The sequence below is a fragment of the Mchenga conophoros genome, linkage group LG5, assembly GCF_057382185.1.
Source record: "Mchenga conophoros isolate Kocher_MC1m ecotype Shallow Benthic linkage group LG5, M_conophoros_male_GT1.1, whole genome shotgun sequence".
Classification (NCBI taxonomy): Eukaryota; Metazoa; Chordata; class Actinopteri; order Cichliformes; family Cichlidae; genus Mchenga; species Mchenga conophoros.
Genome location: NC_140530.1, coordinates 19,016,528 through 19,077,096, shown reverse-complemented (window position 1 = coordinate 19,077,096; position 60,569 = coordinate 19,016,528). Strand labels below are relative to the sequence as shown.

Genomic DNA, 60,569 nt, shown 5'->3' with positions numbered 1-60,569 from the left:
GTAATTCAGTAGTGTCGAACTCCAGGCCTCAAGGGCCAGTGTCCTGGAGGTTTTAGATAACACCCTGGGTCAACACACCTGAATGAAATGATTAGTTCCTTACCAGGCTTCTAGACAACTGCAAGACATGTTGCCGTAATTTAGCCATTTGAATCAAGGACACAACACCTGTAGTGTAATTTATTTCAAGTACAAGTCAGTCAACCTAGCCTTACTTTATAACATAAAAATCAAGAGGTTTAAACTGGTGGTAATTTAACAGTGTTCATTTATTGTTCAAAACACCACAAACAATTGTACAGAAACAAGATGCATTATGGTCCATGAACAATGCAGCTGTAGTCATGTTCTTCTCCAGCATCTTCACCATCTTCCAGTCAGACCGTCACAGCGGGCTCCGTGAAAAGCGTGGTCATCTGAAATCGGGGGTTTAGGCCTTTAATTTCGTTGATGGAACCGCCGAGCAATCCCCCTTCGTCCGCATGTCAGTCACCTGGAGAGGCTCAGATGTGATCACAGCTGGCAGGCAGGAGGAGGGGCTTACTTTGACCTCTGCCTCATCTTTCTCCTTTTACGCTTCAGCCTGTTGGAAAACAGCAGCTGTCAGTAAAACACTCAATAGCACAAGGACTAAGATAGTAACAAAAATTGTTAAACTATAATTCAGTAATACTAGTTATCGAGATTATGACCAAAACTGGACAGCCCTGTGATGCCCATCAATATCGGACCAATCATGTAAATTTCCCTTCAGCTGTTAAGGACAGGACAGGAGTGTTTTCTATTTAATGATTTTTATCACCACCTAGACCAAGCGAGTTTGTGAGTACATTGACGTGTATTCATTTATTCATTCATTTTGTAAAGCTTTTTAACAGTGTTCCCTCAGTTACAAACCTGTACATCTTTAAATTAAACACTGACACTGTACAAACTTGGCTGAAAACTGAATTTCAGTTATTGGAGTAATGCTGCTCAGGAACTATATAACCCAGGTCATTTTCAGTAGATATAATTTTCCCTACATCCAATTGAAACGTAGGGGCAAACAATTGTCAACATTTGAACAAGCCCAACCTAACATACTTTACAGTTAAAGCTCAATGATATCCACTAAATGTAAAATAAAACAAAAAAAAAAAAACAGACTTCCTTCCTTATAAACCTGACTTTTCCAAAGCCTAAACAATTGTGTTGTCTAGCCTAAATTTAAGCAGCTTGGATTAGGGAGCTGACAAAGACATTTTCTTTGTTTATCATGATGCTTACCTGCGCATACGCTTCTTCCTCCACTGAAAAAAGGGAGAAAAAGCACAGTCATTAAGAGTACATCAAGACCACATTTGCGCCACTACTTGGACAACATGCTTACTGTGATGCAGACAGTTACAGGGCCTCAGAACATGCAGTACATGTTTGTACTAAAAAGCATTTCACAGTGGTGTTTGTCACGCTGCATGCAGATCTGTTTTCAAACACGCATGGCTGCCTGGGCTCAGCCAGCTAGCTACGGTGCCAACATTACAAGATGCCCCAAAGAAAAGCTTCTAGTAGTATTAGCATTTATACTACTATATGTAGCTAATGCCCTGTTATCACTTAAAATTCTATTAATATTTTAAGGAGCTGGGTAGCAGGGTATATTTAATGATATAAACACGAAGAGCTTAAGGAAGGAGCTAGCAGCATTAGCTGGCGCGGGAAGAGGACACAAACAGCTGAAATATCGATATTGGTTTGTTATCTCACCTTGGCTCTCATCGTGTGGAGAGGTTTCTGTGAAAACGAAAACAATTAGTGATCAGTAAGAGTGGATGACCGGTTAAATTAGCAGATTAAATTGGATCCTGTTAGCGGGGAATAAACTCAACATACCTCAAAGCGAGAAGAGCAACGGAAAGAGGATGTGACGAAGAAAACGAGCGGCTTTTAAAAGTGTCGTGACGTCATGTTCAGGCGACAGCTGAAGCGCCTCAGCTCAACGGGAAATGTAGTCCAACTGTTCAAATCGACGTACGAGCGAACCAGGTGATATTTTCCAACCACTTTTCCTGCTTTCTAAAGGCGACGACCTTCCGTTGAGCACAAAATTAACCCTGCAGTCGAGTTGGTTTTATTGATTTTATGTGTTGTTAAGACTCGCATTTTTTAGTGTACATTACTAACACAAAATTACTGAATCAGCTGTTAAAGTCATAAATATTAATCATAGTAATCGATTATTAATTAATAATGCAATATGTGTGTGTGTGTGTGTGTGTGTGTTGAAATACACATATTCATACACAATGGTGGACTAACACCAAAAGTGCAGGTCTTTGTTCGTAGACCTTTCTGACACCTTTTTCACAAAATAGCCACAAACCTGCTTTGAAGATCCTGTTTTATTTCAATGTCCCTTTAGAAGTTCACCTGGATCTTTCATTCATTCCAGCTGTTTTACACGTATATTTTGAAAGTGTTTAGAAATTTATCTAATAACCAGTATATGTGTGTTTCTAAATCAAACCAAATTAACTTTAGATTATCATTGAGTTAAATAAAGGTGATTTAAGTGAATTTAAACATAGTTCTTGGTGCTAGACAGGCTGGTCTGAGTATTTAAGAAACTGTTGAACTACTGGGATTTTTCCACACAACCACTTCCAGGCCCTACACAGAATGGTCCAAAAATATCCACAAATATCCAGTGAGCGGCAGTTGCCTGGGGGAACATGTTCTGTTGATGTCAGAGGTCAGACTGCTTCAAGCTGACATGAAGGAAATAGTAACTCAAATAAACACTTGTTACGATCAAGGTCGGCAGAAGAGCAGTTCAAACCATGAAACAGACGGACTACAGCAGCAGAACCACACTTATTCCCACTCCTGTCAGCTAAGAACTGGAAACTGAGGTTACAATTTGCACAGACTCAACAAACATTAGAAACAGCAGATTGAAACATCATCAGATCTGATGGTTCTCGAATACTGATGCAATATTTAGGATGCAGGGTCAGTACTTTGCATAAACAACACAAAAGCACAGCTTCGTTCTGCTGTGTATCAGCAGCTCAGGCTGCCTGTGGTGTAATGGCATGGTGGATATTTTCTTGGCACACTTCAGGCTCCTCAGTATCAGCAGAGCATTGTTTAAATACCACTGCCTACCTGAGTATTGTTTTTGACAATGTCCATCTTCTGACACCAGCTTCCAGAAGAATAACACATCATGATACAAAACTGTCTCAAACAGGATTCTTGAACAGTTTGTGTTGAGTTTCTGCTAATATCAGTATTTGCTTCATAGCTTAAAACAAACATTAAAAGACAAACAAAACGTCTAATTTTTGGACACAATCTGATGATCTTGATACTTTAGACTAGACATAATACAGCAATGCCCTGAAGAAATGATGAAAGACAAGTGTATGAAAATGTTTTTTTTATTTCATAGATGTAAAGGTCCATTGCCCACTGACTGAGCTACAAAGCAGGATTTTCCGATTTCCAACATATTCACCTGTTGACAAATGTAACCCAACATTATCCCAGATCTCAAAAATCAAACTCTGACCAGAGATGATCTGCATGGTCCAACTCCTCTGAAGACACCCAGAAGAGTTTACCTAAAACCTGATCAGCTTTAGCTGTCATGCTTCACGAGACAAATGATGTAGTAAAGCAAATCACTGATAGAAAAGTTTTCTTTTTTTTCCTTTTCCTGTCGTTAAACTGGAACATACAGTTATAGAGTTCTCTCCTTTCATAAAATTCAAGGGGAATGGCAGTAAATGTAGCAGTTTGTTCCCTTAGGTCAAGCTGATTACAACTTTGTTGCCAGTATACTTAAAAATATTTGCTCTTCTGCTAATTCTGTTATTGCTTTTAAAAATCTAGTGTAGGTAAAACTTCGTAGCTTTAGCGAAAAATGTACTCCGGTCATTATTATAGAAGAATAAACCTCCAATACATAAAATCTAAGTAAAAACCAATTTGTAAGCATGTCTGTGTTTCTCAGGTCCTGCAGTCAGATCATTTGTAGATTGTAACAATTAATGAGAGATAAAATTATAATTTAACCCTTTACTGCATGGCGTGGTTAAGAAATGTCTTAATAATCAAGTGGATGAAAAATTAGCACTTAAAGTGAGCTTTAAAGGCGGCCAATCAAACCTCTGGATTTCCACATGAATGTAAAAGTCTGTTAACACATCTCCTGAAATGACTTTGTTGCCAAAGAGAAATGTGGCAAATCCCACACAACATGATACGACGCATTAAACAAATATGATGCAAGTTTCTGTTGGTATAATTCACAAACCTTATGCCAGTTTACTCCCATTAATGCCCACTTGTAAGCCCCAGTCCACTCAAAAATAAAGTTTTCAGCTGCCAACAATACAAGTGTAAAAAGGACTAATATACTTATAAATTTAAAAGAAAAATTAACATTCAGCAACAAATTTACTGAAACCATCTGTAAAGATTCTGTAGGATCCTCGGTGCTGTAACCCTTTTCATGAATGCAATAAAGGGTTAATAATTCACATAGGAATGTCAAATATTTATATGATGCCAATGCTCTTATGAATTGATCAGTTTAATTGGCTATACTGAGTTGAGAATGGGCAGCGAGTTCAGGGAAGTTTGTCATGTTTTCTCTTGCATTTCTTTGGAGTCTTGCATGTGTGGAAAGGCAGTTTTCATTCTGCGGCTTCTGTGTCCTCAGTCGGCTGTCCACTTGCGTTTTCTGCTGTCTTTGAGGCCTTAAAGATCAAACGAAATAAGTAAATCAGTAAAAGGAGGCATTGTTGTAGATTTTAGTCCCATCTTACCATATTCCAAAATTTGTTCGGAATGACCCGATTATGAGGGCTTATGATCTAGTTACTGAACTCGTTGCTTTTATGCACCCGCAACACCTTATGAAAGAATCCTATCATTTTAATTTTATGTAAACGATTCAGATCCACAAAAGCTGAGTGATATATATCATGACATCGTTATGTTGCCTAACAACCACATACCAATAAGATTACCCCCCCATCAATTATGTACCCATAACACCTTTTAAAAGCATTATATCCAGGGGTGCACATAATTAGTCCGCAGGTGTGGATTCGCTGTCAAAATAAAAGACGCAAACCAGATAAGAAGTTGCAACGCACGTTTGCTTACATATTAAAGGCACTGTTTTTGTCTGCTAGAGTGGGATCTTCACACCATATTCTGCACCACATCTCTGTGCGTTCATCATTTGTTGGAAGACAGCTCACCTCTTGCAACCACTTTTCCGAGAATACATGCTTCTTTTGCGGTTCGGACTCCTTCTGACATTTCTTTGGAGGTGGAGGAACACTAAAGTAATTGCTTAAAGGAGTTTGCTTCTTTGATATTTTTAAGAGTGCTAAACAAATGTCTGTCCTCCTCCAGAAAATCTTATGTACCCAAACGCGCATTTCAACTTCTTATCTGGGGCGTGTCTTTTATTTTGACAGCGAATGCGCACCTGCGGACCACTTATGTGCACCCTGATTATATCCTTTTCATTTCACAGCCAAAAGCGCCAACAGGCCAAACAGTACCGCAGCATGAGCATACACGAGTCTTCCTTGAGTTCATCTCCGTCCACAAACTACTGCTAAACAATCAGGGCACTTACCACTTTAATTTCACAACAATAACATCTCAGTCAGCAAACACTAAATACAGTCATTTTTGATATTTCCAAACTGTGATGTTTACCATATCAATATCAAATCACACCATCTGAAACATTAACTTATGACGTCAGGTTTAAATGCATTGGCATGTACTACTACTACTACTAATAATAAAATATTACCTTCTTTTTCTTTTTCTTCTGTGTTTTGCGGCTTGCAGAGCTCTGTAGTAAAGTCTAGAGAAGAGACAACAGTTTGACATGATGTGAACAAGACGTTTAATGAAATTGACTTATTGTATATATATTTATTATTGTTATTATCATTCTTACCTTTAGCTCTGGATCCTGAACTTCATGCTCTGACTTGTACAGCTCTGGGTCTAAAGGTCCGTTGGTGATTCTGTGAGGCCCATTGGCCATCAGCAGCACCGTGAACTTAAACTGAGCTACAACCTCTCCTGAGAACAAGATACAGGCGTAGGGTTAACAGCTTGTGAATAATTCAAACCTGTCTAGCAGAGAGCCAAGACGCTCACCCTCTTTCTCATGCAGCACACTGAAGGGCTGTAGCAACTCATGTTTGGCACACTCCACCACGCCGAGTCGGGCTTTGGCCTCATCCTCAAAAGCTCTGAATGAAAAATGGCTGTTAGCACCCAACTCGCTGTCAGCTGGCTACAAGTAAAGTGTGGTGTTCCCACCTGAGAGTGAAGGGCATGGCATCGAAACGTCGCTCAACCTCGCTGAAGAACGTACGAGAGGTCTTCATCTTTAAGCCGTACTGTTTACTCGGGTCCCTCTTATAAATCGTAGTCCGCAGACCCGAGTCTCTGGCCTAAAAGCAAATCGCATAGAACACAATACTTCAGTGCTGATTACTGGGAGCAGAATCATAACATCCATTCACAAACAAGAAGAAAAACAACAAACCTTTCCTTCTCCAGTGCTGATTAACACATCCACAGCGTAGACTTCATGTACCTCAAACTCTGCCTTCTCATGGTCTTTTCTGACAATCAACAGAAAGAGCAGGCAGTCAAAACACATTGCGAGCGTCAGTTTTATTCCACAATACAAACAGTCCCACAAAAATCATTCAAGTTACTCAGGAGGATCTCCCTCTAAATATTTTTCATTCCAATGCAGCACAACTACCGCTGTTGACATCGTCACACAGGCAGAAAAGCTGCGTACATGCACACAGTCACATTCTGGGGCAATGCCAATATTCAAAAATAATAACTTGGCCCATACCTACCCTGCACTGGACAGCAACACATTACATGAATATACATTTATGAAACTTTCTTTCTTTCAAATTCATGACTGAAAAAACTGTCACATAACCAGATTTTCTACAGTTGTACAAGAGTTAGCATCACAAAACAGATTTCTTGGGATTGCACTGGAAGGTGGATGAAGTTCAGCAGTGGGATTCTCCAAAACTGATCAAATTCAGTGGTGGGATAGCCTGAGCGAAAATATTTGTTTTCTGTTTTCCTCTGTTTTCTGTCTTTACAGAGAACTTGGATTTATTAAAAAAAGTCACACGGCCATGCAGTATTTTTTTTTTTTTTTTAAATCTTTTCAAATGACGTGGGCATTTGTTATGCACGGCTCAGTGTGCACATCTACCATCTGGTTATCATTTTTCTATCATCCATATTAAGCCTGCTCTTTCCTCTTGCATTCATCCCTAGCAAGCAGGCTCACCCACCCTCATATAAATTCAGAGGAGACAGAGCAGTCTCTTTTGTAGGTGCGTTTGCTCCTTCAGTTGCTTTTAACAGTTTTGTTCATTATTACCTAAGCTGGGAGTTATCAGCAGCCCTGTTTCAGTTTTACTAGTTTATTAACATTATTTTTAGAAGATCAACCTGAATCCGAACCAGCCCACTGAGTGGTCGGTTCTCGGTCTTCCTCCTCTTGTTTGTTTTTGCGTTGGCTCCAGTTCTTCTTATTTGTATTCGATCTTTGTAAGTAATTATTTTTGAATTATTAAAAGTGCCTGCAACTGCAGCAGCTTTGTGGCATCTTGTGTATGTTAGGTTCCTTTGATTTGGGAGACTAACATGCATGTTAGGTTAACTGACGGTTCTAAATTGGTTGTAGGTGTGAACACGTGTGTGAAACTGTGTTTGTGTCTTTGTGATAGCTTCGTCATAGACTGGTGACCTTTTAAGGGTGTGCCCTCCCTCTCACACTGTTACAGCTAAGATAGGCTCCACCCAAACTATAACCCTGAATTGGACGAGTGGAAGAAAACTGAGGGAAATAGGGTGATTTTGTCTTTAGTTCATATTTATTGCAAAGATGTACCTTTGCTGGTCTGTTGGGTTCTGGATGATGGTCTTCTCTCCATCTATGACATGTTGCTTTAACTGATGAGACAGCATACCTTTAAAACAAAGAGATGGGCGGAACCCATAAGCTTAAAACATGAACTGTTTCCATGAAAACATTCCCATACATCTCATTAATCCCACACATCATCATCTTGTTATGTGAAGACAGACAGCACATTAAAATACAAAGGTTTTTATAGGAACCCACCCTCAATAGGTGTGCACTTGAACGACTGTGCGATCTTGTTCCAGGCTTCTGTCACTTGAGTGTTCTGAGGCAGAGAAAATTAATTACTTTCACATCCAAATTACATCTTTGTACGACATAACCGTTAAAATACATGTGAGACTGCAAATAAGTTTACACCTAGTTTGTAGCAGAACTAGTCTATGATGGTATTCGAGCCAGAAAAATGTGGACTAAAGAGTAGCAAAGAAGCACTACTGGAGCGAATTACACATCCATTAATTTTCTTCCACTTATCAAAAATGCATTAAAAGTAAGATCTGTGCCAAATTAATAATTACAAGTCATTTAGATGTTTTGATGACTAAAGCACACCCCTGCAGAGAATATTAGTCCTGATCACAGCTGACGTGGAAAAGCCTCATGAAACACTCAAACATACCTGGTTACCAGGTTTCACGAGGCGTAGCGCTGCTTCTGCGCATAGATGAGCTGCTTTGATCACATCAGCTTTCCGGCCTGTGACGGGGTTCTCCTGCATATAGAAAAACAAAAAAAGACGACTTCAGGACTCACATGAGATGATACAAAACTGTGACCAAGGTGTGATATGTACACGTGTCTGCTTTTTTGTTTTTTCACCTTACTGGCTCCCACGATAAAGCTGTGAGCAACATTGGCGATGAAGCCATCAACATGAACTCCGAGATCGCTACACAAAATCAGAAGAAAAGGAAAAACGAAAGAATTAACTAACTGTAGGATACAGATCATGCCTTTAATTAAGTGCTACCCGGCTGTCAAATGTACTAGTACTGATGCAGGAAGTAATCAGATCAAATCTACTGGGAAGGACAAAAGATCGTTCCACTTTGGAAAATTAGCTTAGTGAGGACTACAATAATAAGAGAAGGTCAGACAAAAATACACAATTTAATCTGCAATAAATGGAAGCTATAACCCAAGGTGAGTTTCTTTTTTGGCAGTAGATCAGCTGGAATATGGTGAAGGACTTATTATGAATTCAAGGCAACAGCATTACTGACTGTATTAAACTTTCCAGACGTGCCCAGCAAAGAGGTTAGCAGAGTGAGACACATTAAAAAAAACAAAAAATATAAAAACCACATCACGACACTTGAAGAAACATCTTTACAACACTGAATATCCACACACAGCACAAAGACGTTACAGAGGACAAAGACATTAGTGGCAACGCAACAACTAAGATGAATCGACTTTCTTTTTCAAAGCCAAATACTGCATTTGAGTAACGTCATATATGGGATTTAGCGGATAAGATGGGCAGTAAAGCTAACATCCGGCATACCACCCGTTCTAAAAACAAACCTTACTTGTCGTTTGCCACACACACAGCACACACAAGAGGCAAGACCATAGAGATGAAGGACACAATCAACAGCAAAGAGAAAGCGGAGCTATCACACAGAAAGTAGGGAGGACAATACATTGGGAGACTAGAGACACACGGGGGAAAGGAGGGGGTAACATTATTACAGTGCATGGTGCCTACATTTTGACCAGATCCCCATCTTTAAGTGTGTAGTCAGGGTCACTCTTCAGGGGAGAGAAGTGGCAAACACAGTTATTGACTGAGACGCTGGTAGGAAACGCAATGCCTAGAAGAGGGAGAAGAGAACCACCAAGTCTTCATTTGGAAATTATCCACAAATGTAATCAAGAAAGCCATACAAGAATGGAGTATGGAGGAGTATATCACTTAGAAGATCTACTCTGTCACCATGCTAGTTTTTAAAGCCCCTTCTGCTATTAGAGTTACTCGATGCTGTGCGAAATGACACAGAAAACACTGCCAACAGTTTGTTCTACTGGATCTAATTTCCTTGATGTGTCCACCTCGGGAAAACAAAACAAAACAAAACAAAAAAAAAAAAACACAAAAAAACCCACAAAAAACACAAAAACCCATAACGGGCAGATGCGGGCCTCACCTTTCTTCATTTCTTTTTCCTTCTTGAAGACCTTCCCGGTCTCCACCATTATATAGGCATCACCTTTTTCACAGAGACTGAGCACTGACACCCCGGGTTTGGCTGCTTCCATGACCAGACGGAGAGCCTCTGGATGAGACAGGAGGGAAGTCAGGCAGATTGATGCATTAGCTCACTATAAGTTTTTTTTTCTGATTATGTTAGCATGCTAGACCTATGACAGCTGAGATAAGCTCCAGACCACCACTGTAACACAAACACAGAGTGTAAATATAAACTGTGGTGGCCAGGATATGCATTTAATGTACTATGAGGTAGTGCCACAGCAAATATGTCCCATCTCCCGACTGCACTATCCATCCAAATAGATTAAATGGATAGATTTAAGTTTGTTTTTCATTACAGCATTAATCTGACCAAGTACCTCGACCTAATTACTGCTTAAATTGTTAAATACAACCATACATCTTGTGCGATGTTTGAGATCTATAGAATGCAGGTGTTTCCTGTGTTTTCATCATATAATGGAGCAGTGATCATGAAACCACAATGTGCTGGTCGTTAAATGCACAAAGAAGCCTTATGTGAATGATTTTAGAGCAAATTTCATGCTGTCGACTGACCATGAATGTCATCTGTCACCATAAACGTAGTTTAAAAGAGCTTCAGCTCGTGACCGTTTACGTGACATTTACAGCCGAACACCGGTCACCATTCTGAGCTAGCTGGTTTGTTAGCATCCCACACTAGTTAGTGACACAGACAGCTGCCTGTAAGAAACCCTATCGCTGCTGTTGGGTAACAATAGCAGAAAGCCGAGCAGTCGTTCAGTTATTCAGTTAGAAGCAGCTTTCAACCGACCCGGCTGCACCTGGTAGCTAGCTAGATGTGATAGCATATGTGTGCTTCGAATCTAAACCACATGGTTGCTGCTATAGGGAACCAATGTTAGCTGCTGTACGACAGGCCGAAAAGAGCAGGTCGTCACATCCAGTCACCGACAGTTACTCGCTGACATTAACTTACGGTTAGCGATGTCACCGCCCATCTTGTACTTGGTGACGACCAGATCCTCGGCTATAGTCTGTTCTTGCTCGTCGTCGGACATCTTGGCAGTGTAGTCTGAAGTCGCTAGTCGGCTATGGACAGCGACAGTTCCCCTCGGCTCAGCTCTGACCGAAGCTGCTACCGCAAGCCCCTCCCACTTCACCCTGACGTAAAGCGACCCCAGCCCGCCAATAAAGTCGCGCTACCAACTGTTTAAACCATGGCTGTGAAACATCCGGCACGAGGGTCTCGACCGGCTCGCCAAATGGTGTAAAAGCTAGTTTCTCTCAGTTTTTGGATAACAACTGTGGGTTTTGGGGTTTTTTTTTTTTTGCTTCTAGCACCTTTTACAGGGTGTAACTGACTTCTCCCCCAGCTGTAGCTGAGAACAATGAAACATTAATAATTATATTTCTCCTGTGGGAGCATTTACCACTTGAGCAAATGTCTATAGCTCAGCCAAGGATATTTGTTAATCTGTAATTAGATGTGCGCCCTTTGACAGGTTGCACACTTTGCATCATTATACAGTTCACCAGCTCATTTAAAATAAAAATGTTGCAGTTCCATACCAAGTATTCAAAATATTTTTATTGAGTAAACATCTTTAAATGATTCTTCAAATGATATTGTCACAATTTCTTACCTGAAATCTCTTTATTTACAATGTAAACACAAAAATATAGCTTGTATCACATAATAAAAACAATTTTGATGTATAACAAAGGACAAAGCTGCAAAATAGTCACGTGTTGTTTGGGGGGGTTTGTACATTTTGTTACATGCTACATCTTTAACGTGGCTTTTGGTTGCTTTTCTCATTTCAGATCCTTCATGACTGTGTTTGAGAGGGAAGTCCATGAGATTTAAAATGTTCTTCATGTTGGCACAGCACTGGGCTTAAGAAACATCCTGCTGTGCCAGTATCCTGGGTTGTCGAAAGATCTGTCACCGACAGCAGGCTCCGTAACCCTGACTCCGGCCCGCATAGACTGGTGTTGCTCTCTGCGCCCCGCTGCCCCATTTTCCTCCCTCTGTAAGTTTTGATACACCACACCATCTCCGCCAGGTGGTGGGGCAGAAAAGCAGTCCATATCCTCGTATTCATCTGCCTCTGTCCCCTCTACATTCAGCTCTTTCTTGTCTTGAAGAGCCTGTCGTAGCTTTGGCTGCCTGTTTGTGTAATGATAGTTACCGTCCTCCACGTATTCATCCTCCTCCTCTTCCACCTTGCTGCTCATCCTCACAGGAGCTGGAGGAGGAGGAGGGTCACGTACTGGCGGACCTTCCAGCTTTTCACCGCCTCTGATGTCCATGTATTCATACTCAACTTCACTGGAACCCTGCTGCTCGGAGTCAGAGTTGTCCTTGCTCCTGGTGTAGCTTCCCCTGACCTCCACCGACACACCGGTGTCACATGAGGACGCTGTCACGTGTGATGACATTGAAGAGGTTCGCTTCTTGTTCGGCTTCAGCCACTGGCTGCCTTGCCTGAGTGATACAGGTGTTAAACACACCTGCTTGTTCATGTACTCGTATTCTTCATCATCTGGGTCGTCCAGGAGCTCTGATGAACGAGACTTTCCCATCCTCCCAGGAGCAGCTCGCGATGAGAAAAGCAACGTATCTGAAAGAAACAGATAACAGTAAAAAACAAAGACTAGCTAAACTGGGGCTATAAAGACAAAGTATTTTAAACAGCTGGCTTAGTACAGCTAATCTTCTAGGGCTGCTGCTCATTTCCAAGTGGTAACTGTTAGTGTGTTGTAAATTAACAATTATGGTATCACCTCTCTCCGGGCTCCCTCCAGGAAGCACATATCCGTTTTGATCTTCTTCTTCCATCTCTGGTGAGGGAGTCTCAGGTGGCCCGCCGGACATGCTGTCTCTCTGCGACACATAAGCGCTGTCCTCACGATGACGTCTTCTTTTCAGGCTCCCTGCTAAGGGGAAGTCCTCACCCATCTCCATCTCCATTCCAGTGCCGCAGCCTTCCGAGCTCTCGGACACAGTACGGGCAGAATTTAGCCGAGAGCGTGACTGCCACATCGCCTACCCAACAAAACACAATCAGAACTCTATTGGCAAACTGGTAACAGCAGAAATCTTCAGTGGACTCGTTCTGGTCATGTGTATAAACACTACGAATTGGTTTAACAAAACAAAAGTCTCTTTTATCTACCTGTGTATGGTTGTCAACACCTGAGGTCATGGGCAGGTATCCAGTTCCGCTGGATGAATTAAGAATCACCTGTTATAAGAAAAGAGACAGTAAATGGATGATATCACACACACATACACACACACACATGCACATTCATTAAACACTTGAAGAAAAAAAAATCGTGCATTGGGGAAATTTTGAGATTCAGTATCTTGCCCAGGAATATGATTTCTAAAGTTGACACTAAGTTAAGAGGAAAGTGGTATGCCCTACTTTGGGAGTGTCCATCCTAGAGTAACGATTGAGACTTTTTGCCATGTAGTAGTTGGCTGGAGACAAGTCATCTTCTTTCTCATCTGCCAACGGGTCCTCAAGGTTGACATCTACATCATCCAAGTCATCCAGGTCTGCACTTCGTTGGATGGGTTCATCTGGGGATGAGTCCTGTTGGCTACAGTCCTCCTGGCCAAACAAGGCAAATCATATATACATATATATATATATCACATAGCAAACTACACATAGCTTTAACTGAAGCGCCACTTTACTGTACTGTGATGAAACTGTCTTACTTTGATCACCAAGTAGCGAGGTGGGTCTCTGGCCATTCTGGTAAATTCACTCGCCAGCTCCTTGAATGTTGGACGGACATTCTCATCAATCATCCAACCTGGAGAGTCATGAAAGGGCATCGGAACCAATTACAAAATGAAGAATTGACAGCCTACTTAATACTCGGCGGCTTTCAGTCATTTTCATATTTATTTTAATGTCTGTCAGGTTAAAATGTCCAAATTAGTTTTAACATTTTATTCATATGTCACGCCTAATGGACGTGGCAGATAAAAAATCAGAGGTTTATGAACCAAATCATCTTCTGAGCTCCATGAATTTATACTAAACTTAATGGCACACAGACATTTCAGTCCAGCATATTTTTTTTGCAATCCCTCAGTCCACGCCACTGGTATTTGCACTACTGGCTGCACATGAAAATGAGAAATACTAGTGAGGTACTCACACTTAACCATGACCATATAGACATCTATGGTGCAAATTTGAGGCTGGGGCAAACGCTCGCCCTTTTCCAGCAGATCGGGAACCTCCTGTGGTCGCATCGTTGAATACGGCTCTGCTCCATAAGACATCATTTCCCATATTGTCACACCTAAAGCAGGGTGAAGAATTTAGTGTGGCCTGCATTTACACTTCTCCTATACTGACTCCGAAATTTGCGTACTTTAATACGTGAGTATGAAACAATCTGGCGCTGGTAAAGCGCTTTAAAACTCACCATAACTCCAAACATCGCTCTGATGAGTGTATCTGCGGAACAAGATGCTCTCCAGGGCCATCCACCTGATTGGTGTCTAAGATTGTGAACAGAAAAGTTCTCTCTTGGTTACTTGAGTAAAAACAGCAGAACAAGCAGTCAAGTCTTTGAAAGAAAACAGCATAATGTTTTAAGGTGTGCAAGGTATTTAACACTGTTTAAAGAAGTGTGACCAGATGTCACGTTTTCTGCTAAGAAACAAAAACAAAAAAGAAAACAGACCTTGGGCTCGTTGCAATAGTACTTCTTGTCATCAGAGTAGAGCAGGTCTGCAATGCCATAGTCTGAAACCTGGGCAGTGAAATTATCATTCAGGAGTACATTTCTGGCAGCCAGATTCCTGTGAACCATCCTGTTCTCTTCCAGGTAATTCATACCCTGACAGGAGAGAGCAACAATGGTGGTGAAGTACTTGGAGGAATAAACCAAACTGTATACACATATATATATATATATATATATATATATATATATATATATATATATATATATATATATATATATATATATATATATATATATATATATATATATATACATATATATACATACATACATACATATATATATATATATACATACATATATACATATATATACATACATATATATACATACATATATATACATACATACATACATACACACATATATATATATATATATATATATATATATATATATGTATGTATATATATATATATATATAAAAGTTTGACATCAAACAAAAAATATTAAGCATCTTCCATACCTTTGCAATTTGAACACACCAGTTGAGCAGCCTCTGTGGGCTGAGCTTGCCCTTATTTTTCTTTACATGTGCCAGCAGCGAGCCTTGCCTGTTGAGCGGGATAACAAGTTGCAGGCTGTCACCGGGACAGATACCCAGGGTCCTGACAACGTTAATGTGGTTCAGACTTGCCATCGTCCTCATGTGCTGTAGCAACCGAATAAGTAGATCATTAGTGATTTAATTTAGTGTCAACAATCACCAAGATTTATGGTATTAAAGGAGGTGCTCCACAACAAAAAAATCTGTATAATCCATACTTTCAGTGTCAAATGCTCATCGCCTAGAAGCCTGGCATGTGGTTCTGCATAGGCAGTGAGTGATTGGTTCTGAAAATATATCTCTTTAGCACATTTCTTCTTTTTGTTATGTTTCTTACATCGGTCACTCCAGAGAATTTCCGACGACCACTGCGGTCATCAATCGTCTTAATGGCCACAGGAAGCTTCACTGTGTCGCCTTCAGGAATCCAAACACCCTGTGAGGTGCAGAGAGACAGATTCATAATTTGTTAAATAGAAAGTAAAATGCACAAGAGGAGCATTTTATAGGAGTCTGTCTTTTCAAGTACCTTATGGACTGATCCAAACACTCCATTACCCAGGAGCCTGATCTTACGCAGCTCTGTAGGTTTAAGGGTCCGAGCTTCATATTTTGTCCCTTTATCTTCCAGGGGCTCAAAACTCTGCAGGCACACAGGGGCATGAATTATGACAAACCCAAAACAAGCACAGCGGCACAGTAACACTCGAATACAGATACTGACTTCGCTATTCATCATGTATCTTCTCATGGCGCGCTTGCGACGAATAGCGAGACTTCGGCGGTAGAGAATACTTAGCACGAAAATGGAGAAGGAAGCAAAGATGAGGGCAATCACTCCCAGTACGATAGCCGTGGTCATTTGCCTAAAGGCAGAGGAGAAAAGGGGCACAGTGTCAGCTCTTAATACTTGAATGTCAAAATTACATACAGCATATATCAGAATGAGAGGAGAACTTACCCTGAAATGTACCTAGATGATATTGTACAGTCCCCGATTCCTGGACCGGTGCACCTAAAAACAATAAACACAGGGGATCAGTTTAAAGAAGCAAATTGTGTGTGTCTAACTACATCATTCCACTTGTACTTACCTCTGGGTACAGTTGTTGTGGCAAGGTTTACAGTTGCCCTCCTTGTCTGGATATTTAAAGATGGTTCCCTCCTGCCCCATAACACCCTCAGGACACATGGAGACACAGTGTGGGCCATCTTTCAGGCTGGCACAAGCTAGACATTTATTTGCTCCCTGCAGACAAAAAAAAAAGGGTGAATAAAAGCAGAAAGGTTTTTGCAAGAGTTGAAGGCGAGTGGCATTATGGTGGACAGCCATTTTTGTAAGGCCGCTAGGTGGCAGCAGAAGCCTTATGCCAGTTCTTTTCTTTTCTTTTTTTTTCCTTCTAGAAGTTTTAAGTCAAACATACCGGGCCTGTGCACGTCTCCTTCCCCTCCTGGACCTTACACTCAGGGTGACAGGGCAGACACTCCCCTGACTTAGTAGCAAACTCCCTCTGCTTCCTGCAATCGAGGCATAAACCCAGTTTCTATTCAAGTTCAAAGACTTACAGCAGACATTAGTCACATCTTAGGGCCAATGCTCAGGATTTTCCTTAACAATGTATAGACCTATACACAGTAATCACTCTTAGTCTTCACTTATAACACACTAGAAGTGGGCAGCAATGCATTTGAATCAGTCATTCGATTTGTCTCCCCTGTTGATTTGTACACAGAGAGCACGGTGGATACGATTAAGCATGTACTTTATCTGTATTTGCACATAATCCAGCAATGTGGCACTTCAAACAGGGTGTGAGTATTTGTGCTTTAAAATGTAAATTCTGTTTAAAACTATCAGAAAATATCAATTCTCTAAATCACTGCTTGTTTCTTTAATACCACTCCTTCTTGTCATTCACTCTCTAACAACCTGCATACATGTTACACCGTTAAAGCTTTATATTAATAATCGCTTTATACGTCATTTTGTGAATACTGACCCAGTTAAGAACATGCAGTCTGGTACACAGGTTCCTCCCCTGCTGTATTTCTTACAGCTGACACACTGGTCTGGGCCCGGACCCCAGCAGCCATCAGAGGAGCACAGCGGGTGACACACATGCTTCTCTTTAACTAAGGACGCAACCAAAACAGAAACGATGTTATGAGCAGAGCCATTGTTCACAATCACGTCTTGCAAGTTTTAAATGGTCCGCCCCCACTCACCACATTCATCCTTCTTTTGGTTGTCGGTGACGTCTAAGAGCTTTGAACGTTTCTGTGGACGGGAGCCTAAAAGCCGTGTCCAGTTGACAGTATCATGATAGCAGAGATTCTTGTTTCCTTTAATGTACACGGCACCATCATTTATGTTTTGCAGCGAGCGCAACCCCAGCGAGGTCAGAGAATTGATCTTAACCACCATGAGTGCATAGCTCCTGTAGAACAGCAGGAAGTAAATAAAGGTCAGAAAGTGGATGAAAATGTTCCAATTTTGTTTAAAATACCACAAAATCAAAGTGAATATTGAAAGCCATATTTCTTTTAGGTTTAGCAGTTTTCAAGAACATGATGTCAGACATTATTTTTTAAGGTTTACAAACACAATTAATGCACTTTAGCTGTATTTGCACAAAATCCAGCAGTGTGGCACTTTGTGTTTCTTGTTGTTCTTACTGATCACATTTAATGATGTAATATAATCTTTCACAGTGTGTTTTCTTTGAGAAGTTTGTCACCATCTATTCATTTTGATACCTTTTAGACACAATATGAATTCAGTGATTCGGTGTCTGAATGTCATGTTTTTCAAATTGCATAACCCGTGTACTTAAAAAGACAAACAGCCAACAAACATATTCATGTTTAATCTTCAGTATTTTCATGCATCATGTAGTATGTAGTATGGAAATACTACAACAAAACTGATACTGCGGTATCAATTTTGTAGAATCTACTTTGGTAAATTCTTTAGTTATATGTGAACTCATTAAAGCTGAGAAGGCGGTTTGTTTTTAATGCTTTAGTGCTTTTGGTTTCAGACGGGATTTAAACCCAGGTAAAAGTACTCTGATGTACCCCATCTTGCTTTCCTCTCATTTACTGAAGCTTGAGACCAGCCTGAAAAGAGCTTTTTCTTTGTCAAATTGATGTCAAAAACATGCTGCCTCTCCCAGCTTTAAAAAGTTGTGCCCACGGCCAGCTTAACCAAACAATCCCAGTGCTGAATTACCCCTGAAAAAAATCATACTGAAAAATACCAACACCACGGATTCGGACAGAACATTTGTAGGCTCTAAGAGGAGATAGAGAGATGTGAGCATGTGAAATCTTTACTGTACCTTTTACTAACCACTCCTCTAAACAGGATAACAAGATAGGATAAAAATTAGAAATAACAAAGAAAATAAAACAAAATTACTTTTATATTCCAGCAAATACTCTGTCTGCATAACAATGCAGAAAAGACAAAAACAAAACAACTGTTTCTCACTTGTAAAGTTTTCTTCCCTGAATTGTTTGGAGGTTGGAGAAGACTGACAGGTCAGACATGCTTGCAGGCCACGACTGGATGTTGAGGAAGTCTGAAAACAGAGAGATTGTTTTTCAGAAGCCTCAACCAGACTGCAAATGGCATTAAATAACATAAAAAGATAAAAGCAGTCTAAGTGACAGTCTAAAAAAAAAGCACAACCCCACAACATACACACACCTGTAATCTCCTCCACCGTGTTGAAGATTTTCAGTTTTTCTGGATCAAGGGGTGGTACCTTGTTGTAGGCATCACTGAGCCAAAATGAAATAAGTAAGTAAAAGGAAAAGCATGTTGCAAAAACGTCAAAAAAGTGCAGGTTGATCTAGAGAATATTTTTTTAAATCTTTGCTGCGTTTTATGAAAGAAAGTTTTTTTTACCCTTCTATTCCCGTCACCAGGAAGTTAAGACTTCCCTGGATCTTAGTGCAGTTTATGAAACTTTCTATGTTGCGAGCATCGACCGTTTCGCTGTTTGAATCAGTCCAGCTTGTGCCATGGCAAACTGGGAAAAAAAAAAGATGAGAAGGAAACAGTTAATAACAGCAAAGCTGTAAGGTATCTGTAGAGAGAGCTTGAGTTCGATCTGCATGAAATACCTTTAGGGCAGAGGCCTTTGCAGGGCTCACATGTTTTCACACCATTTTTCTCCACTTCCATTTTATTAGATGGGCAGTTGCTCACACATGAACTGCCATCCACCACAAAGATTTCTATTAAAAAAAAAAACAGAAAACACATGAGAATAAATGCATAAATGATCGTCAGTGACTGCGTTACGCCTTCAGTAAACACTGTGAAGAAAGCTGAACAGCGCAGTCATAACAATGATTAAAAATATATAAAAACAGCAATCTTACAGGAAGAAACTATGTATAAATTCTGAGTTTATGTGAATATTGTCATGTGTGGGACTCACTGGGGCATTGGGTCACACAAATAGAGCCGTACTGGTACTTGGCATTGGGGTTGGGCTCCATTCTATATGTAAGCCTGTTGTAGATCACAGTTTGTGGGCACTGAGGCACGCAGGAGCCCGAGTTGTTGAAGTTCCTGCAGGCCTGCAAAATGCAATTTATAACAGAGGAACGTTTTATTTTTACATCTGCGTTTTCTGTACTGCAACATGTGAAAATATCTTATCATTAAAGCCTGTGGAAGACTTGGACTCACAAAGCAGTCTGTATCCTTGGGCCCAGTGCAACCTCCAGCACACTCAACGTGGCAGCACTCGCTCGGGTTTCTACCAAAGCAGCGGCCACTACACTGAGGGGCGCACACGGTCTTTGTCACTGTAAGAGAGTCGACGCTTGTAAAAACCTGGCGTGAAACTAAAACTGTACTGTAGATGCATATTAAACTTTTAACTTTGAAGTTACGTATATTATTAACAATGTGCAATGTAAATGAACAACTCTGGCAGCAGCCATGATTCATGTGTGAGACATCTCACAAGGTAACCAGTGCGTGGAAAATCAAGACATTAAAGATAAAGGTGCTTGATATGACTCACAGATCTGGCATGTGTCATTTCCTGGACCCCAGCATGGCACGTCTCCACAGGCTTTGTGACAAGGCTCTGAGATAAAAAAAAACAAACTCTTATTAGTTTCCGCATTTTAATACAAAACCAGAACAAAAGTCTTAAATTAAAGGAAAAGTTCAGATTTTGTTTTTTGTTTTAAATCCAAAGTTCAGCAGAAGAAAAAAATGAAACCTCTACAAGTTACAAGATGCAACTTGCAGCGCTGAAAAATGAAGCCTGCAGTTCCTCTAATGGCCAGTTGAGGGTGAATCCAAGTGCGAGTTAACTCCAATAAGACGTTTCGCCAGTGTAAACATGTTTACAGACTTAAACAAAAAATGGTTTCTGTCTTTAGAACTAATTTGACCTTCTGTGCTTATTTTTTTTTAATGACTCACATGTTTAAATTGTTTTAAGGCTTTGAAGTTTGAGACCAGGGGCTGCTAGACCACCACGTGTCTGCTAGGTGTCACCTCAGATGGTCCACTTTACCATGTTTGTCGTGTTTGCACCTTTTAAGGAGGTTTTTGGGTGTTTTCTGTGTGGTTAATTGCATCATTTTGTGGAGTGAAATTCTACTATTTTATTTGTATGTTAGTACAATTAGCAGGTATTTGTGTCTGTGTAATGCAATGCATCAGTCTATGGATGCACATTAACATTAAGCTTGCTAGTATTAGCTTAAGATTCCAACCTGTCGGCTAAAACGGATTCACTTCTGGCTCCTAAAAACAAGACGCAGACTGTCTAATGCTTTCACAAACCAGCGGATGAAGTCGTGGTGACTACATCCATCTATTATATGCACTCCAAAGAGTGGATCTTTTTAAGTTACCTATGTTTTTTGCTCCAATTTTCCTCAACAGTGATTTCTCCTCCTTTCACTGAGATTTGGCCGAGAGGCAGTAACACAGAAAGGGAAGTAAGCACTGAAAAGACTGGAAAAACAGCTACCTCTTTCAGTTTAAAGTTCCATGTTTACCTTTGCTGAATTTCTGTTGAACTGTTTTATAGTGAAACGGAAATCTGAACCGATCCTTAAACATACCTGGTGCTCATATTTATGTGTGTAGTTACAACCCAGTGCACTCACTTTCAGGCCCATTGTCCTCTATCACAATTTGGGCTGTTCCATCCTTCACTATGTCCAGCCAGTTCACCTGCGGGGCGTAGCTCAGATACTTATTCCGGATGATCTTCACTCCTCCCCTGAGGATCTCTGTAGAAGGTACACATAGGTGTAAATGGGGCAGTACAATTAGGAAAGCAAGCCCGAACAGGCCTGTGACTCATCCTAACAAACTCTGCCATTCTCTGTTTACTACACAGCAAACGTATCATGTGCTGGAGCTCATGTTACACTGGCAGTTGAGCGGTTGAGCACATGGTACATTCCAGGGACTTCATATCACTCCTACACACACAAGCACACACACGGGCACAAACACACACACTGCTGCGTTTCAACAACCGGTATTCTAAAGGTGTGGCTGAACTGTGTAGGTGTGGGAGCTCCAACAGTAAGAGTGCCACATCCAACTTGACCTCTTATCTGCTCCAATCCAGCCTCCCACATGTTAAACACACTCTATACATCAAATGAGTGACTCTCTGTGTACCTGTGAGGTGAGTCAGGCCCAGTTCTTGAAGGCCATGCTCCCCATCCCTCTGATAGTTGACCATGACAGCCAAGGCATACTGGTCCTCATACAGTGTGCTGCCTCTGATGATGCGCAGGTGGTGCAGTGGGAGGCGGCTGAACTCATTGATAGCAAAAAGGATGTACCCTGTCACCTCCTTGATAGACTGCAAGGCAAAAGAAAAGAACAAGGAAGAGAAAAATGCAGTTTGTCAATTCTTCTGCTCAATCAAATTGTTATCAGGGTCACAAATCAGCAGGGGCGTGTTTGCTTACTGAGTTAGTCACTGACTTCAGTGGCATGACTAGCACAAAAGGAGTGGGGGCATAAATGAGCTCATTCTGGATTTGAGACAAAATCCATTACAGAGAGCGATCAAACACAACAAGTGTTGACCCTCTGTGTTCTCCTGGGCGAATGAAAATGGTTGATTCACATCCTTACTCATCTTGTCAGTGACACAATTTGCAGTGAAAGCGGTAGTCAAACTCTCTCTTGGTTTGTTGTTCGTAATGTTTGCAACCTCACCTCCAGAAAGCTGAAGTCTCTGGTGTGGTCCATCATGGTGATCTCGAGGTTGCCCATCACAATGTCGCAGTTATTGTACCTCGTCTTCATCAAGTTGTACTGGATCTCTGAATTCCCAGTCGTGCTCAGAAAGTTCTTGGTGCCGTCACAAACGGTCACTGTGAAAAGCAAAGGTTCTTAGATTTTAAAAAAAAGTTTTTTCAGAAAAACATGTGTCCTCATTTCAAATAACCAGAAGAGTTGGGAATGACAGTAAACGCTGTAATGATTCATTAATCATCTGATTTTTAAAAGGCTATCCACGTCAGTATACAGCGAGCCATTTCCCACAACCTCCAGCACACTGCGTTACCTAGTTTATCATGTTCAGTTTTAACAGTTTAATTAATGAGCTAAAAATAAACACTTTCCATTCACGTTAGCACAGCAGAGAGATGTTCTGTCAATTAAAGAAACATATTTAGAAATGTGGCTGTTTGTGTGGCTGTGGAGATCACTCGGGGTGGCTTTGGCTGTCTCCTCACTGTGTTGGTGTGTTTGACTCTAGCCTATAGGTTTACATAGCTAACTGGTGTGTGTATGTGTCAATGAGTTTCAGGTGAAATTGTTCGATACCTTACTTTTTTTGGGTAATGACCTCAACACTGGTTACAGTCTTAAAATAAGCCCAAAAAACTGACTTATGAAACCGTAGTGCCGGCGCTGCGTGCCACTACCTTCAGATAGACCAAACTGGCTCCTATCAGAAAAGAAAGTGGAAGTCTTTAGTTTGACAAACAGACGCCACACAGCTACTTGGTGGGAACTTTTTTTTATATCTATATCTATGCATCTGTCCACATTTTTTCTGACTTGATTTTAAAGAAGTTTCAGACCTGTTTTTAAACTATAAACAAACCCGCAGAGGCCATCCATCCATGTTTAATTTATAAAACACGTCAAATGTATGCTTACTTTTAACAGGATAAACTTTAATTAGTTAACACAAAGCAGTGGTTGTTGGATCTTCTAATAAGACTCATGAGAAATTATATATGATTGAAATTATACTCTTTGTATTTTTCAACATTTCGGGTTAATTTCATGCCTTACAATATATATAAATATAAACAAATGTGTCTGTGTTTAAGAAAAACAAAACAAAACCCCAATAAGCATTCTAAGTGATCCCAAACTCAGGAGCAGTACTCTACATTTCATTCACCGTGTGAATATATTATTGTCCTGAGTACATTATTTACTCAGTTGAGATAAAGTGGGTAAAACTGCTAAACATCACTGGTGATTGAGCAATTATATCACAACACAAATAATCCCACAGAGGTTCTAATGAATCATTAATGAGTCAACAGCATAATTCCTTACAAAGTGTGCTTTATGCCACTTACTACACACCACTGTGTTTGGTGTGCTCAATATGAATAAATGTACTGTAACAGTTTGAAACGAGCTAAGGATTGTGCAGAGCATGCCCTTCTTTCCAATAAAAATACAAAGCCTTGTTTATGGTCTGTGGGACTTTAGCCATTCAGCATCACTCGAAGGCTGCTTTGCTATTCAAATGTTAGACGGGAGAGAAGCTGCTGAGAGAAAATGGAAGAACGGGAACACGGACGGTGAACAGAGTGTGGCTACTGATGTGAAACTCATAGAAAAGCAATACTTTGCACAGAAATATGCTTATGTATGATATGTCAGCTTTATGCACATCCAATTTACAGTTAGATCATACAATTATCTTTTAAACAACAGAGTGCTTCCAGTAACTTGGTTTGCTTTCCTACAACCTGATCCAACACCTTTGGGATGACCTGTAAGCCCAGCTTTAATAACTAACAGCACTCCCTATTACCTTCACTACATCTTGTGTGGTTGAAAGATGAGAAATTGCGCTACAACAATGATGTAAAATCTCATTAAAAAAAACTTTAAAAGGAATGCCCACATGCTCATGGTCTCAATGTATCAATCACATGCATTTCCTGCCAGTTAAGCCATTTTAGATCAAGAGAGAGGATTTTTGCCTCTTGGATTAAGTGATACTTAATAAAGTCAGACACCTGTTATTTTTAGGATGAAAAAAAAGCAGCCTTTGTGATCCCGGGGCAAGCTTGAAAGTCTTTGTAGGATACATTTACTTACAGTTTATGCCAAATTAACTATCAGCAGTTCGTGCTTGCAGCGTACTGGATATATGGACGACTATCCCAGGATTACTTTGTACTGAAACAAATTTACAGTAAAAGCAGAACAACAGGATCAACAAGGGCATAAAAAGACTAATGATTATTAACCTCACAGCAAAGGAACGCTGCGCAGGTCAAAGTGTGTGTGTGCGTGTGTACTTGTGTGATACAATGTTGCAAAAAGCATGTCATAAAGTCCCGATAAGGATTACTTTACTGTGTTTTTGAGAACACCATCTTCAAAAAAAACCCTAGCTCTGTACTAAAAATATGAAACGACTCAAATCAGAAAAATACGCTGCATGATGTTTAGCCATCATGTGTGCGTTTGCTTTTAACAGTTATTTTTAGATATCCTGCTCAGAAGCTCCTGTCACCAGTGCAATATAACAGAAACGACGAGTATTTGTTTATCCCGCTTTCCAGAAAATGATGTCTTACTCATAACACCTGCAAACTGTCCAGGACAGTTCACCGCCGTTCTAGGATGACAGCAGAAGCAGCATCTCGTGCTCAGCTTAAACACATAATGGTGAAGTGACATGAAACTCTGCAGATATTAGACATAAAGATGTGATTGCTCACCGTGCAGTCACACTTAGCTTGTGCAAACAGTTGTAAAATGTTCTCTTGGGCTCATGAGGAGCTTTGTTAAGTCTTGGAGAATAGCCCTGATTATGTGATCAGGGTTTACTCGGCTTGGACTGACAAAACACTTTAACAGGAAGCCTATGTTTCAAATTGGGGGTGAGAGTGAAGTTCACAAAAATAAAATCTGTGAAGGTTTACATCACCATTATCTGCTGTCATCCCAGTAATGTGGAGGTTAACTGGCCTTGACAATTTAGCAGTCACACAGCAGATTTGAAAGTGTGGGAAAGTTGGAAGTTTTCACACATTAGTCTAGGATTAAAGTTGTAGTTCTGTGGTTATCATGTGAAGATAATGCCAAACAAAAGTCTATAAGTCTATATTTTGCAACAAGTGAAAAAAAACTGTTCTACTTTTATTTCCTCTTGAGGCCTTTCCTTTTCATATTTTGCTTTGCTTTACTTTTGCTAATTAAAATCCAAATAATTGAAAGCTCACGCACAGCTCACAGGTCAAATTCTTTGTCTGCCCTACCCTGTGAGGTGCACAGTGCTATCAGTGGTTGACAATGTCTGAATTGCCTGTTGGGAAATACTTGCCAACACCTCTACACATAGTCCACAACCTTCTACCCAGTAACTTATATAGAGCATGCATAAGCACAGCCCTCTAGAAAGGGAAAAACCGGTGTGTACGCATGCAGGACTGTATGTGACAAAGTGTGTCTGTCATACAGGAGGTGCACAAAGTTGCAGCTGTGGGAGCTGAAAATCTCAACAAGCTGAGTGGGTTTTTCCTCTGTCAAAGGAGGACTTTCAGTGTTGGCAGATGGATGATGGAGAGAGAAAAAAAGAATGGAGTGGAGGGTTTAGAGTCAATTCACACACATTGACACACACGAACACAATGGCCCCATTTTGAAAGAGTGCAAAACAAGTGTCGTACTGTATCAAGATGTGCACCCAAACCTCTCTCTGTCCAAAGCCGACACTTTTTGTTTGTCACCCCAACTCTTTACAAACACTGAGGTATGTCAGCCTTCCTACTTAAATCCATCACTAACGAGCATGCACGAATTGTGAACTCACTTCAGCGTGTTGTCATTGTCCTGACAGGTAACCTAACACACGATGAAAACGCAGCACAGATCGGGTTTAGCTGTTATTTTCATTTGTCTGTTACCAAGGATTCAGTATTTGAAAAGAAAAGAGACAGCGAAAGAAAAGAATAGAGGGAGGAGGAGATAAACAAGCCTAATAAAAGCAGCTGAGACGATGAGGTAAACAGAAACTTGGCACAGGACGTACAGAGATTGCTGCATAACTCAGAAGTGAGCGTGCACACGCGTGCGCACGCGAACGCAAACACAGGCTCCTGAGCAACTCGCGAGGTATTGACTAGGCACAGATTGTGTGTAAATGAATTGGAAGACTCTTTACGTGCTCCACAAAGCATTGCTGAACACACCAAGACAGAGGGTTGCTTAACATCGCACTCTGGCAACAGGAGCAACAGCATATTTGCTTTTCGACACATCAGCTATTTGGTCAGGTCACACCTGCATGAGTGCAATTTTTAAAAGGTTCTAGTTTTTCTTTTTAAAAGACTTTTTTCCCCTCCTAATATTAAAGGAAACCCCCTCTCTGATACACCTGAGAGACTGTTTTGCAAAGGTTGTGATATGCAAAAATGCAAGTACTACAACTTGGCTGCAGCAGTACAGTTCACTTAGAGTGTGCTTTATGTAACGCTGTCTTTTAGGCTTTGTGCTCAAAGGAGTGTGTGAACAGCATTTCATTTGCTTTATTGTAGAAAGCGACTTTGATGTTTCATATAAAAAAGACACAAAGAAAGCAGCCAACAAACCACAGGCCAGTGTTATGATTAGTTTCTCTATTATTTAATATATTAATGACGGCATGTGTTTAATAACCAGGTCAAAAGGAATGAAGCTGTGCATTAGTGGTCCTCTTCAAGAGGTTTAGAGTCATTTCCCGCACTTTCATGAGTTGTTTTTTTTTTGGGAAGTGGTGATGACTACACAGTAAGTCACGGAACAGCACCTGCCCAGCATTGTTTTTTTCAGACACTAAGAAAAGAGACACACCTGGAAATTCACCTGTAAAAGCTGGCAAAAGCAATAACACAAAGTCAAAGTTCACAGCGTTCCTTCAGGACTCAAATCAAAACTCAAACATATCAGAATGCTTAGTGGTGACAGAGTGCATTTGTAACAGATCTAAAGAGACCACTGCAGACCATTCAGATCATCTGATTAGGATCTCCTGACTGTACCATGCTCTTACTTTACAATCAGAGGTGATCATGTATTGAGGTTGTAGCTCCCAAACTCTGGAACAGCCTTCTACTAAAAAAAACTAATTTTTATAAGCCATTTTTCCCTTAATGTTTCCCCCAATATTCTGGGGCCATAGTTTTCATTGTGGCTGTCAAACATAAGGTCCGGGGATCAGAATCGACCTAGCGAAGACTGAAATCTGGCCCACTGGACAGCTTTAGAAAATGTAAGAGAGTGCACAGATTTTGATCTTTTAATTGTGTTTTCACAAGTTTTATGGCTTTTCCTATCAATTAAGACTGCCTACCTCCATGCCCGTCTATGCTACACCAAAGTTCCTGTTTTTGAACTATTAGTGAGTCCACTAGATTTACAAAACTTACTATATTTTATAAATGCAGGTCAGTCTGTGCATTTAACTTTTTTCTTTACACATTAATCACGTCGTTTCACTGATCGGGCCCACTTCAGAGCAAAGTGGGCCGTATGTGACCCGCGACGTAAACTGAGTCTGACATCGCTGGTTTAGGTCTTTTTGTGTGGGTGGAAGTTTATATGTTGTGTGTCCCTGTGGTTGAATATGTGGTTGAATATGTTGAAACGTGTACATCTTTAATGTGCAGCTTCTATAATTTCAAACTCTGAAGCACTTTGAAACTTTGTGTTTAGAAAAGTGCCACACAAATAAAGTTCTTTTTATTATCACTCAAGTACGGCAAACAACTAAAAGTTTCATGTATGTGAGCACTTTAAGTCTATGCTACCTTTACTTCCCATACACCTATATGACGTTTAATGCTTATGTGTTACTCTGAGAGCTGATCAATTGATTAATTATGTGGTAATAAAAGTGTAATTATTCTTGAAGAGAACATCTGTTGAAATTTTAGAATATAAATGATCAAACTATTAAACAGATGAGGGGAATAAAAACCCTGACAGATGATTCGCTAATGAAAATAATGACTAGTTGCCCTATATGAACCCACACATTAAGATGTGATCAGTTTCAGTGTGATGTCCCTTATAGATTAGGCTAAACTATGCCAAGAGCAAGCAGTAAACCAGCACTCGTGTTTTTTCTACTTCACACCACAAACTGTTGCCATCCATGTAAAGTTTGGGCACTTTTATTTTGCGATATTTTACTTAATAGCCACTGCAACTGCGGAACTATTAAAGAAATGCACATTTGGCTGTCAGTAAGGCAGAGAAGCTGGGCCACTCTGTCACAAACATGATAAAGCATATCGAGCCGTGGGAGAGGTGCAGGTGACTCACAGCAAACAAGTATGCAGAACAGGTTCTGCATATGAGGTCTGTGAGGACAGGTGATTACCTCTAACTAAGGTGGAAGTGAGAGGGGGTATTCATCGTTCCTCTCCCAGGCTAATGATAAAAATAAACGTGTGTGCGGGTGTTTATACCCACCTCCTTGAGTCTGAGCGCAGCAGAGCTGGAGTACACACGGCAGCAGGACGTAGAGCACCTGCTGCACCTTCTTCACAAGGACCTTCATTCTTATTCAAATCTCCAGGCTGGCGTCGAATCAAATAAACATCACCATCGTATTTATAGAGAAGAAATGTGTCCTTGAATCTTCCCAAATCCCCTCGTTGCTTCCGAGTCTGACCATTTAGACCACTACTCGGCTGTCGTTTTCTTAATCCTCTGCTTCAACTTGTTCTAGTCTTCACGAACAGGAGTACATCCAGTTAGAAAAACAAAACCAAACAAAACCTGTTTGTGTTTTCGCTACATTTGTCACAACCTTACTAGTCGACCGCTCGGGTTTGTGTGGAGAAGAGTCACTACATCGCGGTGATTGGAGCGCACCGCGGAGCCAATCAGTAGCGGGAGCGGCTGTTTTCCTCTAGCACTGATTTTTGTGGGCGGGAGCAAAACACACAATAGCATAAAAGAAAGCCAGTAGAAACATCGAAAACAACTTGAAAAATGCGTTCACACATTTGCTCCTATGTCCAGTTGGAAACTGTATTAAAAACGCGTGTTGCCTTCAGAAAACAGTTTCCCTCTCTGTACGTGAGGCCGATTGATCCACAGTTCTGTTGTCTACAGTTCAGTAATAATAATAATGTTGGTGTGAATTAAAAATGACAATAAAATAGCAACAAATGTGTGCCACAATAGTGGTTCTGGGCCATTTTCTTCCTGCTGTTTGTCAACATGTGATGAATATTTCATGAACACAACGTTTTTTGTTGATAGTGTGTGCGTGTATCTGTTATCATAATTTGTAAAGTGATTAAATGTAGCTAGACTTTGAGTGGGTAAATTCCCCAACATTATTCAGGCAAACAAGTTTGTGTTGTTGTTTTTATCATTCGTTAAATCACGTAAAATTCAGCCCTTCCGTCTTGTTTTCCTGCGCGTGTAAATAGCTTTATTATTACAGTCAGTGCATGCAAGTCACTCCCTCCCATTATATTCCTTTGCTACAGAAAACAAATGCTTAGATTGACGTCTTCAGTTTGTTCTCTGCTTCTTTGCATGTTCCACATATGATCTGATGGCATGTTTCTTACATCTGTTTTCTTGATAACAGGACTTTGACCTCCTCAAAGTCTGAAAATGTACGATTGCTTTTTTAAAATTTTTTATTGCTGCATCATATCATTGCTCCTGCGTGATTTTACAGTTGTACTTGGGACTCCTTGCAAAGTTTGTTAAATGCTTGTATAACAAAGGCAGCTCTTGAATAGTTTCAGTACAGGGGAGTAAGTCAAACTGCACGTTTAAACCAAACTAATGTGAGGTATTGTAACAAAAAACAAAAACATATCTGTTGTCATCTTGTTTATCTTCACACAAACACCGTGTACCAGTTACAGTGGATGAGCGAGCTGAACAGCTCTGTGGAAACTGGCTCTTCCTGAACCTCCAGTTCATGTCACGCACACACTGCCATACAAAATAACTTCAGTGGAAAACAAAGACTGACACACTGATTGCATAAATCTGATTGATGCAAGTTTGTTTTTTCTTCACATGTATAACCTCTCTCTCCCCCCCCCCCCCCCCCCCCTGCCTAAAGGTAAGAAGGAAACTCAAAAACAAATGGTTAATGTTTTACCAATGACAGGAATCATTATCAAAAGCATTTCTTTCCTTTTTCTCTTCACAGAAGCTGCCTGCTTAGGAACAGAAGTTCAGAGAAACATTAAAAGACTTTAACATCTTTAATGGAACCTGATGCTCAAATTAGCACTCTACTCAGGCTGTTTTACCAAAGAAAAATCTCACAGAAAGCTACTGAAGTGTAACTGAAGTATGTTGGTGCTTCAGGGCAAAGCTGAGAGTAGTGAAAGTAAATGGACTCGTTTTGCACCTGATGCAAACCTTGAAAAAGTGCATTAAACTGTTTTGTACACACCACTAAAATGTTCAGCTCCTAAATATGCACTTTTTCCATATGTCAATATTTGTCTTTATCTTCCTTTTGCTAAACTGGCAAATTCAATGAAACCTAGTCTGTTAAACATTTAAATCTCTTTACTCCCTCATGTGTCATGTGAAAAAGAAATGCTTCCCCGGACTCTTCTGTAGGAAATAAGAGCGATCAGACACTCTTGATTATTGGCTACTCTGATCACATCATGTAAAAGCAGGAGGTTTGGCAGCAAATTCAACCCAAGGTCAGACTGTGCAATGTTCAGACAAGTCAAGTTGAGTCAATTTACTTATAAGCACATTTAAAACCAACATAGGTTGACCAGAGTGCTGTAAACTTATAAGGAAAAAACTAGAGCAGGAAAATACAGAAAAATAGAAGAAATACAACAAAAAGAAAAGTGTCAAAACGCAGTCACATTTAAATGGTCTCCTCCTGTGCTTTACTCTGCTTCCTTGATCAGCTGACCTTAAAGACCTATTCAGGAATATGCATAGTTAAAAGTTCAGAAAGGTAAGTGGGTGCAAGGAACCCAAGAGCCACGTCTCAAACTCTACAAGACTCAGCTAGCATGTTAGATATTAAAATTCATGAAACTACAGTTAGACACGGGCTGAGAGGTTGTTTGGAAAGGTTGCTAGGATAAACATGGCAGCAGGGCTCGGGTTAGCATCAAGTTGCATCTAAATAAACCACAAGACCTCTCAAACATCCCTTTGGAGTGAAGATGTTTGGGCATAATACACAGTGCTCTGTTTGGCAAAAACCACAGGATCAGTACAAGCGCCTCATACCAAGAGTCAAGCACAGTGGTGGAGGGGTGATGATTTGGGCTTGTTTTGCAGCCACAGGACTTGGACACTTTGCAGTCATTGAGTCCACCATGAACTCCCATGTGTACCAAAGTATTTTAGAGGCCAGTGAGACTGTCTAACATGTAAATCACACAATAGGACAATGATTGCAAGGACAGCAATAAATCTACAACAGAATGCCTGAAAATAAGGGAGCGGTGCATAAATGAATGCCTGCAAACCTCAATGGACTGAAAATTTAAATTAAAAAAAAGAAGAAGGCTGAAATTGCTCTACGACAAAACGAGACCCTGATTACAGAAAACAGTTACTTCAGCTTATGGCTGCTGAAGGTGGCTCTACAAACAATGGACTCATTAGGTGCACTTTGTTTTTGTACTTCCTTTTTCACATGACAGTATATTTCCCCTTTCACTGCAGATTTAGGAATTATTTCATATGTTTTGTGAACAGATATCATTGTGGAACAGTGTCCTCTCCTGGTTGGAGCCTGTCACAGCAAGACATTTGTCACGTAGACATAGAGGCAGGTGTAACAGTGAAGTGGAGGAGTTGAAATACCTGTGGTCAGCAATCCAAGATATTGGACAGTGCACAAGACAGGTGAGTGCAGAATGAGAAGAGAGTGCAGGCAGGGTGGAGTAGGGTGGAGACGACTGTCAGGGGTGATTTGTGACAGGAATAGCAGCAAGAGAGGAAGTAGTTTACAAGGTGGTAGTGAGACCTGCTGCCATGTACGGTTTACAGACGGTGATACTGAGAAAAGGACTGAAAGCTGAGTTGAAGATGATAAGATTTTTACTAGGAGTGACCATAATGGACAGGATTGGAACATCAGAGGGACAGGTCAGGTTGAGCAGCTTGGAAACAAAGTCAGAGACGGGGATTGTGAATGTACTGGACAAAGCATGTTGACTATGAAGCTGCCAGAGAAGAAAATCAGAATCAGAATACGTTATTGATACCTACGGGAAATTATTTTGGTTACAGTGCTCCAGTATAAACAGTAACAAAGACAGACAATACACTAAGTAAGAAATAGACACAATATATACATGCATATATATATATACATATAAGTCACTTATTGATAAATAGCTGAATAAGAAAAAGAGCACGTGCAAAAAGGGTGTAGCTATTGCAGTATACAGTGTGTTAAGTGGATGATTTGTACAGGCAGATGGCCACAGGTAGACGTGATTTCCTGTGTCATTCAGTGGTGCTTTTTGGTAATCTCAGTCTCTCACTGAATGTGCTCATGTAGCTGATCAGTATGTCATGGAGTGGGTGGGAGGTATTATCTAACATTGTCTTTATTTTGGACAACATCCATCTCTCCGACACCACCTTAAGGGAGTCCAGCTCCATCCCCACAATATTACTGGCCTTACGGATCAGTTTATTGAGTCTGTTGGCATCTGCGACCCTCAGCCTGCTCCCCCATCATGCAACACACAACAGACTCGTAGAAAATCTTTAGCATTGTCCGGCAGATGTTCAAAAGATAGAGGCGACTCTGGCCCTTCCTGTAAAGTTCTGTGGTGTTTTTAGCCCAGCCCAGTTTATTGTCAGTGTATACTCAGAGGTATTTATAGTCCTCCACAATGTCAGCATTGACCCCCTGGATTGAAACAGGGGTCAAGTGTTTCCTGGTCTTCCTAAAGTCCACGATCAATTCCTTGGTCTTTGCCACGTTGAGCTGAAGATGATTCTGCTCACAACACGTGACAAAGGAGTCGACCACAGCCCGGTACTCTGTCTCATCATCCCTGCTGATGCATCCAACCACTGTAGAGTCATCAGAAAACTTCTGAAGATGGCAGGTCTCTGTGCTGTGGCTGAAGTCTCTGGTGTAGAGGGTGAAGAGGAAGGGGGAGAGGATGACAACAAAACAAAGACAGCAAAGATTCATGGATGTGGAGAAGAGCTGGTGTGACAAAGGAAAATGCCAGGGTGAAATGGAGGCAGATGAGCTGCTGTGAAATCAGCCAAAAGAAGAAGAAGCTGTACGTATGTAGCATTGAAGCCTATTAGTTCCCGCTCCCAGCTGATTCAGAAAATGGGTTTATTCGTAATACAGCAGGATTTTGGTTTCTTACATCACATACAGATGTCTCCATGCATTCAGCATTGAAACATGGTCTTCAACATTTTTTTTTAAATCTACTTGTGTAACTATAACGGTACAGAATGAATCATCAGAATCTTTTATTTCTCTGCACTGATTGTTTCACAGACACAGTCTACATCAAAGTTCATTTAAACCCCAAAGAGAACTGAAGAAATCTACCACCAAATATGAATCAAGTATACGGGCAAAAATCAAAAGAACACATTATACGACGAAATCTTTGCCTTACCATAGTGAGCTGTGGTGCGAAACCTGCCGTTAGAGGGCAATAAGGAATAAATCATTCTTTACTGGTAAGTATGAAACCAAACTCTGTGAGAGGAAACCAATCGGAATATAAGGCCACAAAAACCAAAGGATCTAACTCATGGTTACAACAGATGCTGGATATGTGCTGATAAGTTGGTAGGGCGGATGCACAGCGTGTTGCACTGTGACTGGTATATGAGTGGCAGCAGTACCCATGTGTGGCACAAAGGAATCGTTTCATTGACAGGAGTCTGCGGATTCTGCTGGTATCAGTGGCGACGCCGCAATCCCGTCTGCTGTTCGGAAAGTTGGTGGTTTGTGAATTTCTGCAAACTACAAAATCAACATACAGTTTAAAGTTCAGTTCAGTTTAAAGAAGCAAATTGTGTGTGTCTAACTACATCATTCCACTTGTACTTACCTCTGGGTACAGTTGTTGTGGCAAGGTTTACAGTTGCCCTCCTTGTCTGGATATTTAAAGATGGTTCCCTCCTGACCCATAACACCCTCAGGACACATGGAGACACAGTGTGGGCCATCCTTCAGGCTGGCACAAACTAGACATTTATTTGCTCCCTGCAGACAAAAAAAAAAAGGGTGAATAAAATCGGAAAGGTTTTTGCAAGAGTTGAAGGCGAGTGGCATTATGGTGGACAGCCATTTTTTGTAAGGCCGCTAGGTGGCAGCAGAAGCCCTATTCCAGTTCTTTTTTTTTTCCCTTCTAGAAGTTTTATGTCAAACATACCGGGCCTGTGTACGTCTCCTTCTCCTCCTGGACCTTACACTCAGGGTGACAGGGCAGACACTCCCTTGACTTAGTAGCAAACTCCCTCTGCTAGTTTCTATTCAAGTTCAAAGACTTACAGCAGACATTAGTCACATCTTAGGGCCAGTGCTCAGGATTTTCCTTAACAATGTATAGACCTATACACAGTAATCACTCTTGATCTCCACTTATAACCAATGTTCCCTCTAATTTTTCATGTGTCTGAGCGAACACGCAAACTCCCTGAGCGATCCTTTGGACCACTGTGAGCAACAGCAGACGTGAGCACTGTGGTCATGCCAGCATCGAATCCATCCAACCATTACATGGTTTATTAAAATAATCAAATTACAGCATTTACATTTATGTTAGACTACTTTTAATTAACTGCTTTAGCCCACTTACAATGAAAATTAAAAAAAAAAAATCTTGTTCATGACCAAAAATTAAGATGAACTTTTGCGAGATCTCGCAAAACAAACTCGCAAAAGTTTATCTTAATTTTTTTCTCTCCCATGTCCCTTGCGGGGCTCCGTAGTGTAGTATGTTAACACTATTGGAAGTAAAAATAACTTGAACTCCAATTTTGAAAACACAACTTTCTTTTTTCTTTTTTTTATAAAGCTCTGACTTGTATTATGAGTATGAGTCTGTGGTCTGGGAGAGAGTCCTGTAACTCTCTGTCTGCAAAATACAGTATATTGTTATGATGATTTCTGATATGAGGTTCAATTCTACGGTGGTGATCGCAGGGTGTGCACAGGTCAAGTGCCACTATGACCCTCCAGAAAATAACGAGGACAGGGGATGATCGTTCAGCTCTTTAATGGCAGATTTAGCGTGGGCGTGGGTATATGTGTGTGTGTGTGGTTCTACAAACAGAATGGAAAAACAGAACACAAATTACAATCAAATTATAGACAACAATAATCACAATATAATATATTACAGCCACATACTTGTCTTATAGGCCCTACTACTAAGCTGGTGGCTTTTACTTATAGTCTGAACCATATTTGGCAACAAAGAAAATAAACATCTTTCCATCACTTAACTCTTGCGCCCCACTCACTTATGATGCCAACTAAAGAAGGCAAATACACATATCAAATCACAAACTCAAACCAAACTCAGTTTGGCCTAGGCGAACTTAGCTTAGCTAAGCCCGCTTAGCTTAGCGATAACTTAGCTTATAGAAAATGTACAAACAGAGGATGTCAGTATCTCAGCTGGTTTCCCACGACGAGAGACAAATCTTCTTAATGCCATTAGAAATGAGTCGGTGTTGATGCTAGACAGCACCTCAATATGAATGGCACGAGTAGTCAAGCATTTGAAGAGCAGGCCCCAGCGTTTTTCATTTCTCCGACTGTCATGTTCGGAGGCAATAAGACGCAGGGTTCTCAAGCACGAACCGCTTTTTATTGAATTGTAGCAGCAGAGTACGTGGCTACATCAATTTCTGGAAAACACATATACACACCGGTCTCCTAGCGACCTCTAGTGGCTGCCCTCATGGTAGCCTTACTAGGACAACATAAACAGATTTCACAACACCGACCAACCTTCACCTGCAGTGGCCCAAAGCAGCCGATGCCTGTTGAGAAGAAGGCTGGCTGATGTAATCGTAGGCGTGCAAGGGGAAGGTCAGCCATCTTTGGCTCCATTTTTAGCACTCAGGGCAGGAGCGCTGTTCACTTCTTATGACTTCATGGCCGCGAAGAATCCAGTATTTCCTTCTCAAATCTGCAAACAATCTCTCTGCTCCTGGGTGTTTCAAATCACTGTCAGCCTGTCGGATGAGTAGTCTGGTGACTGGATGTTTAGGGTCCAATACAACTGAGGAGCTCTCAGCAGAATAAGCTCAGCCTCCTTGTAGTTCTCTGATGTGAGATTGTCACCAGCTGCCCCGTGAAGGCACCTGGCTGTTTCTTCCAAAAGCTCGCTAAAACTGGTAAACTGCTGTGCATCAGGCAGGGAGATAGAGTCAGTAGACACAGCTAAGCAAGTTATTGGTTTACGCTGCTCCTCAGCAAAGTCTGTACATGGTGTGGCTGGGTGCTCTGGCCACTGGTCTCGATGTAGATGCAGAAACAGGGGCCCACATGCCCAACGGGACTGGACTGTGAGGTCTTGTAGCCTTTTACCCCTAGTTAGATCATCTGCCAGATTGTCACATGTTGTCACATAACGCCAAGACTGTCTGTCTGTCAGTTCCTGGATCTCAGCTATCCGAGTTCCAACGAACACCTTGAAATGACAGGACTCTGACTGGATCCATGTTAGGACAGTGGTGGAGTCTGTCCATAACACCACTCTGCATAGTGGTAGGGTGAGTTCTTTGGTCAGCAGGCTAGCGAGTTGAGCTCCAGTCAAGGCTGCACATAGTTCCAAAAGTGGCATGGAGATCTGCCGTTTAGGAGCCACCCTAGAGCAGGCAGTCAGGAAAGCAACTTCCACCTTTCCAGCAGCATCTTCCGTCCGTAGGTAGGCAACACTTCCATATGCCTGTGGAGATGCATCGCAGAAGATGTGCAACTCACGTCTACTGTAGGATTTGTCCAGCTCTGGGCTCACATAACAACGTTGTAGACTGATGTTGTCCAGATGTTGCAGCTCACCTTCCCATTCGTTCCATGCAGAGCAGGTCACTTGGTAACAGGGGGTCATCCCACTCACGCTTTTTGTCCCACAACTGCTGGACTAGTACTCGCCCTCGTTGTGAAGGGGACGAGAAACCCTAGTGGGTCATACTGACTCGCCAGAACCCGGTAGAGGTTTCTCATGGTAGGAGGATTCCTCTCCAACTGCATTGTAGTGCAGAGTGTCAGAGCAGCACATCCAGCGCAGACCTAGAGCAGATTCTTGAGGGTCCATATCAGTTTGATTCAGCCACTGTACGCTGCTCTCCGATCTTATTTCCTTTGGTAGATGGCTGATGAGATCTGGGGTGCTGCTGGCCCACTGTCTTAGCTCAAATCCTCCCTCCTATAATAGTGACCGTAGTTTGTCCACAACCTTTGTTGCCACATCTGGAGAAGAGAAGCTCTGTAACCAGTTGTCAACATAAAAATTCTTCTCAATGGAGTCACGCACGTCATCTCCCTGGTCACTGTGGTCATGGACGTGTCGCTGGAGTGCATAAATTGCACAGCATGGTGAGCATGTTGTCCCAAAGGGGAGCACCTGCCATTCTACACCTTGGGATGGGTGTCTCTTTGCAGATCGCGCCAGATGAAACGTAGTAGTGGCCGGTCATCGGGCAGTAGCCTCACCTGGTGGAACATCCCCTTGATGTCACTGCTAACTGCGATGGAGCATTCTCTGAAGCGTAGCAGCACACCAAGAAGAGAGGCCCCCAGGTTCGGGCCTGGTAAAAGCAGCTCGTTGAGGTTCTGATCCCTATAGGTCAGGGGTCGGCAACCCGCAGCTCCGGAGCCGCATGCGGCTCTTTAGTCTTTATTTTGCGGCTCCGGGTGGTTTGGGAAATTAAATTAGAAGTATTTAGCTGAAGTGGTTTTTTTTATGTTTAGTTCTTTTTTTAACTTGTAGTTCTAAATTGGAAGATTGTTGTGATTTTGAAATATAAAAATAAAATTATATCTTGTTTTTTTCATCGCTCAAAATAAGCGTCACACTCGCGGAAGCCGGTGTACTGAAGAAAATATAATCTGATCAAACATTATTCAGCTTTAAATATTGTTCAGCTTTAAAGTTACTGTGCAACTGTGTAATAAAAATGTGCTCACGACTTTGGCCTTGAGAGCGATAAGAAGCGATCGCCTCATCCTGCAGGTGCAAGATATCTGCAAGCGAAGAGACTAGAACACCCAAGGCCGCTTTCCTTTTATGGAGTTGTTTTTCTGCTAATGCAGCACTTTCCTCACAACCCCCTCCTGTAAGTTTTAGAGAATATATACCCATCCTCACAGCAAATATGAGGAATCTCCTGATGTGAGCTGTGTTGAGAGGTTGTCTCTGTCTCAATAAAAGTTCACTGATTCCCCATCTGCCGCAGGTGTCCGGTTGTCTTCATTCTCCGCCAGCCTGGTTAAGTCAATTCCTCCTTAACATCTAAAAGAACCTATTTAATGAAGGAAGACGGGTTCACTTTGTGTTTAATATTATTCTATTGCTGTTGTTGTTTTTTTTATATCCTTCAATTGGCGTCACGGAACAGGATCCGCTCCAGGGCAACTGGAACGGATGGGAGGACATCGGCAGTGGTCTGAGTGAACGGAGTTTGGACAAAAGCTGTGTGCACACAAAAACAAGGTAAGCAGACCTTTTATTTCTGCTATATTGAACATTATAAAAATACTTAGTGTCCAAACTCCTAGTAATTCATAACCAAAATTGTCTGGCTTACTTAAGGCTTGTTGAGAATCAGACAAGTGAATAAGAGATAAGTGAATAAGAAATAAGTGAATAAGTGAATAAAGATAAGAGTGAACTGAGGTCTGACCACGGTTGCAGCCGACGGGTTGCTCTCCGGTGTCGGATATATACCTCAGTGCAGGTCTGGGACCTTGAAAGGGTTTATTAGTAACGCCTTTCTAAACAAATTAAAAGGTTAAAGGCCTTGAGAATATTTTTTAGTAATATTCTCTAAACTACAGAAGGGTTAGGAAGGCCCAGAGGACTTTATTAGAAAAGATCCTCTAAAACTTAAAAAGGAGAAGTACTGGTTGGAGTCCAAAGGAGGGGTCCCTTTGATCAATAGGAGAAAACGGATCTCTTCTTAAAACCCCGATGATTTTAGTGTTTTAAATGTTTTGATGTTCTGTTTGATATTGGACACACATAAATACACGCTGAATGCTTGCTGTGGAACACTGGGCAGGACAGTTTGGTTCTCCGTTGTTCACAGATTACACAATTAAAGGAACTAGGTTCCTCTTTTGGTTAAAATAATACACCACACATAGAATTTTTTTTTTTACACATTTATTACATACATAAGGAGGGTAATGAGTGACTGCAGGTAATGTATGAAGTGTGAATGAGACGTGTGAACAAGGTGACAACCAACTAGCACCCCTATCAGGAAGCTCTAGGCAAGGTTACCCGCCAGACTCCGGTTTGGTAGAAGCTTGGTAACACCTGAAGGGATATTTCAGTGCTGACTCACCTTTAAAGCAGCGCCCCAGCTGTTAGTGCCTAACAGAGGCAGAAACCCAGCTGGCCCAAATTCTCCTTTAAAATCAATAAAAGAACACTCCTCCATTGACAGTAAAATGGATGGAGAATTAGATCGAGAAACTAATGATGATGGTTGGGGTCCCGGTGTTATTCTTAGCACATTGGGAGAACAATTAACATGTGTTGAGACAGTCATCAACTCCACACACCAGCCTAAAGAAGCAAAAAAGCAGAAAGAGTCATTGAGGAAAACAGCTGAAAGGTTAATGAAAGAAAAGGGAAAGGACGAGGGGAGTAGTGGTAACTGGGGAATAATTTGGCAGAATAAGGCTATGCAGGCAAAAGAGAAAGAGGAAGAAGCCAACTCAGCAGCAGCAGGTGCAGGTGTGATGAGCGGGGTGAGACACAGAAAGGAAGCAGATAAGCACGCAGGCCGCAAAGCTAAATTTAATCACTGGGTGTGTTTATGGGAAACTGCAAAACCACACATGAAGAAAAATAGGTCTCAGCCACCTCCCTATTCTGCCTCAACTCCTCCCTCAGCAGGCATATATCCGGTACTTAATATCTCTGGTGGAATAATGACTATTGGAGAAGAACCGCCCGTAGCTCCAACTCCCATAGATACCAAGCATTTTTGCCCAGGAAGCTCCTCTCTGTCGGCGACACCCTCAGCTAGTAGTAGAGCCCCCTCTTCTATGTCCCATTGTTCTGGAACCGGATCTGAGGGCCTAACTGACCCATTTGCGAGCGCACCATTTGCGGTTCGAATGAACAGACAGGAACCCACTGAACAACAATTAACTGATCTAGAAGCAGCATTACGCAGCTGCTTAAATGAACATAGGTCAGTGGTCCAGGTGAATAATCGTGTTGCGTCAGCCCCTCTTTCCCGGTCCAACCCCTTTGCCAGCACTCCTGTCGCTGTTAAAGGAGATCTGACCGCTACTGCAAAAACTGAGCCTGGCACTTCACCAAATGTCACAGTTACCATGTCTTTGGTGGGCCGTCAGGATCCGGAAACACAGATGAGTTTAGCCCACGTTTTTGCTGACACTGCTACCCCACCAGGCGGGGGAAAAACTGAGGATACTGATGATGAACTCAGTGACCTTAACAATACACCCCCCTCTACCCCTCCCAGTTTAAGATATCAGACTAGATCTAAGGGCCCTGTGCCTCAGCCTCCAGGCATGTTTCCCCTGGTCCAGACTAAAGCGCAACATAGACCAGTGTATCAACCTTATTCATTCGGAGATGTCCAGGCCCTAGTGGACAAACTCCCTGACATAATGGAGGGAGGGAATGCCTGGTTGGCTGGTTTGGATAAATACACAGCTGGACAGGACCTCGCACTGGGAGATTTTAGAGCTATTATAACTAGGTGCACATCCCGATCTCAGGCAGCGGACCTGGAACAAAATGCGGGTACTACCATGCATGAGAACGAGGTGCCACTAATGCAGGCCTTGAGGTTTATTGGACCGGCCCTGCGCAAACAATTCCCACCCAAAAATCAAGGCACCTTACAGAAATTTAAATGGGAGGGAAAGCAAAATCCCACCCATTATCTAAATCAGGCTGTTGAAGACTGGGTGAACCATACAGGTCATCACCCCAGTAGGACTTGTTCACAGAGCATGTGGTTTAGAAGGGCGGTGCTGAGGGGCATTCCGGAGTCAGTAAGCCAGAAAATGGAGGATAATCCTGATTTGCAGGACTGTGACTTTGCAATCTGGAAGAAACATTTGATTTTTAATCTTAACAAAGTGCAGATTAAGTCTGATGATAAAGCGGAGAGCGTCGAAGATTTACAGTTGCAACTGTTGAAGGTTCAGCTGCAGAAAGCTAAAAACGACCTGGGTGGAAAAGGTGACAAGCCTAAAAAGCAGCTTGTGGCCGCTGCGGCTCCCCCTCCTGGTCCAGTTGCCCCTGATTTGTATCCGAACCCATGGCCAACTGATCCACAGCCCCCCCAGTATGGTGCTTATCACTCCCCGGCCCCTTATGGGCAGAGAGGTTCCCCATTTGGAGGAAACAGAGGTGGTTTCAGGGGAAGGGGTCAGATGGGAGGTGGTAGGGGAGGCCAGATGTATGTTTGTTTCCGGTGTGGACAACCTGGACACTGGGCTAAAGCGTGCCCTTTGAACCCGGCTGCTGGAAGAGGCAGGGGAGCCCGTGGTGGGCCCTATCAGCATCCTGGCCACAGAGGTGGACCTCGTGGTGCTTTAGTTGAAGTGCCCCCGGCCCCACAGATGCCTGTGATGGGGTGGGAGTACTACGAGGGTGGTCCCCAGCTATAGGACACCCCACAGACTGCCCAGGACGGTGAAGGGACAACGGCGGACCCTATGCTGTCCATAACTGTAGATAGAAGAAGAAGCAGCTTTTTAGTGGACACTGGAGCTACGTACTCCACCATTAAGGATGTTGCTCGTGAAAGACTTACTGACAGAGTGATTACAGTGGTGGGCATATCTGGGGAACCTAAAACTCTGCCTTACACCGTGCCCCTCCCCACAACGGTTGGAGATCAGACTTTGTTACACAGCTATGTTTGTTCAAAACAGGCGCCTGTGAATTTACTGGGAAGAGACTTGTTGATTAAATTAGGAGCCACAATACTCTGCTCTTCACAAGGCCTAACTGTGACTCTCCCTACTGGGGTTGTGCTTCCCTGTTCTAATGGGCCAGAGGGAGGTGGTCAGTTTCTGCTGCAACCCTCCTCCTGTTTGACGGACTCTGCTGACATCTACTGGGCATTATTGGAAGTTGAAACACCTGCTGAACCAGGAGTTTGTACTGCTTTTCAGCAATGGCGGCCGTGGCTCTCACTCCTACATCCTTATGTCCCTCCCCCTGACCCACCTCATGTTACACTGTTTTATGACAGGCATGACACCACCTGGTACCAGCACATGTTCCAAGAGCAGTGTGAGGGGCGGGCTTGGTCTCTGAACATGTCGTGCATTTTTGCGGCACCGGAGGGAGTGGCAGCAGCGGTTACTTTTACAACAGATCAATTACAGTGGTACATGATGTCTGATGAGGCAGCTCCCCATGTGTCACTGGCCTTACATCCTGGACACCAGGCTAAGGAGCTGGGTGGAATGGTTAAACGTTCCCTTGCGGCCACTGACTGGACACCTACAAAACTCCCACAGGTTTTGTTTTCTCCATCTACCAAGACATACCAAATTTTAAATGATTGCTTTAATTCCTCAACACTGCAACATCGAGTGGTCAGCGGGTCACATGGAAGAGAACACACAGACCACTGTGATGCTGCGCCTTTACTCGACTCTCTTCCAGATTGTTTGTGGTCCCTTGGACCCACAGATGTAGGTTTAGTTGATGTGGAGCCAGTCTCTTTTCAACTGTCATCTGCTACCCCTTTGTGGCAGCCTCAGTACCCACACAGACCGGAGGCTGAGGCTGGGATTGCAGAAACAATTTCTGGTTTGGTCACTGCCGGTGTCTTGGAGCCCTCCTGCTCTAAGTGGAACACGCCCATCCTACCCGTTGAGAAAAAAGGCACGGGGAAGTTCAGAATGGCACATGATTTGAGAAGGATTAATGCCTTACTTGGCACTCCTACTTTGCCTGTGCCTAATCCTTATGTTGCCTTGACCAACCTCCCACCATCTCATGCCTGGTTCACCTGCATTGACTTGGCTAATGCCTTTTTCTGCCTCCCACTTCGTGAGTCACTGCGTGACATTTTCTCATTTACATTTAGAGGCCGACAATGGCGTTACACTCGCTTACCACAGGGATTTGCCCTCTCCCCAGGACTGTTTAATCAGTGTTTGAAAGAACTTTTACAAACCAGCCCACTACCATCTGACTGTATGTTAATACAATATGTGGATGACCTTTTGCTGTCTGCCCCTACGGCTGACATCTGTTTGGAGGCCACCAGAGTGGTACTTCACCACCTGGCCAACACAGGTTTTAAAGTGAGCAAAAACAAACTACAGATTGCAAGAAAACAGGTTTCTTTTCTAGGCCGCATGGTCTCACAGTCCGGTATTTCCTTGTCCCCAGAACACAGGAACTCCATTTTGCACCATCCAAAACCTCTAACTGTAAAAGACATGTTGTCATTTTTGGGCCTGACTGGTTACAGCAGGACCTATGTCCCAGACTATGTTGGCCTTACTTCCCCTTTGCGCGCTTTGGTAAATGAACAAGGCATGAGAAACCTCTCTGCTCCCCTCTCATGGACTACAGAAACAGAACAGGCGTTTATAAAGTTAAAACAACAGCTTTCTGTCGCCTCTGACCTTGCTGTGCCAGATTATGCTTTGCCTTTTCATCTTGATGTTTCTGGAACTGGAACCCATATCAATGGTATCCTGTTCCAGAAAAAAGGGGGAGAGAGAAAAGTGTTGACATATGTAAGCGTAATGCTTGACAACACTGAAAAACGCCACCCACCGTGCACACAACACGTTTCTGGACTTGCAAAAATCATTCAGAAAACAGCACACATAGTGATGAACCACCCACTAAAAATTTTGACATCACACAGTGTGGTGGCCTACGTCTCCTCACAGGCCTTCACACTCACTTCACTCAGGCAGAGACGCCTCAGTACCATTTTGGAAGCACCACACATCACCTACTCACATGAAGGCATAAACATGGCTGATCACATGGGATCAGGAGAACCACATATGTGTGAAGAGGTTGTGCAGGTACAGGAGAAAATCAGGCCAGATTTGCAGGCAGAACCTCTAATGGATGCAGAAAAAGATTGGTTCACAGATGGATGTTGTTTCAGAACTGAAAGTGGAATGTTGAAGGCTGCATGGGCAATAGTGGAACAGACAGACATGAGATGGAAAACAGTGAAGGCAGAGCAGTTGACAGGACAACAGTCTGCACAGAGAGCTGAACTGAGAGCGGTGATTGAAGCCTTAAGGATGGGAAAGGGACAGAAAGTGAATATATACAGTGATTCAGCTTATGCTGTGGGAGCAGTGCATGTGGAGCTCAAGCAGTGGCTAAGAGCTGGTTTTTTGACAGCCAGCGGAAAGCCTATTAAACATGAGATAGAAATGAGGGAATTAGCGGAAGCACTGTTGTTACCTGTTAAGGTGGCAGTGGTAAAATGCAAAGGACACAGTGCCGGATTGGATTTAGTGGCATTAGGTAACAAACAGGCCGACTTAGTAGCTAAGCAGACAGCTGGTTACTTACCCTCCCTGATTATGGTAATGGACCCAGAAGCCACACCCCCTCCAGAAAGACCACCCATACAACTAGGCCTAGCCACAATCAGAGAGTTACAGGACAAAGCCAGCCCCCAGGAAAAATCATTATGGGTAACAAGAGGGGCCACAAACACAGATGTTTGGCGTGGCCCAGATGGAAGGCCCATTCTACCGCCAGGGGTCAGACAGACAGCAATGGAAGAGGCACATGGAGTGGGGCATGTGGGACCTGCACAAATGATGAGGAACTTAGCCGCCTGGTGGCACCCTTATCTAAAAGACATGACAAAATACATGGTTAAAACCTGTAAGGAGTGCAACCAATTTGGAATCAAGCCCGCCTTCAAGCCAATAGCAGGGTACTTCCCCATCCCACTTTGCCCAGGGAAAGAAATAATCATTGATTACACAGACATGGTGGACAGAGTAGGTAGTTACAGGTACCTGCTGGTGGCTGTGGATGCATTTTCAGGTTGGCCAGAAGCCTGGCCGACAGCAAGTGAAAACAGTAGAACTGTGGTGAAGTGTCTGATTAATCATTATATACCACAGCATGGGTTTCCCGAGGTCATAAGGTCGGACAATGGTTCACATTTCAGGAACCACGATCTGCAGAGGGTTGAAGCCGCATTAGGTTTGAAACATAAGTTTGGCTCAGTTTACCACCCCCAATCCCAGGGGAAAGTGGAAAGGATGAATCAAACTCTAAAAACTAAATTGGCTAAAATCTGTGCACAGACCAAATTAGATTGGGTTAAGGCATTGCCTCTTGCATTAATGTCCATAAGATGCTCAGTAAATCAAACCTCTGGTTACACTCCATTTGAGTTGGAGCATGGCAGGCCTTTTCCTGGCCCCTCCTCTCGCCTGTTAATGTCGGATGAAGCTGATTCAGACCTCGATCCGAGGACATATTATAACATGCTCCGCAGTTTTGTTGCCCAGTATTCCTCACAGGTCGCTGAAAGAAACCAGCAAGAGCTGAAAGAGGCGGCTACACCTGGAATGGACTACGTCCTCCTGAAAGTCACAAAGAGAAAGTGGGCTGAGCCTCGCTGGACAGGCCCTTACCGCATAACAGAGCGGACCTCCCACGCTGTCAGGCTCGAAGGGAAAGGTGACACCTGGTTTCATTACACACAGTGCGCTGCTGCCACCGAACCAGGAAGAACCTTGAGAGAGGTGCAGAAGGACCTGTCAGAAGGAGCTGCAACAGCATCACCAACCACTTGAGGGAGCCAAAACTCAACCTACAAGCCGGCTGGTTACAAAAGGGGGTGTTCTTCATACTGAACTAAACATTTTTTATTTTTAACATCTTTTATGACTTTGCTTTTATATTGGCTTGAGTTTTTAAGATTTACATTTTACATTGCAATAGTTTTAACCGCTGAAAGCTCATTTAAAGTTGTGTCACTGATACTTTTTGTTGCTCTTTAACTCCTAGAACACGCCCTTGGCGAGGTGGGGGGAACTGGACCACCTTTCTGTGCCCCATCATCCTCTATTAGACGACATCCAAGCTAAGTAAACATGTCTTGGCCCTTTCCCCCTGAAATGACAGGCAGGCAAAGATGTTGCGTGTTTGTTTGCTTCCTGGCCCTGGGTCTCATTCCCATTGGCATAATCCTGATCTGTGAAGGGCCCCCGACACTTCTGACACCTTCAAGTTCAAAAGCTTCGCCCCCTTCTGACAGTCCCAATCTGACAAATGTAGCCCCTAGGGTCTTGCCCACCACTTCCTCTCCAGTTTTGCCCACGCCCGATCGATTTAGAAAGAAACGACACACGGTTACCTCCTGCACCCCAAGTACGACTAGAATGATTACTCTCTGTGTCCCCAACAATAAAAGTTGGGTAGTCGAAATAGATTTCGCGAGCTTCCCAGTCACTCCCGTCACCAAAGACCAAGGGGGGGATCTTTTTAACCTTGCAGTACATCTCTCCTCCTCAGTGTGGTATATAACCCTGGGAGGTTGGCATCAGTGGAAGTGGTCCAGTTTAGTGTCAGAAACGGACCTCGATTGGTCCAAGCACTCTAGGGGTCAGGCTTTGCACTGGAGAAACCAAAATATGCTCAGAATAGCAAAAAAACCGGATCTTTCAGGCTTAATTTTTACCCTAAAGGATCTGGCCTTGACCTCCTGTCAACAATTTATACTTGCCCCTTGGACTGATCGCACCGCCCTGTATTGGCAAATGGAAATATGCCCTAGCGTTGGTGCAGCTCCAAGCTCTGTAGTTAAAGAGGATAACCCCACCTTTAATGGCCCTCCGGTGACATATACAAACGGGGGGAGAAACGGCCGAATACGCATTGTAGACACAAATAAAATGTCTAAAGATGACCTCTTCCAAATTCTAACCGGTATTTCTGGAGCAACAAACAACTGGTTACTACTAGCTGAACAAGCTGCTGACAAGACGGCTTCCGACTGCATAGTTTGTATGGGAGCACGCCCCACTTTAAGAGTTGTACCGGCGCCAGTCAATAGTGCATGCCTCCTGCATCTTATGAACAATACAAAACGAGGTCATTGCTCATATCTGGAAAACCACTTTCCTAAAACTCAACGCTCGGTCTCTAATAAACCACCTTTCTTTTCTTCAGATGTAGCTGTGAACAATTTCACTTGTATTAACCTGACTGGCAATGCAGTAAAACTAGGTAGCTTGAACTCTTCTTGGTGCACTGAGATGACGGTTATGAAACCAAACTTCCGACCTACGGCTAGGGCTGATTTGTGGTGGTGGTGTGGCAATAACAAGTTATATGATGGTTTCCCTCGGGATGCGTCAGGTCTTTGCGCTCTCATAACTCTTATTTTACCTGTTTTAGTCACTCCAGTAGATCTCTCTATAAAAGTACACGAAGTTGGCCTCCCATCCTCCTCTGAACGCCGCTCTAAACGTTCTCTAATCCCAGGTTCAGCTCATAATCCAACCTATATTGATGCTGTAGGTATACCCCGTGGGGTCCCCGATGAATATAAACTGCGAGACCAGGTTAAAGCAGGATGGGCCTCGATACTTTGGATGGTTGAAATAAATGCGAATGTAGACAGAATTAACTACATTCACTTTAATGTGCAACTGTTGGCTAATTACACTCGAGATGGTTTTGAAGCTGTGCATGCACAGTTATCTGCCACTTCCCTAATGGCTTTCCAAAACAGGGTCGCAACGGATTTTCTCCTCGCAGAAAGAGGCGGAGTCTGCAGCCTTTTTGGTCAGGAGTGCTGTACCTATATCCCCAATAACACAGCTCCTGATGGTTCCCTCACTAAAGCTATTACTGGTCTCACAGCTCTTACTGTTAAAATGAAGGAACACTCGGGCGTTGATACTGCCATGTGGGACTCTTGGCTTAACATGTTTGGCAAATATAAGGCCCTTGTAGCTTCCATCCTAGTTTCCATCTCAGTTTTTGTTGCTGTCCTAGTCACCTGCGGTTGCTGTTGTATTCCATGCATTCGATCCCTCATCCAGAGACTGATTGTTACAGCTCTCTCTCCTGAGGATAAGGATCTCGCCCGGCAGATGCCTTTATTGGCTAGTCAACTTCCCACCTCCTCGCCAACGGATGATGAAAACTCTGATCGTGAGGGTGACGAACATTATCGTCTTTCTCTTGTTTAAATTCTTCTAGAATGGTTGTTTCTCTGTGGTGTTTTGTATTAGGCTTGTTATTAATTGTTTCCCTCACCCACTTCCTCTTGAAGGATATATCTGGTTGAACTGTGTCTGGTCGGGTTGTGAGGGTTAAGCGATGTTCTCAGGGTCTCCGGACTTAAGCCTGAGCGAATGTGTACTCCCACCACTGGATATAAATTGTTTTTTTTTCCACACCCCTTCCTCACGTTTTACCATATTCACTTTTGAATGTCCTTAGCAGTTACCGTTCTGGGTTTATTTTACGGTTGATTTATTCTTTCACATTTTCACGTTTATATCTCTCATTATTATAGTATACTCTGTACTCTCCACATTTTTATCATTACTTATGTTTTTTGGTTGCTGAGTTACAGGAACTGTTAATTTTGTGTCACTACCCTGGTTGCACTGACTCGTTGTATCCGTGTGTGCAGGACAGCTGTTACTGCTTTCGTCGGGAACCGAGACTGCTTGCAGCCGACCCCTGGGCAGGGTGGTGCCTGGACTCTTTTCTCCTCATCTGCAATGACAGATAAAGACAAATGATAAGACCCGAGGAGTTTTTCGAGCCAGGCTTCGACACGTCTCTGTGTTCCTTTGAATGTTACTTATTTTTGTGTGTTGACCCATTTAAGATGGGTCAAAAGGGGGATTTGAAGAAAATATAATCTGATCAAACATTATTCAGCTTTAAATATTGTTCAGCTTTAAAGTTACTGTGCAACTGTGTAATAAAAATGTGCTCACGACTTTGGCCTTGAGAGCGATAAGAAGCGATCGCCTCATCCTGCAGGTGCAAGATATCTGCAAGCGAAGAGACTAGAACACCCAAGGCCGCTTTCCTTTTATGGAGTTGTTTTTCTGCTAATGCAGCACTTTCCTCACAACCCCCTCCTGTAAGTTTTAGAGAATATATACCCATCCTCACAGCAAATATGAGGAATCTCCTGATGTGAGCTGTGTTGAGAGGTTGTCTCTGTCTCAATAAAAGTTCACTGATTCCCCATCTGCCGCAGGTGTCCGGTTGTCTTCATTCTCCGCCAGCCTGGTTAAGTCAATTCCTCCTTAACATCTAAAAGAACCTATTTAATGAAGGAAGACGGGTTCACTTTGTGTTTAATATTATTCTATTGCTGTTGTTGTTTTTTTTATATCCTTCAGTACCCGCTGAAACGGCATGCATTTATCGAGACTTTCGACCCCAGGTAGGCCAAATATGGATCTTCGGATCCATATTATGTCGGCAGCTGTTCTCCACCGTGAACTATGTTAAAAACAAACACCACTCACGCCTCACAGATGACAGCTTACAGTCCTGCGTGAAGATGAAAGTGACTTCGTACAGCCCCAATTTGCAGACGCTGCGCACAGAGGTTTGGGACCAGAAGTCCCATTGTAAACATACCACGGCAGACCCGACAATGTTTGCATGAACACTCTTTTCAGCATCTCTTTATTGACCACTTTTCACACACGGTTGCTGTACGCATACAGCCAGCTGTAGCTTTGCAGCTCACAGCCTGACAACACAACAGCAGAGAGAGCACAGACTTTAAGGTGGCGAGACGTGATTGCGGGTGCCGCTGAGGTGCTTCCGACTCCCATACAGCGGCACTGCAGACCACGCCCCGCCACACACATTAACCAGGTAAAATACATATTTAGGCAGAATTTTGCAAATATCTATTTGTTTTAGCAGCATTGTGCTTTTTTTTCCAATTATTTTTTAAAAGTCAGATCAAGGCTCCAAAAGCCCAAAGGCGATATAAGGGTGGCGGCTCACAACAGTTTTTGTTTGCTACATGGATCATTTTAGTTCAGCTGGGTGTCTTTCCTTTCGTTATATTTCTTTATGAGTTCAAAATGTGTTAATTACATGAATAAAATGTAATTTTCTCTGTAGCACTTCATGGATTTCATAAGCAACACACCTTAGTTGATCTGTGGATTCTTTTAAAAAGCAGTTAAAAACTTTTCTGTTCAAACAAGCCTTTTGTTGATCTACGTATTTTATATTCTTTACATTATTTACATTTGATCTTTTACATTGTGTATAATGTCTATTGATTGTATTGTTTATTTTAATATTTGTGTACAGCGCTTTGTAACTGCCTGTCTGTGAAAAGCGCTTGATAAATAAACTTTACTTACTTACTTTAGTTGTTCACACAAAGCATAAAGGTAAAAAAACAAAATAATATATACAGTGTTATCTTCATTTTAGATTTCAAAAAGTATTTGCGGCTCCCAGTGTTTTCTTTTGCGTGGAAACCAGGTCCAAGTGGCTCTTTGGGTGTTAAAGGTTGCAGACCCCTGCTATAGGTGAATGAGCAATTAAACACCACACGGTTCTTTCCGTTGTGTGTCACCATGTGGTGGGGGATGAACCATGATTCTTTGGAGGCCCTCATTTCCTCTTCACTGATTTCTCTGACATAGCCTGCTGCTATCAACTTTGTAATCTTCGCTTGATAAGCTTTAGTCTTCTCTGGGTCTCGACTGAGGCACTTCTCCGTGCCACGTAGATTGGGGAGTACTGCTTCAGGTGGCTCCGGAGTGTAGGCATATCACTGACACGCAGAAGGGGAGTTGAATATCTGTTTACTCCCTCGACATTCAGTCTTGTCGTCTTTGCCTCCAAAACCCTCATAGCTTGCTCTTCCCTCCGAGACGTGTCACTAGTTTCTCACTCCGATATGGGAGAGTGTCGAGATGCCAAAGCCTATCTACTTGACTATGAAGCTCTGATTGAGGAGAGGCAGTTGAGAGGAAGAGGCACTGTCGCGGTTGAGCATAGTGCTTAAGGGAGGGGATTGGTGTTAACTCAAAAGACATGACGTCATATTCTCATTCACAGCGCTTTATTCGTTCCGCCATTTTTTATACCCACCACAACAACAACACTTCGCGGGCAACAGTACTCTCGCGATAAAACAGAAAATAACAAGTTAACAATCTCCCTCTTTCTTAAAAAAAAAAAAAAATAAAAGTATAAACACACCCCTGTAAACATTTGTATACATATATGTATATATTTATATAAACAAAAAAAACATTTCAAAAGTGCTTTGCTTTACTTAAAGCATACTATCATTGCACACAATAAACAATGGTACATTTGAATGCAAAGACAACTTTGTAGACAAAGGATTACAGTATCCAGAGTCCTTCATCTAGCGCCTTTAGAAGGGTTAAAGGTGAAACTCCCTTTTTTGTCAGACAATCAGCAAGTTGAGATTTTGAATCTGACCAACAAACCTGTCTGATTTTCTTGGCTTGTATGAGCTCTTTAATGCTGCTCATTTCTAGCCTCAGTCTCTTCTCTGTAACCTGCTTAGTAGACTTGAGTGCATCAAACAAGGAATGATTATCAGTTACACAGATCAAAGGAAGAGCGTTTAGACCAGTGTTACCAGTTGTAAGCTCAGAAAAAAGTGTTGCCGGGAAGACAGCACTGTCTATTCCATCTGACATGGCAAGAGTTTCTCCTGCCAGTGTACTTCTGACCACGCGCCTGATTTTTTTAGACTGCCAGAAAAGAGAACAAAACTTTCCTCCTTTACCCATAAGGACAATTAATGCCCCTCCTTGAGTACCGCCATCAGGAAGGTTGCCAAATGAAGCATCACTGAAAACAACCAATGCCAGATCCTCACTGTTACCCAAGTGCCGAAACTTAAGAGTCACTTTCTCTGCCTTAAGTTTACGGATAACTTTGTTCACTTCATGAATGGACTGTACAGTTGCATCTTTGATATTAGATCCAAGGCTACATGTGTCAAACATAACATCAGGCCTTGTTTGTTTGGCAACCCACAAAATCTGTCCTATTTTTGACCTGAGTTGCTCACGTTCTGTTTCACTTAAGGAAGCCTCCCTCTGTACAGCCCGTGCTGCTTGTAACTGAACCGGTTGTAGGTTGTCAATGTAAAGTTGTTGATGCACCTCTATTACATCATTAACTGTACAAATGTCCATACCAACATAAGAAAAGCTGTCATGTTCTTCACGGCCCACAAGGAAGGTAGATCTCAGTACAGGAATGATATGAGTTGCAAAGTGACTTGAACCAGCCCAAAGGAAATCATCAACGTGACATGCAAGCACTCCTGTAACCTCAGATTGTTCATTCTGCCAATAGAACACTGCAGGATCAACCTGTGATATTTTACCACCAGTTTTGAGCATAATGTCTTTGACCTTATTGTACCAATAAAGTGAAGCATCTGCAAGTCCATAAACACACTTTTTCAGTTTCCATAGAACATTGTCCTTGCCAGCTTCAGGTGGGGGACGAAGATAGATGTCTCTTGACAGTTCCATTCCCTGCAAGAAGGCAGATTTAATGTCCATTGAATTTACTCTCCACTTGTTTTGACATATCACAGCTAGCACCAGTCTGAGGGACTCAGACGCACATGTTGGAGAGTCTTTCTGTAGTTCTTTAGTATTTACCTCTTCAAACCCCCGTGTCACAAGTCGAGCCTTTGGGACAACACCATTAGTAGTTTCTTTGAGTGTACAGACCCATTTAGTAGACACACATTTTTGACCCAGGTCTTTCACTTCATCAAACACACCATTACTTTGCCAGCTCTCAATCTCCTGCTGCTTAGCAGAATCAAAGGAAATATCTTTTGTTGTGAGTACATCTGCATCTCTGTTTTCAGCTTCAGTGCAAAGACCATCAACAAGTGACATGTCTACAGCTTTCTTTTCACCTTCACTACCATCATGCTCAAGATATTGCACATTGTACCAGTTTTTGTATTGCCCTTTTGCTTTTCCCGCTCTGCCTAGCACTCTGGCTGTGTGTTGAACACCGTTGTCTCTGTTGGTAAAAGCAATCAGCTGTCCTTATCTTAACTTTACATTTGCAGAGACATGATCAGTGGGTGTAGAGGGCTCATTTGCAGTTTGTGTGACAGACATGTTTTCTGTAGTGTGTGTGACAGACATGTTTTCTGTAGTGTTAGTTTCTCTGTCAATAGTGTTAGTTTCTCTGTCAATAGTGATGTCTTCTTCCTCACTAATACTCTGTTCACCATCGGGTGTGTCAGTGTCATCATTTTCAACTGCGTCTTTGTTGTCATCATCAGTAGTACTGTGTGGTATTTGTTTATCTCCAGTCTGTGAATCCACTTTAGTCAATCTTGACTGGTGTACTCTTACAAGAGTCCCCCCATGTCTTACAAATACAACAGTTCCATCCTGCCCAATAACTACACCTGGACCCTTCCACTCTGTACAGTCGACTCGTTTGTAGTATACTTTATCTCCTGCCTCATATTTGTCATCTGTAGGCCCAAGTTGTTTGCGTAGTGCTCTCCTGATCCTTTCTGAACACTCTGCCTCAGTAAATGCTTTCCTGGAAGCATGTAATGCTGAGATATGTTCAGCTACTCTTGCACTTACAGTTGTGCCCTCTAAGGCAGGTGGCTTATCCATCAACACAGAAGGAAGGTTGGGGTTTTGGCCAAACACAAGTTGATGTGGACTATAACCATGTACATTAAGCATACTGTTTTTGGCCATAAGGGCCCAGTCTAGCGCAGTGTGCCAGTCACATCCTCATTCCTTTTTTACCTTCAGGAGGATTTCTGTAAGTGTCATGTTATGTCTCTCCAGTAGTCCGTTGCTCCAGGGACTATACCCCGCCGTTGTTTTTACCTCAATGTTGAAGTTTTCAGCCATGTCCCGAATGTCTGTGTTGTTGAACTCTCCGTCGTTGTCTGTGTAGAGCCGTCTGGGGGCACCGTGAATGCTTATCCAGGTGTGAATGAAGGAGTTGACGATCTCTGCAGCTTTCTTTGTCTTTACGATGCTGCCGGCACTGAAGCGTGTGAAGTGGTCGATGATGTGAAGGTACCACACATTGGGCTCCAGCTCATGTAGATCCATCGCTACTGTCTCATTATACTCAGAAGCCAGGGGTAGACCAACAGCAGGTCTCGGCTTGGTTTTGCAATATTTCTGACAAATGTCACAGTCACGAACTATCTCTTGTAGAATAACTGCACATTGTTTATCTGTATTGCCAGAGCTTTGGATGAGCCTCAATAACCTCTCTGCAGATGCATGACCAAACTGCTTATGAAGTTTCACAAGGACTTTCTGTTTCTCTTTTGTAGACATTTCAGCAGTTACCATGAGAACTTCATTTTCATTGCAGCTTTCTGTAGTATTTTCATCTCTAATGTCCACACAATAGTGTCCCGAACTAGTGAGCTCTAGGGGAACAGGCTGCTTGAACATGACAACACTGTCATTCTCCATGTCTAGAACAGTCCCTGCTTTCTTGAGAGACGTTTTGCTCAGTAGTAGTGGAATGTCAACAGGAACTACTTCACTTTCAATGTCACATTTTGTTTGTCCAATTTTGGCTGGAAGTTTCACTTTTCTGCTGGAATACACTACAATACCATCCCCAAAGCGAAATGGTCTGGAGCTGGGGGTTTCTGATTGCAACAGCTTGTTTACTTGGCCTTGGCTGAGGTCACGCATGTAACTATCTAGCCACTTCTGACCACAAACTGTACGTGTACATGCAGTATCAATAATGGCTGACCCCAGTGCCTCAGTCAGGAAGATTTCAGAGTCTGTCATTGAGGCTTTAGTGTACAAAGTAATGTTACACTCCTCCACTTTCCCATCTTCAGTTAGCTTTACTTGGTCACCATTACAATGAGGACAGTCTTTCGCCCAGTGGTAAGTGCTCTGACAAATAGCACATCTTGTTCGCTTGCCAAACTTGTCAACTGGGTTGGTACCTTGTAGTGGTTGTTGCTGTCCACTCCGCGACGAAGTACCGTTGTTTCGTTTGTATTTGGGACCTTTTTGTTCCGTAAGGAAAACTGCTTCTTGGTTCAGTTGAATTCCGCTGAAAACTCCGGTTACTTTCCCTCCGAAAATCCGTTTCAGTGCAGACTTCATAGACGCAAACGTTAAGTCCGTGCACGCTGTCAGTGCAAGCTGTCGACTTTTCTCATCAAGACAAGCTGTATCTAGAAGCTTAAATGCTAGCACAGCGTCAGGCAGCGTCATGTTGTACTTTTTCATCCGGTTATAACGCTGTTCAAAGTCTATAATGTAGTCTGCCATCGACATGCTGTGGTTCTTTGCAATGGAGTCAAAACACGAGTAGGCTTCATAAGCGCGGTCTTTCTCTTCTCTCTGAAACACCGCGTCAAGTTTTGCAAGTAGTATTTCCATACCGTCATCTTTGTCCAAATCTTCCGCGGGTATCTCCATGGCCGTTTCTCTGGCTCTTCCCTCGAGCCCCAGCGCCACCGCGAGTGCCTGTTTCTTTTTATCCAGCTCCGTAACTCGTCTCCAGATATTGACTTCATTCTTCCAGCATTCGTATGGCCTGGCTTCATCAAGCTTTGGTGGTACTTTGTAATTGGAAACCATCCTCTGCTACCAATGTTAACTCAAAAGACACGACGTCGTACTCTAATTCACAGCGCTTTATTCGTTCCGCCATTTTTTATACCCACCACAACAACAACACTTCGCGGGCAACAGTACTCTCGCGATAAAACAGAAAATAACAAGTTAACAATTGGTCCCTGTAGTACCCAACCAAGTCTAGTCTTGACTGCAGCTGGTCCTCCAGGTAAGCCTAGGCGCACAGGTTTGATGGGCGTTACTAGGTGAGGACAGTCAGAGCCGATCAGAAGGAGTGGCTGGGCATTTGTGAAGGGCTGCAAGGGAAGCCTTCTCAAGTGTCTATATTTCTGTTGAAGTGCTTTCACGGGGTATGAATGCTCAGCCAAGCCTAGGTCATCAGCTGTGAAGGCTCTCTCAATGGTGAATGTTCTGGATGGTTGGCTGGCAGGGGAGACTTTGACTGTCACTGATGCACCATGCAAGGTTCTCAATCCTTGTCTCACCATACGTAGAGTAAGACTCTCTGCCATGCCCTGTAACTGCAGTCTTTGAGTGGCCTCAGGGAGAAGGATCGTCCTCTCAGATCCATCATCCAATATGGCGAATGTCTCCAGGGTGTGCTCACCGTTCTGCAGGAGCACTTTGGTTATCTTCAGAAGCACAGCGACGTGTTCCATTGGTGGATTGGGTGCAGCAGGTCTGAGATTCACTTCATGGAGGGCCTCTAGGTGTTTTCCCCTGCATGCCTTACACTGCATTTTAAGTCGACACTGAGCGGCCTGGTGGTGCCGCCCACAGCACCAGCAGCGATTGTTGGACTTAATCCAAGTTGATTTCTGCTCCTTAGTCAGCATCTTGAAGTTGACACATTGATCTAGGAAGTGCAGAGTGTTATTACAATATGGACAATAAGCTGTGGGCTTGTCTTGGACCTCAGAAGTGTAAGGGGTTGTAGCTGAGGACCTTTGGGGGGCAGTGTTGTGTGTTGCACCGTGCAGCACGGTGGTAGTCCTTTTGGTGGCTCTTTTATCTCTTTTCATGCTGCTCCTGTCTCTCGAGCTCTCCTCTACCTTCTCTGTGTGATCTCCGCCCTCTTGAATGACCAGCTCATACTCCAGCCACTCTGCAAAGTCTCTCAATGATGGTATTCCATCTTTCTGTGGGTAAAGGTAGCGGCGGAAAGCAGCACGTAGGTCTTGGGGTAGCTTTCGTGTCAGTCTAGCAACATGAGACCCGCATTGCAGCTCTATGTGTCCATCTTCCCCAAGTTGCTCTAACATGCCGACCAGAGCACGGACTCTCAGTGCAAACCTTCTGAATCCAGTTGTGTCACCTGGGCGGATGCTGGGCTCATCCATAAGCTTTGCTATCCTCTGCAGTGACAGCTGGTGCGGCTGACCGTAATGTTTAGTGAGCGAGGCCATCGTGTCAGAGTAGGGGTGAGGTGAGTTACTGTAGGAGTCAGCAATTAAAAGAGCTTCCTCAAACTTAAGGTGGTCACATAAGACCTGATATTTGAACCTCTCGGTTGCATCAAAGGGGAGAATATTGTCTAGGGCAAGCCTTAATCTAGCAAACTGCCTGGGATCACCCTTCGTGAACTCTGGGATGGAGGGCGATGGTCCTCTGTAGGTCTTCTCCTTTACAGCTACAGCTGTAGTGGGAGCCAACACTTGTTCTGGGGGGAGCATGTTCGCGTCGAAACTAGGTCCAGCTAGTGATCGAGATAAGGGGGTGGACTGTGGTGCACAAGGCTGAAAGTCAGGAGCTTCAGTGGCTGAGGGTTGCTGTAACTGTAGCTCTTGTAAGCGTTGGCTATGCTCTTGTGCAATGGCTGGTAGCCGTGGAGGTGGAAAAGACTGTACCTCTGGTAGATCAGAATGATCTCTCGGGAGAAAAACTGGAGGTGGTGGTACTGGCCATTCTTCAGCTGCATCCTGTGTGTAGGATATATTGTGCTGCTCTGGTCTCAGGGGAAAAGGCTGTGTAGTTAGAGGTGTGGAGACCCAAGTGTCATCAGCTGAAATGTAGCCCCCTGGTTGCTGGGCAGAACGTAAGCAGGTTGGTTCCAACGTGGTGACATTACGGTCCATCTGCCTCCTCATGTCTCCTACCATCAGCTGAAGTTGCCTGTTGTCCTCCTGCAGTTGCTGCACAATGTTCATGAACTCCTGAGGGATGCTGGATGACACTGGGGTCTGTCCTGCAGCTCCAATAGAACCAGGAGTCTGGGTGAGGGGCGTCATCTTGGCGTATCCTTCTCTAGTCTGCTGTTGCTCCAATGTAGCAGTTGTGGCAGTGTGTAGCCTTCATACTGAGTCATCCATCCTGGAGGTCGCACAGCCCTCCATGGACGTGCACCTGCTCTCTGGGGGTCATAATCCATCTTCACTCTGTAATCACCTGATCCAGCTCGAAGGACCAATTTTGTTATGATGATTTCTGATATGAGGTTCAGTTCTACGGTGGTGATCGCAGGGTGTGCACAGGTCAAGTGCCACTATGACCCTCCAGAAAATAATGAGGACAGGGGATGATTGTTCAACTCTTTAATGGCAGATTTAGCGTGGGCGTGGGTATATGTGTGTGTGTGTGGTTCTACAAACAGAATGGAAAAACAGAACACAAATTACAATCAAATTATAGACAACAATAATCACAATATAATATATTACAGCCACATACTTGTCTTATAGGCCCTACTACTAAGCTGGCGGCTTTTACTTATAGTCTGAACCATATTTGGCAACAAAGAAAATAAACATCTTTCCATCACTTAACTCTTGTGCCCCACTCACTTATGATGCCAACTAAAGAAGGCAAATACACATAACAAATCACCAACTGAAACCGAACTCAGTATGGCCTAGGCGAACTTAGCTTAGCTAAGCGCGCTTAGCTTAGCGATAACTTATAGAAAATAAGAAAATGTATAGAAAATGTACAAACAGAGGATGTCCAGAGTGATAAACATACAGGCTATCCTTCTTACACAAGAAATATCCTGAAACTCACCAGTCTTATGGACGCACACTCTCAATGAACCCACATAAACTGCTCCCGAGCATAACTTGTGATTCACACCGCCTCCATGAACACCATTTTTCATCCCAGTCAAAACATTACTCACAAAACGGCCGCGCCCTCTAATGGCGAGGCAGAAAACTGCATCACAGTCCTGCCTTCAGAACAATATAATGACCAATGTTGGGCAATTAATTATATAGTTACTTCTTCAAAAAAGTAACTGAGTCATGCAATATGTTTTTTGCAGCCGTTTACCTAAAAATGCAGCCAAGGCGGGTTTTTTTTTTTTGTTAAAATAAACATTTTAAACTATTTACAGAACAATCAGGTGTTCTGCATCAAATTTGATGCCACACAAATTATTTGTGCCACTCCAAAAAAACATTTCTGTCCACTATGAGATAAAGAAGAACAACAGCTTGATACCTGCAGGCCTGACAACAGGAGATGTATCACTCCTGTAACACCTGTAACATTCAGCAGTCGCTGCACACTAACTACACAAGATTTGCGCTAAACATCGCGAATCTCTCACGTCTCAAAACACCGCCACCCTTTCCTAAACAACTAAATGCCAGGTTGCCATATCATTTTTTGATTGGTCGACATGGTACATTGTTCGACCAATAGGAAAGGGTGGGGTTTTTTTTCCTGTTTTGTTTTTTCACTCACAGGCGGAGAGTGCTTTCGAGGTTTTCTTTATAAAACGCTGTTTTTACCGTTTCTTCCTGCAGTAAATATAAACAACGATAGTATTCAGGAAGAAAACCAAACATTACATATATTTTTATCATAAGTCTGGTTTTACGTGGCTTATCAACACAATTTAAAAACTGGTATAAAGTCCACACTTTTCCGTCATTTGTGCCGTCTGTCCTGCTCACATCTCCAATGGTTGTACACGTTGTCATTAACGTGGCTTCACTCCACATC

The 60,569-nt window shown here is 42.6% G+C and overlaps 5 protein-coding genes and 2 long non-coding RNA genes across 9 annotated transcripts in view; 2 read left to right on the top strand and 5 right to left on the bottom strand.

Moving 5' to 3' along the window:
• Positions 1-250: 250 nt before the first annotated feature.
• Positions 251-1,981, bottom strand: LOC146574339 (uncharacterized). Its single transcript, XR_014892461.1, has 4 exons — positions 1,876-1,981; positions 1,750-1,776; positions 1,270-1,292; positions 251-583 (listed from the first exon to the last, which is right to left on the bottom strand). It is a non-coding gene; the product is annotated as an uncharacterized LOC146574339 (long non-coding RNA).
• Positions 1,982-3,411: 1,430 nt separating this feature from the next.
• On the bottom strand, positions 3,412-11,376 carry pa2g4a (proliferation-associated 2G4, a). Its single transcript, XM_085273936.1, has 13 exons — positions 11,179-11,376; positions 10,153-10,281; positions 9,714-9,819; positions 8,822-8,891; positions 8,622-8,714; positions 8,201-8,264; positions 7,967-8,045; positions 6,578-6,656; positions 6,349-6,482; positions 6,184-6,278; positions 5,978-6,105; positions 5,828-5,881; positions 3,412-4,748 (listed from the first exon to the last, which is right to left on the bottom strand). Exons 1-13 carry the CDS (start codon positions 11,258-11,260, stop codon positions 4,686-4,688), a joined length of 1,176 nt encoding a protein of 391 aa, XP_085130062.1. The 5' UTR covers positions 11,261-11,376; the 3' UTR covers positions 3,412-4,685.
• A 461-nt stretch (positions 11,377-11,837) lies between these two features.
• On the bottom strand, positions 11,838-29,643 carry LOC146574337 (receptor tyrosine-protein kinase erbB-3-like). 2 transcript variants are annotated; one of them, XM_085273930.1, is made up of 29 exons: positions 29,261-29,643; positions 22,754-22,911; positions 22,205-22,391; positions 21,679-21,804; positions 20,574-20,639; positions 20,234-20,352; positions 19,980-20,121; positions 19,660-19,773; positions 19,442-19,565; positions 19,241-19,314; positions 19,022-19,112; positions 18,870-18,887; positions 17,755-17,966; positions 17,529-17,661; positions 16,953-17,046; positions 16,623-16,777; positions 16,490-16,543; positions 16,253-16,394; positions 16,058-16,171; positions 15,866-15,964; positions 15,448-15,633; positions 14,919-15,074; positions 14,658-14,733; positions 14,385-14,531; positions 13,936-14,033; positions 13,637-13,825; positions 13,382-13,450; positions 12,990-13,251; positions 11,838-12,826 (listed from the first exon to the last, which is right to left on the bottom strand). In XM_085273930.1, the coding sequence occupies exons 1-29, from the start codon at positions 29,346-29,348 to the stop codon at positions 12,078-12,080; spliced, it is 4,242 nt and encodes a 1,413-aa protein (XP_085130056.1). In that variant the 5' UTR covers positions 29,349-29,643; the 3' UTR covers positions 11,838-12,077. The 2 variants fall into 2 exon arrangements, with proteins under 2 accessions (XP_085130056.1, XP_085130057.1); XM_085273931.1 differs by lacking the exon at positions 18,870-18,887.
• Positions 29,644-34,107: 4,464 nt separating this feature from the next.
• Positions 34,108-36,259, bottom strand: LOC146574336 (uncharacterized). The gene is made up of 2 exons (XR_014892460.1): positions 34,858-36,259; positions 34,108-34,769 (listed from the first exon to the last, which is right to left on the bottom strand). It is a non-coding gene; the product is annotated as an uncharacterized LOC146574336 (long non-coding RNA).
• A 2,605-nt stretch (positions 36,260-38,864) lies between these two features.
• Positions 38,865-42,647, top strand: LOC146574335 (uncharacterized). Its single transcript, XM_085273932.1, has one exon. The coding sequence runs from the start codon at positions 40,440-40,442 to the stop codon at positions 42,645-42,647; it is 2,208 nt and encodes a 735-aa protein (XP_085130058.1). The 5' UTR covers positions 38,865-40,439.
• A 5,115-nt stretch (positions 42,648-47,762) lies between these two features.
• On the top strand, positions 47,763-49,202 carry LOC146574334 (uncharacterized). Its single transcript, XM_085275474.1, has one exon. It carries the CDS (start codon positions 47,763-47,765, stop codon positions 49,200-49,202), a length of 1,440 nt encoding a protein of 479 aa, XP_085131600.1.
• A 9,886-nt stretch (positions 49,203-59,088) lies between these two features.
• The window catches only part of LOC146574333 (receptor tyrosine-protein kinase erbB-3-like), a 16,122-nt gene continuing 14,641 nt past the window's right edge, over positions 59,089-60,569 (bottom strand). Inside the window, exon 15 of one of the 2 annotated variants that reach the window (XM_085273933.1) lies at positions 59,089-59,207. The gene's annotated coding sequence lies outside the window, so the exon portion shown is untranslated. Of the gene's footprint in view, positions 59,208-60,258 lie in introns of those variants that run through there. The other variant, XM_085273934.1, reaches the window with a different exon arrangement.

Bases quoted from the DNA above. Each gene is read 5' to 3' on its own strand.
- pa2g4a (XM_085273936.1), bottom strand. From the start codon at position 11,260: ATGTCCGACGACGAGCAAGAACAGACTATAGCCGAGGATCTGGTCGTC. The intron at 8,046-8,200 runs GTGGGTTCCTAT...TTTGTTTTAAAG, and splicing joins CAAGTGCACACCTATTGAGG to GTATGCTGTCTCATCAGTTA. The intron at 4,749-5,827 runs GTAATATTTTAT...TTGATCTTTAAG, and splicing joins AGAAGAAAAAGAAAAAGAAG to GCCTCAAAGACAGCAGAAAA.
- LOC146574337 (XM_085273930.1), bottom strand. From the start codon at position 29,348: ATGAAGGTCCTTGTGAAGAAGGTGCAGCAGGTGCTCTACGTCCTGCTG. The intron at 16,778-16,952 runs GTATGTTTGACT...TTTTGTCTGCAG, and splicing joins AGGAGACGTGCACAGGCCCG to GGAGCAAATAAATGTCTAGC. The intron at 15,965-16,057 runs GTACTTGAAAAG...TGCACCTCACAG, and splicing joins TGTTTGGATCAGTCCATAAG to GGTGTTTGGATTCCTGAAGG.
- LOC146574335 (XM_085273932.1), top strand. From the start codon at position 40,440: ATGGATGGAGAATTAGATCGAGAAACTAATGATGATGGTTGGGGTCCC.
- LOC146574334 (XM_085275474.1), top strand. From the start codon at position 47,763: ATGGAAATATGCCCTAGCGTTGGTGCAGCTCCAAGCTCTGTAGTTAAA.